Source organism: Muntiacus reevesi, chromosome 2 (assembly GCF_963930625.1).
Source record: "Muntiacus reevesi chromosome 2, mMunRee1.1, whole genome shotgun sequence".
NCBI lineage: Eukaryota > Metazoa > Chordata > Mammalia > Artiodactyla > Cervidae > Muntiacus > Muntiacus reevesi.
The window spans coordinates 49,416,066-49,488,154 of record NC_089250.1 but is presented as its reverse complement, the minus strand read 5'-3'; the positions used below and the strand labels follow the sequence as shown (position 1 = coordinate 49,488,154).

The 72,089-nt window shown below is 44.0% G+C and overlaps 1 pseudogene; it reads right to left on the bottom strand.

The window, feature by feature from the left end:
• Positions 1 to 56,195: 56,195 nt before the first annotated feature.
• LOC136157151 (melanocortin receptor 3-like) lies at positions 56,196 to 67,249 on the bottom strand (annotated as a pseudogene).
• Positions 67,250 to 72,089: the final 4,840 nt, after the last annotated feature.

The following is a 72,089-nucleotide window of genomic DNA, read 5'->3' as shown; positions in this document are numbered from 1 at the left end:
ACACTGTTTAATTTTTCTTTTCATTACAACAAGAGCTTTGGTCATGATTTTGAATTTTCTGAAATGAAATGGATACTTCTGACTTCTTGCTGGGAAGTCATCTGATAGCACAATTTCCTGTAATCAGGGGAACAACAGATATGGCAGTCAATGCTCACAGAATACTCTCTTTTCTCAAGGAATGGTACAATGTTTCCTATGTGTGTCTTTACACAACTCTGATATAACCTGTAAAATGCTTTTGTGAACCTGGGAATTGGGCTCTTTTGCTAAAACCAATATTTTCTACCAGTAGAAGGTGGAAAATTACAGCCTTAAAACCTGCCAGAAAAACCCACTGGTGCATTTTTCTCTTCATTACAACAACAGCTTGGTCAGGATTTGAGTTTTCTGAAAGCAACAGACTGCTTGCCATTTCTTGCTGGGAAGTCACCTAACAATACTTTCACCTAATCAGGGAATAAACAGGTATGGCTTCAACACTTAAGGAACACTCTCTGCTGATACCTTTTCTCATAGAATGGTACAGTGTGTCCTAGGTGTGTCTTTACACAACTCTGAAACAGCCAGTAAACACACCTTGTGAGCATGGGAATTGGGCCCTTGCAGTAAAAGCAACATTTTCCACCTGGGAAAGCTGGATAATTGAAGCCTCAAACCTGTCAGAAAAACACACTGGTTCATTTTTATCTTCATTACAACAGTTTTGGTCAAGTTTTTGAGTTTTCTGGACGTAACAGGCTTCTTGCCACTTCTTGCATAAAGTCATCTGAAAGTATATTTTCACCTAATCAGGGTGAGAGGGTAACAGGCAGGAAGGCCAGTGGTCTCCAAACGGAGGAAAGAGGCTGCAAGTGCCAGACATTTTTCTCTCTCTTAAGCGGCAGGAGGAAACAAACCAGCGATATTTTTTTCTTCTCTATACACATTTAAAAGGAGGTTTCTCTTTAAAGTGTTGTGTTGCCATGACACCTGGTTTCACCTGACGCTAACTACTCTCAAACCTTGAGTTAACCAATACATTTCTTTTTCTTATGGAAATGTTGTCTTCAGCTATGACTCTATCTTCAAGTTGGTTCCACCAAATGGCCCAACCTACTTACTCAGGTATTGTTCCCCTAATCTATGTAAATGAAACTATTTGTTGGTAATCTGCCCTCCTACAAGATTTAAGTCAATCGTTTTATGGCCAGGGATGAATTATCTGGTGCCATTCTAAATTTTATGACATTCCTATCTTTTCATTAACAGATTGTGAGTGACTATATAACAATAATATATCCTGCCTGAGGACAGTCTTTGGATCAAACCCTCTGGCTAATTCTGTTACCTTAAAACATAAATTATGGGAGTAGGTCTGGTCTTTACAAGGATGTATCCTGCCTGAGGACAATCTTTGGATTAAACCTTCTGGCCAACTCTGTTATCTTAAAATGTAAATTATGGGAGTAGGTCTGGTGAGGCCATTACAACCTCCAGACATTCTTTGGATTCATTGGAGAGTATATAACTCCATTGCTAATACTAGCAAAGGGGTACTCTTTTGCCCGCTTCTGATGCCTATGTCAGAAGATTTCTCTATCTTCTTTATACTTAAGTAAAACTTTATTACACAAAAGCTCTGAGCGATTCAGCCTCGTCTCTGGCCCCGGATTGAATTTGTCTTTTCTGGAGGCCAAGAATCCCGCGTCTTATTGTTGCAGGAAGGGGGACCCCTTCCAGGGCCCGAAACTGGGCTCTTGTCTAACACTCGGAAATGAATTGTCCGAGGAGACACATGTTGACAAAGCAAGAGATTTTATTGGGAAAGGGCACCCGGGTGGAGAGCAGGAGGGTAAGGGAACCCAGGAGAACTGCTCTGCCGCATAGCTCGCAAGTCTTGGGTTTTATGGTGATGGGATTCGTTTCCGGGTAGTCTTTGGCCAGTCACTCTAATTCAGAGTCTTTCCTGGTGGCACACACATTGCTCAGCCAAGATGAATGCTAGCAAGAGGGATTCTGGGAAGTGGACGGACAGGTAGTGTCTCCTCTCGATCTTTCCCGAACTCTTCCGGCTGGTGGTGGCTTATTAGTTCCATATTCCTTATCAGGATCTCCTGCCATAAAACAACTCATGCAAATAGTTCCTATGGTGCCTGGCCAGGGTGGGTGGTTTCAATCAGTGTGCTTCCCCTAACAGTACCAACAGATATGGCAGTCAAAACTTACAGAACACTCTCCCCTGATTTCTTTTCTCATAAAATTGTACAGTGTGCCCCAGGTGTATCTTTACACAGCTCTGAAACAGCTGTGAAAAAGGTTTTTGTGAACCTGGGAATTGGGATCTGATGGCAAAAAAAAAGTATTTTCCCCAGTGAAAGCTGGATAGTTTCAGCCTTAAAATTGCCAGATAAACACACTGGTTAATTTTTCTCTTCATTACAAAAAAAAAAAAAAAAAAAGCTTTGGTCGTGATTTTGAATTTTCTGAAATAAAAAGGATGCTTCAGATTTGTTGTGAAGTCATTTGACAGTAGAGTTTCATATAATAAGAGAAACAACAGGTTTGGAAGTCAACACCCACAGAACACTCTCCCTGACCTCTTTTCTTTTTCTTTTGGAATGCTACCTTGTGCATAGCAGTGTATACACAGCTCTGAAACTAAAGGGAAAATCTTTTTGTGAGCCTGGTAATTGGGGCCTAATGGAAAAAGAAGTATTTTCCCACTGTGGAAGCTGGATATCTGCAGCCTCAAAACTGCCAGAAAAACACACCGGCTCATTTTTCTCTTCATTATAACAATTGTTTTGGTCTAGTTTTGGAGTTTTCTAAAAGCAACAGAGTGCTTGCCACTTCTTGTTAGGAAGTCATCTGACTGTAGAGTTTCACCTAATCAGAGTAACAACTGGTATGGTGTTCAGCACTCACAGAAGGCACTCCCCTAGGATCATTTCTTATAGAATAGCTACAATGTGTCCTTGAAGTGTCTTTACACAGCTCTGAAGCTGTAGGGAAAATTATTTTTGTGAACCTGGGAATTGGGGCTTGATGGCAAAAAAAGTATTTTCCCTCTGTAAAAGCAGATAGTATCAGCCTTAACATGCCAGAAAAACACACTGATTCATTTTTATCTTTATTACAACAGAAGTTTTGTCAAGTATTTGAATTTTCTAAAAGAAACAGATTTCTTGCCCTATCACACTGGGAAGTAATCTGACAGTACAGTTTCATTTAATCAGGGTGACAACAGACATGGAAGTCAACATTCACAAAGCAGTTTCCCCTAAACTCTTTCTCATGGAATGGTACAGTGTGTCCTAGGAGTATCTCCACACACCTCTGAAACTGTACTGAAACATGTCTTTGTGAACCTGGTAATTGGGGTTTAAAGTAAATGCAGTATTTTCCCCTTTAGGAAGCTGGTAGTTGCAGCCTCATACTGGCCAGAAAAATACACTGGTTCATTTTTCTTCCTGTTACAATAAAAACTTTGGTCAAATGTTTGAGTTTTCTGAAGGAAATTCACTATTTGCCACTTTTTGCTGGGAAGTCATCTGAGTGTACAGTTTTACTTGTTCTGGGTAACAACAGTTATGGGATTCAACATTCATAGAACACTTTCCCTTGATCTCTTTTCTCATGGAATGGTGCAGTGTGTCCTAGTTGTGTCTTTACACAGCTCAGAAACTGCAGAGAATCATGTTTTTCTGAACCTGGGCATTGGGGCCCATTGGCAAAAGCAGTATTTTCCTCCTGTGAAAGCTGGAAAATTGCAGCCTCAATACTGAGAAAAACACCTTGGTTCATTTTTCTCTTCATAACAACACCTTTGGTCAAGTATTTGAGCTTTCTTAAAAAAAACAGGCTACTTGCCACTTCTTTCTGGAAAGTCATCTGACAGTACAGTTTCACCTTATCAGCGTAACAACAGATATGGCAGTCGACACTCACAAAACACTGTCTCTTGACCTCTTTTCTCATGGAAGTACAGTGTGTTTTAGGAGTGTCTTTACACAGCTTTGAAACTGCAGGGAGACATGTTTTTGTGAACCTGGAAATTGGGGCCTGATGGCAAAACCAGTATTTATCCCCAGTGAAAGTTGGATAGTTGCAACCTCAAACCTGACAGAACAACACAATGATTCATTTTTTCTCTTCATTACAACATCAGATTTGATCAAGGACTAGAGTTTTCTTAAAGAAGCAGGCAGCTTCCCACTTAATATTGTGAAGTCATCTTACAGTACAGTTTCAGCTAATCAGGGTAAAAACAGGTATAGTTCAACTCACAGTATACTGTCCCCTGACCTCTTTTCTCATGATATGGTACAATGTGTCCTAAGAGTGTTTACATAGCTTTGAAACTGATGGGAAACACGATTTTTTTTTAACCTGAGATACAGGGCCTGATGGCAAAAGCAATATTTTCCCCTGTAAAGCTGGAGAGTTGAAGCCTGAAACCTTCAAGAAAGACACACTAGTTCATTTTTGTTTGATCTCAGCAACTGCTTTGGTCAAGCATTAGAGTTTTCTGAAAGAAAAGGCTGCTTTCCACTCCTTGCTGGGAAGTCATCTGATATTACTGCTTCACCTAATCAGGCTAACAACAGGTATGACATTCAACACTCACAGAACACTTTCTCCTGACCTCTTTTCTCATGGAATGGTACATAGTGTCCTGGGATTGTCTTTACACAGCTCTGAAACTGCAGGGAAACATGTCTTTGTGAACCTGCGAATTTGGGCCTGATGGTAAAGCGAGTATTTTCCATCAGTGAATGTTGGAGATTTGCAGCCTCAAATCTGCCAGAAAAGCATACTGGTTCATTTTTCTCTTCATTACAACAGCTTTGTCAAGTATTTGAAATTTCTGAAAGAAACAGGCTGCTTGCCATTTAAAGCTTTGAAGTCGTCTGACAGCACTGTTTCATCTAATCAGGGTAACAGGCATGGCAGTCAACACAGAACACTCTCCTCTGGCCTTTTTTTTTCATAGAATAGTACAGTGTGTCCTACAAGTGTTTACACAGCTCTGAAACTGCAGGAAAACCTGTTTTTTTGAACCTGGGATTTGGGGCATGATTTCAAAAGCAGTATTTTCCACCTGTGAAGGCAGGATAGTTGTTGGCTCACATCTTCAAGAAAAACACACTGGTTGATTTTTCTCTTCATTTCAACAACAGTTTTGATCAAATATTTGAGTTTTACTAAAGAAACAGTCTTCTTGCCACTTCTTGCTGAGAAGTCATCTGAGAGTACAGTTTCAGTTAATCAGGGTAACAACGGGTATGGCACTCAGCACTCACAGAACACTCTCCCCTGACCTCTTTTCTCATGGAATCTTACAATACATCCTAGGAGTGTCTTTACACAACTCTGACATGCAGGGAAACATACTTTTGTGAATCCTAGATTTGGGGTCAATGTAAAAACTAGTATTTTCACCCTGTAACAGCTTGATAGTTGCAGCCTCAAACTGGACAGAAAGGCACCCTGGTTCATATTTTTCATCATAAAACAACAGCTTTGGTCAATTTTTTGAGTTTTGAGGAAGAAACAGCTGCTTGCCACTTCTTGCTGGGAAGTCACATGACAGGACAGATTCACCTAGTCAGGGTAATGACAGTTACAGTAGTCAACACTCACAGAACACTCCCCTCTGAATTTTTTCTCATGGAATGGTACAGTGTGTCCTAGGAATGCCTTTACACAGCTGTGAAAGACAGGTAAACATGTCTTTGAGAACCTGGGAATTGGGACCTGATGCCAAGTCAATATTTTCCCTCTGTAAAAGCTGGATTGTTGCAGCCTCAAACCTGCCAAAAAAACATACTGGTTCATTTTTCTTTTCATTAAAACAACACATTTTGTCAAACATTTGAGTTTTCATAAAGAAACAGGCTGTTGCCATTCTTGCTGGGAAGTCATCTGACATTACAGTTTCAACCAATCAGGGTAACAGCAGGTATGGTAGTCAACACACACAAAACACTCTAATTTGACATCTTTTCTCATGTAATGGTACAGTGTGTCCTTCATGTTTCTTTACACAGCTCTGAAATGGGAAGGAAACATGCTTTTGTGAACATGGGAATTGGGGCCTGATGGCAAAAGCAGTATTTTCCCCCCATGAAAGCTGGATAGATACAGCCACTAAAAAACTTCCCCTAAAACACCCTGCTTCATTGTTATCTTCATCACAACAAGAACTTTGGTCAAGTATTTATGTTTTCTGAAAGAAACTGGCATTTTGCCACTTCTTGCTGGCAAGTCATCTGAGAGAACAGTTTCACCAGTTCAGAGTAATGACAGTCAGCACTCACAGAACACCCTCCTGTGACCTCATTTCTCATGGAATGGTATAGTGTGTCCTAGGAATGTCTTTTACACAGCTCTGAAACAGCAGGGAAACATAATTCTGAACCTGGGTATTGGCACCTAAAGGCAAAAGCAGTTTTATTCCCCTGTGAAAGCAGGTACTTTCAGCCTCAAACCTGCCCCCCAAACCACAATGGTTAATTTTTCTGTTCATTACAATATCAGCTTTGATCAAGTATTTGAGATTTCCTAAAGAAACAGGCTGCTTGTCACTTCTTGCTGGGGAATCGTCTTGAGAGTACAGTTTAACCTAATCAGGGTAACAACAGGTATGGCTGTCAACACTCACAGAACACACGCCCCTGATCTCTTTTCTCATGGAATGGTACAGTGTGTCCTATGATCATCTCTACGCAGGTCTGAAACTGCAGGAAAACTTGTTTTGGGAACCTGGGAATTGGGGCTTGATGGTAAAAATAGTACTTTCACCTGTGAAAGCCAGATAGATGTAGTCTCAAACTTTCCAGAAAACACACTGGTTTATTTTCCTCTTCATTTCAACAACAGCTTTGGGGAAGTAATTGAGTTTTTGGAAAGAAAACAGCTGCTTGCAACTTCTTTTTGGGAAGACATCAGACAGGATAGTTTCACCTAATTAGGGTAAAAATAGGTATGGCAGTCAACACTCACAGAACACTCTTCCTTGACCTCTTTTCTCATGCAATGATGCAGGGTGTTCTAGGACTGTCTTTACACAGCTCTGAAACTGCAGGGATACATGTTTTTTTGAACCTGGGAATTGGGGCCTAATGGCACAAACAATAATTTCCACTGGTGCAAATTAGGTATTTGCAGCCTCAAACCTGCCAGAAGAACACTCTGGTTCACTTTTCTCCACAGTACAAGAATTTTGGTCTAGTATTGTGTTTTTTGAAAGAAACTGACTGCCTGCCACTTCTTGCTAGGAACTCATCTGAAAATACAGTTTCATCTAATCTGGTTAAGAACAGTTATGGCAGGCAACAAACACAGAACATTCTCCCTTGACCTCTTCTAACATGGAATGGTATATTGTGTCTTCGGTGTGTATTTACACAGCTCTGAAACTGCTGGTATACATTTTTATTTGTTAACCTGGGAATTGGGGCTTGATGGTAAAAGCAGTATTCTAACCTGTGATAGCTGGAGAGTTGCAGATGACACCTGCCAGGAAAACACACTGGTTTTTCTCTCCATTACAACAATTTTGTCAAGTGTTTGTGTTTCTGAAAGAAACAGTTTGCTTGCCACTTCTAGCTAGGAGTTTACAGTTTCACCTAATCAGGATAAGAACAGGTATGACAGTCAGCACTCATAGAACACTCTTTTCTGACCTCTTTTCTCATGGAATGGTACACTGTGTCCTAGGAGTTCTGTATACAGCTTGGAAATTGCATGGAAATACGTTTTTCTGAACCTGAGATCTGGGGCCTGATTGCAAAAGCTCTATTTTTCTCTTTGAATATGGGTCGTTGCAGCCTCAAACCTGCCAGAAAAACACACTGGCTCATTTTTCTCTTCAGTATAGCACCAGATTTGGTCAAGTATTTGAGTTTTCTGAAAGATAAAGGCTGCTTGCTACTTCTGGCTTGGAAGTCATCTGACAGTACCATTTTACCAAATCAGGATAACAACAGGTATGACTGTCAATACTCACAGAACACTCTTCCCCTGACCTCTTTTCTCATGGAATGGTACAGTGTGTCCTAGGCAATCTTTACACAGGTCTAAAACTGAAAGAAAACATGCTTTTTTGAACCTGGTAATTGGGGCTTGATGGTAAAAGCAGTATTTTCACCTGTGAAAGCAGGATAGTTGCAGTCTCAAACCTGCCAGAAAAGCACACTGGTTCATTTTACTCTTCATTACAACAATTTTGTGAGGTATGCAGGTTGTCTGAATTAAACAGTCTGCATGCTACTCCCTGCTGAGAAGTCGTCTGACAGTACAGTTTCAACTTATGGCAACAACAGATATGGTAGTCAACAATCACACAACAGTCTTCCCTGACAACTTTTCTCATGGAATGGTGCAGAAGGTCCTTGATGTATCTTTACACAGCTTTTAAACTTCAGGGAAACGTGCTTTCTGAACCTAGGAATTGGGGCTTGATGTCAAAAGCAGTATTTCTTTCCACTGTGAAAGCTGGATAGTTGCATTCTCAAATCTGCCAGAAACACACTTTGGTCATTTTTCTCTTCATAATAGCAAAAACTTTGGTCAAGTATTTGAGTTTTATGAAAGAAACAATCTTCTTGCCAACTCTTCCTCGGAAGTCATCTGACAGAAGAGTTTCACCAAATCTGGATAACAATGGATACGGCAGTCAACAGTCACAGGACACTCTCCCTTGACCTCTTTTCTCATGGAATGGTATGGTGTGTTCTAGGAATGTCTTTACAAAGCCCTGAAACTACATGGAAACATGTTTCTGTGACATGAAAGTTGAGTTTTGATGTCAAAGACTTTTTTTCCCAGTGTGAAACCTGGATAGTTGCAGCCTCAAACCTGCCAGAAAAACTCTGGTTCATTTATCTCTCAAATAAACAACAGTTTTGGTCAAGTATTTGAGCTTTCTGAAAGAAACATGCTGCCTGCCACTCTCTTGCTTGGAAGCCATCTGACAGTACAGTTTCACTTAATCAGGGCAGCAACAGGTATGGCACTCACATTCACTCACATTCACAGAACACTCTTCCCTGATTTCTTTTCTCATGGAATGGAACATTGTGTCCTAGGTGTCTTGTTACAAGCTCTGAAACTGCAGGGAAAAATGATTTTGTGAACCTGGGAATTGGGAACTGATGGCAAGACAGGATTTTCCCCCTGTGAAAGCTGGATATTTGCAGCCTCAAACCTGCCAGAAAAACACACTGGTTCACTTTTCTCTTTATTACAACAACAAATTTTGTCAAATATTAGAATCTTCTGAAAGAAACAGATGGGTACTACCTCTTGTTGGGATTCATCTAATAGTACAGCTTCACCTAATCAGAGTAAAACAGATAATTGCAGTCAACACTCAGAAACCAGTATACCCTGATATCTTTTCTTATAGAATGGTACAGTGTGTCCTAGGTGTGTCTTTACATAACTCTGAAACTGAAGAGAAACAGACTTCCGTGAATCTAGAAATTGGGACCTGATGGCAAGAGCAGTGTTTTCACCCTGTGACAGCCTTTTAGTTGCTGACAGAAACCTGCCAAAAAAACACACTGCTACAATTTTCTCCTCATTACCACAGCATCTTTGGTCAATATTTGAGTTTTCTGATTAAAAAAAAATAAAAACAAACACAGGCTGCTGTTGCTGGAATGTCATCTGAGAGTACAGTCACCTAATCTGGGTAACAACTGGTATGGCAGTCAGCACTAACATAGCACTCTTCCCTGATCTCTTTTCTCATGGAATGGTACAGAGTGTCCTAGGAATGTCTTTACACAGCTCTGAAACTGCAGGGAGACATATTTTGTGAACCTGAGAATTGGGGTCTGATGGCAAATGCAGTATTTTCCCCCTGTGAAAGCTGGATAGTTGCAGCTCAACTATTTAGAACTCTCTAGAAAAATACACACTGCTTTATTTTTGTTTATTAGAATAGCAAATTTGTTCAGGTATTTGAGATTTTTGAAAGAAACAGTCTGTTTGACACTTTTTACAGAAAGATTTTTCTACTGTACGGTTTCTCTTCATCAGGGTTACAACAGTTATGATAGTCAATACTCACAGAACACTCTCCCCTAACTTGTTTTCTCATGGAATGGTATGGTGTGTCTTAGGAGTCTCTTTACACAGCTCTGAAACAGCAGGGAAACATGTTTTTGTGAACCTGGGAATTGAGAACTGAGGGTAAAAGCAATATTTTCACCTGTGAAAGCTGGAGAGTTGCAGCCTTAGAACAGCCAGAAAAACACCATGGTTCATTTTTCTCTTAATAACAGCAACAACTTTGGTCAAGTATTTGAGTTTCTGAAAGAAAGTCTGCTTGTCATTTCTTGTTAGGCAGTCATCTGAGGGTACAGTTTAACCTAATCAGGGTAAGAGCAAGTATGGCAGAAAACACTCACAGAACACTATCCCCTGATAGTGTTTTCTAATAGAATGGTACAGTGTCCAAGGTGTGTCTTTACACATCTCTGAATCTGTAGGGAAACATGCATTTGTGAACCTAAGAATTGGGGCCTGATTGCAAAAGCACAATTTTCCCCCTATTAAATCTGAATAATTTCAACCTCAAAACTGCCAGAAACAACACACTGGTCCATTTTTCTCTTCATTAAAACAACAGCTTTGGTCAAGTATTTGAGTTTTCTGGAAGGAAAAGGCTGCTTTTCACTTTTTACTGGGAAGTCATCTGAGAGTACAGTTTCACCTAAGCAAGGCAGCAACATTTATGGCAGTCAGTATTCACAGAACACTCTCCCCTGACCTCTTTTCTCATGGAATGGTGGAGCAGGTCCTAGGAGTACCTTTACATAGCTTTGCAACTTCAGGAAAACATATTTTTGTGAACCTGTGGATTGAAGCCTGATGGCATTAGCAGTATTCTCCCCCTGTGCAAGCTGGATAGTTGCAGCCTCAAACCTGTCAGAGAATCAGAGAAACACACTGGTTCATTCTTCTCTTCCTTACAGCAACAGCTTTGCTCCAGTATTTGAGTTTTCTGAAATAAACAGGCTGATGGCACTTCTTGTTGGGAAGTGATCCAATGGTACAATTTCATCTAATCAGGGTAACAACAGGTATGCAAGGAACACTCACAGAACACTCTCCCCTGACCTCTTTTCTCATCAAATAGTATAGTTTGTCCTACGTGTGTCTTTACACAACTCTGAAACTTCAGGGAAACACGCTTTAGAGAACCTGGGAACAGGGGCCTGATGGCAAAAGCAATACTTCCCCCCTGTGAAAGCTGATTACTTTCAGACTCAAACCTGACAGAAAGACACACTGGTACAATTTTCTCCTCATTACAACAGCAGCTTTGGTCAAGTATTTGATTTTTCTGAAAGAAACAGACTTCTTGTCACTTGTTGCTAGGAAGTCATCTGGGAGTACTGTTTCATTAATCAGGTGTTGACTGCCATGCCTGTTGTTACCCTGATTATATGAAACTGTAATCTCAGATGACTTCTCAGCCTGAAGTGGGAAACAACCTGTTTCTTTCAGAAAACGCAAATACTTGACCAAACTTTTTATTGTTACAAAGAGAAAAATGAATCAGGGTTTTTCTTACAGTTTTGAGGCTGTAACTATCCACCCTTCACGTGGGGAAAAACCTTTTTTTGGCCATTAGGCCCCAATATCCAGGTTAACAAAAACAGTTCCCTGAAGTTTCAAAGCTGTGTAAAGACAGTCCTAGGACACACTGCATCACTGCATGAGAAAAGAGTTCAGGAGAGTGTTCTGTGAGTGTTGACTGCCAATGATTCGGTGAAATTGTACTGTCAGAGAATCTCCCAGCAAGAAGTGGCTAGCAGCCTGTTTCTGACAGATAACTCAGATATTTGACAAATTTGTTGTTGTAATAAAGAAAAGAATGAAACCAGAGTGTTTTTCTGGCAGTGTGAGGCTGCAAATATTCAGCTTTCACAGGAGAAAATAACAGTTTTATCATTAAACCATAATTCCCAGGTTCACAAAAACATGTTTACCAGCGGTTTCAGACTCTGTAAAGACACACCTAGGACACACTCTACCATTCCATGAGAAAAGAGGTCAAGGAGGGGTGTTTTGTGAGTGTTGAATGCTATGTCTGTTGTTACCCAGATTAGATGAAACTGTACTCTCAGATGACTTCTAAGGATGAAGTGGCAAGCAGCCATTTTTGTTGAGTGCAAATGCTTGACCAAAGTTGTCATTATAATGAGAAAAGGAAACCAGTGTGCTTTTCTGGCAGGTTTGAAGATGCAACTATCATGTTTTCATGGGTGAAAATACTGCTTTTACCTTCAGGTCCCAATTTCAAGGTTCACAAAAGCATGTTTCCCTGCCAATTCAGAGCTGTGTAAAGACACACCTAGGGCACACTATCCCATTCTGTGAGAAAAGAAGTCAGGGGCGAGTGTTGTTTGAATGTTGACTACCACAGCTGTTGCTACCCTAGTTAGGTGAAACTGTAATGTCAGATGACTTCCCAGCTAGAAGTGAGAAATGGTCAGTTTCTTTAAAAAAACTGAAGTACTTGAACAAAGTTATTGATGTTATGAAGAGAAAAACGAACCAAGTTGTTCTCTTGGCAGTTTTGTGGCTGCAAGTATCCAGCTTTCTCAAGGGGAAAATACCTCTTTTGCCACCAGACCCCAATAGGCAGGATCACAAAAATGTGTTCCCTTGCTGTTTCAGAGCTTTGTAAAGACATGGCTAGGACACACTGCCCCATTCCATGAAAAAGAGGTCAAGGGAGAATGCACTGTGAGTGTTGACTTCCATACCTGTTGTTACCTTGTTTAGGTGAAATTGTAGTATAAGAGATGACTTCCCAACAAAGAAGTGGAAAGCAGCATGTTTCTTTCAAAAAACTCAAATACTTGACCAAAGTTGCTGTTTCTATGAAGAGATAAATAAATCAGTGTGTTTTTCTGCCAGGTTTGAGGCTACAACTACCCAGCTTTCCTAGGTGAAATACTGTTTTTACCATGAAGGCCAGGTTCACAAAAACATGTATACCAGTAGTTTTAGACAGTGTAAAGAACTCCTAGGATACACTGTATCATTTCATGAGAAAGAGATCAGGGGAGAGTGTTCAGTGAGTGTTGACTGTCATACATGTTGTTACCCTGATTAGGTGAGACTACTGCCAGAAGACTTTCCAGCAAGAAATGGCAATCAGCGGGTTTCTTTCAGAAAATTCAAATTATTGACCAAAGCTGTTGTTATGAATATATAAATGAACTGGGGTATTTTTATGATATTTTGAGACTGTAAATATCCAGCTTTCAGATGGGGATAATACTACTTTTGCCATCAGACCCCAATTCCCAGTTTCACAAAATCATGTTTCCTAGCAGTTTCAGAACTGTGTAAAGACACACCTAGGACACACTATACCATTCCATGAGAAAAGAGGTCAGGGTAGAGTGTTCTGTGAGTGTGGACTACCATATCAGTTGTTACACTGATTAGATGAATCTGTACTGTCAGAGAAATTTCCAGCCTGAAGCGACAAGCAGACTGTTTCTTTCCGAAAACTCAAACACTTGATCAAAGCTGTTGCTTTAGTGAAGAGAAAAAATGAACATTGTATTTTTCTAGCAGATTTGAGGCTACATCTCTCCAGGTTTCACAGGGGGAAGTACTGCTTTTACTGTCAAGTCTGAATTCCCAGGTTCACAAACACTTGTTTTACTGCAGTTTCAGAGCTGTGTAAAGACACACCTAGGACACACTATACGATTCCATGAGAAAAGAGGTCAGGGGAGAGTGTTCTGTGACTGTTGTCTGCCCAACTGTTGTTACCCAGATTAGGTGGAACTGTTTTCTCAGATGACTTCCCAGCAAGAGGTGGCCAACAGGCAGTTTCTTTCAGAAAGGACAAACACTTGAACAAAGCAGTTGTAATGGGGAGAAAAGTGAACCAGTGTGCTTTTCCGTTAGGCTTAAGGTTGCACTATCCAGCAGATGACTTTCCAGCAGGAAACGGCAAGTAGCCAGTTTCTTTAGAAAACTCAAATACTTGACAAAGCTTTTGTCGTAATGAAGAGAAAAATGAACCAGTGTGTTTTTCTGACAAGTTTGAGGCTGAAACTGTCCAGCTTTCACAGGGGTAAAATACTGCTTTTGCAATCAGGCCCCATGTTCACAAAAACATGTTACCCTGCAGTTTCAGAGCTATGTAAATACACATAGGAAACACTGTACCATTCCATTAGAAAAGTGATCAAGGGAGAGTGTTCTTTGATTGTTGACTACCATATCTGTTGTTACCCAGCTTAGGAGGAAATATACTGTCAGATGACTTCCCAGCAATAAGGGGCAAGCAGACCGATTCTTTCAGAAAACTTAAATACTTGATCAAATCTGTGGTTGAAATGAAGAGAAAATGAGTCATTGTGTTTTTCTGGCAGGCTTGAGGCTGCAACCATTGAGCTTTCACAGGGGAAAATACTGCTCTTACCATCAGGCCTGTTTCCAGATTCACAAAAACATGTTTAACTGCCATTTCAAAGCTGTGTAAAGACACACCTAGGACATACTGTAGCATTCTATTAGAAAAGGGATCAGGGGAGAGTGTTCTGTGAGTGTTGATTTTTATAATTTTTGTTACCCTGATTAGGGGAAACTATATAGATGACTTCCCTGGAAGAAATCACAAGCAGCCTGCTTGTTTCAGGAAACTCAAGTACTTTACTGAAGTTGTTGTTTAATAAAGAAAAAAATGCATGAGGGTGTTTTTCTGGCAGGTTTGAGGGTGTATCTTTCCAGTTTTCACAGGGGCAAAATACTGTTTTTGCCATCAGGCCCCAGTTGTCAGGTTCACAAACCATGTGTCCCTGCAGTCTCAGAGCTGTGTAAATACAGATCTAGGACAAACTGTACCATTCCATGAGAAAAGGTATCAAGAGAGAATGTTCTGTGAGTGTTTACTGCCTTACCTGTTGTTACCCTGGGTAGGCAAAATTGTACTGTCAGATGACTTTCACGCAAGAAGAGGCAAGCAGCCTGTTTCTTTTGCAAAACTCAAATACCTGACCAAAGTTGTTGTAAGGAAGAGATAAATGAACCAGTGTGCTTTTCTGGCTGGTTTGAGGCTGCACCTATCTGGCTTTCCCAGGGGGAAAATCCTGTTTTTGACATCAGACCCCAAAACTCAATTTACAAAAACACATTTCCCTACAGCTTTGGAACTGAATAAATACGCACCTAGGACACACTGTACCATTCCATGAGAAAAGTATCAAGGAAGAATGTTCTGTGAATATTGACTCCCATAAATATTTTTATCCTGATTAGGTGAAACTGTTCTTTCAGATGTCTTCTCAGAAAGTAGAGGCAAGCAGCCTGTTTCTTTTAGAAAACTCAAATACTTGACCAAAGTAGTCATGACGAAGAGAAAAATGAACCAGGGTGTTTTCCTGGAAGGTTTGATGAAGCAACTATCCAGATTTCATATGAGGAAAATACTGCTTTTACCATCAGTCACCAGTTCCCAGGTTCACAAAACGTTTCCCAGCAGTATCAGAGCTGAATAGACACTCCTAGAACACACTGTGCCATTTCATGAGATAAAAGTAAAGGGAAAGTGTTCTGTGAGTGTTGATTGCCATAACTGTTGTTATCTTGATTAGGTGAAACTGTACTGTCAGATGACTTCCCAGCAAGAAATGGCAAGCAGCCTATTACTTTCAGAAAACTCAAAACATGACCAGAGTTGTTTTAATGAAAAAATAAATGAACCAGAGTGTTTTCCTGACAAGTTTGAGGCTGCAATGATCCAGGTTTCAAGAGGGAAAATACTGCTTTTACCATCAGGTCCCAGTTCCCAGGTTCACAAAACTTGCTTCCCTGCAATATAGATATACCTAGGACATACCATACCATTCCATGAGAAAAGCGATCAGGGGAGACGGTTCTGTGTGTTGACTGCCATAATTCTTCTACCCAATTAGGTGAAACTGTACTGTCAGGTGACTTCCTACTAGAAGTAGCAAGCAGCATGTTTCAGATAACTCAAATATTTGACCAAAGTTATTGTCACGAAGTGAAAAAAATACCAAGGTGTTTTTCTCGCAGGTTCGAGACTGCAACTATCCATTTTGCCCGGGGGGCGGGGGGATACTGTTTTTGCCATTTCGGCCCATTTCCCATGTTCACAAAAATATGTATCCCTGTAGTTTCAGAGCTATGTAAAGAAACTCCTAGGACACAGTGTACCATTCCATGAGAAAAGTGGTCAAGGGTGAGTTTTTTTAAGAGCGTTGACTGCCATACCTGTTTTTACCCTGACTAGGTCAAACAGCACAGTTTCTCAGCAAAGATCAGCGGAAAGTGTGAGTGTTTAGCGCCATAACTATTGTTACCCTGACGAGGTGAATCCATACTGTCAGAGACTTCCCAGCAAGAAATAGCAAGGAGATTATTTCTTTCAGAAAACTCAGAAAAGTGACCAAAGTTGTTGTAATGAAGAAAAAAAAGAACCAGGCTATTTTTCTGGCAGGTTTGAGGCTGTAATTATCTAGCTTTCACAGGAGGAAAATACTGCTTTTACCATCAGACCCCAGAACCCAGGTGTAACTCTGTAAATACACACATAGGACACACATTAAGATTCCATGAGAAAAGAGTCCATGAGAGAGTATTCTGTGCATTTTGACTGCCATATTTTTGTTACTCTGAACAGGTGAAACTGCACTGTTAGATGACTTCCAAGAAAGTAGACGCAAGCAGCCTATTTCTTTCAGAAAACTCAAATACTTGACCAATGCTGTTGTAATGAAGAGAAAAATGAATCAGTGTGTTTTTCTGGTAGGTTTGAGACTACAAGTATCCAGGTTTCACAAGGGAATATACTAATTTTTCCATTAGGCCCCAGTTCACAGGTTCAAAAAAAAAAAAACAAAAATGCTCTCCTGCAGTTTCAGAGCTGTGTAAAACACTCCTAGGACACACTGGACCATTCCATGTGAAGAAATGTCAGGGAGTATGTTTTATGGTTGTTGTCTACCATACCTGTTGTCACCCTGATAAGGTAAAATTGTAATATCAGATGACTTCCCAGCAAGGAGTGACAAGCAGCCTCTTTCTTTCAGAAAACTCAAATACTTGACCAAAGCTGTTGTTGAAAACGAAGAGAAAAATGAATCAGTGTGCTTTTCTGGCAGGTTTGAGGCGGCAACTTTTTGGCTTTCACAGGAGGCAAATTCTATTTTTACCATCAGGCCCCAGTTCCCAGGTTCACAAAACCGTGTTTCCCTGAAGTTTCACAGCTATGTAAAGACACATGTAAGATACACTACCATTTCATGAGAAAATAGGTCAGGGAAGAGGTTTTGGTGAGTGTTGACTCCCATACCTGTTGTTACACTGATTAGGTGAAACGGTACTCTCAGATGACTTCCCAGCAAGAAGTGGCAAGCAGGTTGTTTCTTTCTGAAAACTCAGATACTTGACCAAAAATGCTGTGATGAAGAGAAATAGAACCAGTGTATTTTTCTGGAAGGTTTGAGGCTGTAAATATCCTGCTTTCACAGGAGGAAAACAGTGCTTTTACTATCGGGTCCAAATTCCCACGTTCAGAAAAAACGTTTCCCTGTGGTTTTAGAGCTGTGTTAAAGACACTTTTTTTTGGTCTTTTCTAAGTTATGATTATAGATCATTTGTCATATTTAGAACTTATTATTCAAAGATCTCATGAAAACTTTTTGTGCATATTAATTTATCTTTAGGGAAATTTAAGAAGAAGTTTTTGTGTCTTAAGATTTTCAGTTGTACTATATTTTCTGCTTTGTGAGATATACCTACTTTTTATTTCGTTTCTTTAATAACTGAAAGTATATTGGTGACTTGGACTTAGAATTTTTTGTTTAAATTCTGTTAACTGTCCTTTTTTTTTGACATTTTTATATCATACTAAACAATATTGTTTTTCTTTTTTCCAGATAGCTTGAGTTTTGTTTGGTTTTCTTCTGATATTTTCTTAATATTGCTGAGAAGTTTATCCCAAGGCTGAGAATTTTGAATTGCAAACCGGGAACTGAGAGTAAGGATTCTTCCTTTTGTACTGTTGTAATATTTTGACATTAAAGGTCCATGGAGTCATATATTCTGAAAGCTGTCTGAAAACCTTATAGATATAAAATGTCTAAACCAACAGGATAATTGTAATAGGTGTCAGGAATCTTTAAGAGCTTAGCACAAAATCTATTATAACTGCAGGTCAAGAAAGAAATTTGTTCTGAGGGTTAAGAAGAGATTAGATGGAAGTTGATTGTGGCCTTCACACATTGTTATAAAGTAGTTTTATTCTCAAAGACAGTATAAGGAAAAATAAATAATTGCTTAAACTTTTTGTAATTTGACTGATAAATAAGAAGTTACCTTTTTTTTTTTTTTCATGTCATGCAAATGATTTCAGTGCATGACATTTGAAACACATCAAGGCCAAGAGTTGATGTTTTACCTCTGTTGGCACAGGGCACAGCCTTGAGCAGCATGGATGGGTTCTGTGTGAATGCATTGGACTGCAGAGAAGAGGCCATTTGAATAAGAGAACATGATCCATCTCTGAATAACCAATTAATATTTTCTTATAAGTGATTGAGAAGTACAGTATATATATATGTGCGTGTATATATATATATACACATATATAATGTTTAGATTTTCCAGTTATTTTTAAAAAGAACAAAAGTTTAATTTTGCAAGAAAGTGTAGTATTTGACACATAAGAATTACATTTACATTCTACAAGGTCATTTTGTCTAATATTAAAACCATAATTTTTTCTTTTTGGTTAGTGCACACCTGGAATTATTTTTTTTTCAACTTTCAACCTTTTTGTTGTGTTCTGAGTGAGTCTTATAAAAAGCTCCACCTCTGAACCTTGGACGCCTTGGCCTGCTTCCATTCCTCTAATCCATCTGACCACTGGTTGGAATGTCCTCCTTTTTTCTGCTGTAAGAGTGTCTTCATCTAGTCCTCTCACTCGAATCTGTTAATAACTAAAAATTATCTCTAATTCAGTAACTTTTACAAAAGTATAATATAAGGTATTGGGTCCAGCAGGTGACATTTTCTTACATTTTAAGGGAAAAAATGATGCTTCCTTGTAATCAGTACGTTATATTGAAATCAGGTCAGTATTTTCCACAAGTGAAAATTGTTACTTTGCCTGGCAATTAAAGAAACAGAAACACATAAATCTAAAATTGAACTACATCAATTTTAATCAGTTATTACTTGAAAACATGTATACAGCTAATTTCATTTGCCTAGTACCAGGTACCCTAAGTTTTAAAGGTACTCTGAAACCATTGTGGACTCAAAGTAAACAAATAAAGATTTGTGGCTGATTAATGAGGCTTTAGTAATAATCACCTAAAAAGACCACAAGATGGCAGCGTTTCTCTAAGAAGCTCAACTAAATCCTTTAAGGAGAAAGACAATACAAGAAAATTGAAGTACAACTTGTAAGAGGATGTTTTTGAATGCATTAAGTATATGACTCAATGCAGTGATTCAAAGGCACATCGTTACTGAATTCTAGAAAATAACTTAGAAAATTTCTTGAGGGTTTCTTGCATCATTTATTTTGTGTAAGGCACTGTCCAGAAGGGCTAGAACTAGATGTTATTTATTCCAACTATATGGCGTGATACTACTTACAAAGCAAGTTACAGAATTCATATGTCCATGGGTCAGCACATGGCATACTGGTTTTTCACGTCTTCTAATTCTTTGGCACATTTTAGAGTTTAATTTTTATGACGATATTGAATAATCAAGAGAAGCATAAATAGACTATGCTCAATATAGCAAACTTCCAATATACAATGCATCTTAAAACTTCCACTAAACAGTTTGAACAAAACCTTTTATATCCTAAATACCTCTTTTGCTTTCTTGGGCTGCAGAGTGCTAGATTATTCTTAAATAGTTGCCTTGACTGAAGACAGAATGATGACCAGAGCCATCAACTGTTTCATAAGTCAGGCGTTGTGTGCTTTTCCTGTGAATAGTTTAAAGATTTTCTAGTATATTTTCTTAATTCAATAAATATTTATTGAAGACTTTGATTACATGTGTCAATATTTAAAAACGAGGATTCTTAAGATGTATCTCTATTGCTGAATAAACAATTGGAGAGATCTCAGATTGTTCTAGATCAGTTAACAAACTCTTTTATTATTCTAAATTAAGAATTAAATATATTATTTAATTGTATTGACAGCTACAAACTGAGAAACCAATGGGAGATACTTGAGTAGCTTCAGTTTTGAGAAATATTAAAATAGAATCTTGGACTAGTTTTCATCAACCTCATCAGTTCTAGGCAAGTCGTTCAGTCATTATTTCTGTTTGCTGGCGGCATTTAGCTTGGAGCCATTTCATCCTGTGCCCAGTTATTTTGTAGATAAAGCTATCTATAAATATAAAAAAGAAATCATAAAACTATGGCTTTTTAGTGAATGTTTTTGCAGCTGAAAGGGCCTAAAATAGATGATCACAAAGGCATAATGAAGCAACATGGCTCCTGCAAGTCCATGTCTAGATGGGCTTTGATTCCACACAAGCAGGTCCATATCTGTAAGTCTTGTATGAGTTAGCATGTAACATTTCTAACTCAGGTTGTATCTCCTCACTCACATTTTTTTTTTTAGTATTTGGCATCAAATAGAGTCCCAGGGGACAGTAAACAAGAAGGGATGTGCACTTTTTTCAAAGACTTATGATATCTTATTTGCTCATAATGAACTAACTGGAAAATGTCTTCTATTATTACATTTAGACTTTATGGTGATTAGGAAAGTTGTGAAGGATGGGTGAATGTAGAGCAGTAAGAATCTGATTAGAAAAAGGAAGTATGGATACATTTAAATGGTTGATGTTCCATAAGCATTTAGTTCTCCTGAAAAATTGATAAAGGTCCAAGAAGTTTAATTTTTTATGGATACCATATTAAGATAAAAAAATAAGGTATATAAATTATTTGGGGATAATGACCAAAAAAAAAAAAAAAAAATCTCATGATGGACGAAGGGACTAGATAAACAATCCTACCAGAGTTCTGTTTGGTCATGAACTTCAAGGAAGTACAACTCTTACTAGATATGACCTTGATTATTACTTTCAGATTCTCAGTGTTGTAAAATTTGTCTTGTTCTTGAAAAATAATATAGATGCATAATCTGCTGGATGATCTTTGTGGGAGCTCATAAGTGGAAACAATTGTAGACTTGAGTAAAGTGGTAAAGAGGGAGATTCAAACATTTTTTAGTTCTCATTATAAATAAAAATATATATTTTTACTTTTTTCTTATGATTACAGCATCTTCACAACTATTTCACAGTGACCTTTAGAGTTCCTGCTTTGTATTCTTATGTCTTTTTTTTTTTTTTCTATCATAGCCACCTTGATTTTTGGCCTTTTCATGGGTCTGGTAAGAGATAATGTGAACCTCTCTTTTCTTTTTTTGTCTTTAAAGCCAGTTGGTTTCATGCAAAACTAGAAAGCAGCCAAGAAAGAAAAAGCATATAAACGAACATCATTTTGTGTATAATATAAGCAGTTAAATAACATTGCTTTTAAGATACTGCTTTCAATGAAACTTGAGATATAATGGAAAATTCATTAAATTATTATCACCCTATCTTCTCCCTTAAATATTCTGAAGATATGTGCTACCCAAAATATAAGCAGTGTTGAAGAGAGAAGTAGAGACTGAACTTGAGTTCATAGTTGACAACTAATTCAGTTGTGAAGTCACACATTGCCTACATGATTAGAACACTGTAGTGATAAGGCCAAACCTGTGAATTTGTTCCTTAGGTAAACAAGATATTTTTCCTGTTTGTATCCTCAAATTGAACCTTTAAATGTGCCCAGCTTCTTATACATACACTCGTTTTCCCAAGGTGGATTTGGTAAGATAATGTGGATAAAAAAAAATCACAATCATTATTACGTGTAAAAATGAGGTGCAAGCCACATTACTATGTCTTCTTTGGATTCGAAAATTTCTTTTCATTAGGTATCTGTACACTTTCTTCCTAGAGTTTTAGATAGGGGTTGGAATAATACATTTATAGTTAACTATATGGGCTACTGTAAATGTTTGGGTATGTTTTACTCCTGGTCATATATATTTTTGAAATCTTTCTCTTTACCTGCTCTTGATCAATTTGAGCACTAAACACCAAGAAGTTCATAAAAGTTATACTATATACTAATTATTTAGCTCTTAAACACTACATGATAGGAATAATTGATCACTAAAATTTTCTAGAACTGGAAATGGAACAACAGACTGGTTCCAAATTGGGCAAGGAGTATGTCGAGGCTGTATATTGTCACCCTGCTTATTTAGCTTATATGCAGAGTACATCAGGAGAAATGCTGGATTGGGTGAAGCACAAGCTGGACTGCAGCACGCCAGGCCTCCCTGTTCATCTCAAACTCCCGGAGTTTACCCAAACTCATGTCCATTGAGTCAGTGATGCCATCCACCTACCTCATCCTCTGTTGTCCCCTTCTCCTCCTGCCCTCAATCTCTCCCAGCATCAGGGTCTTTTCAAATGAGTCAGCTCTTCGCATCAGGTTGCCAAAGTATTGAAGTTTCGGCTTCAACATCAGTCCTTCCAATGAACACCCAGGACTGATCTCCTTTAGGATAGACTGGTTGGATCTCGTTGCAGTCCAAGGGACTCTCAAGAGTCTTCTCCAACACCACAGTTCAAAAGCATCAATTCTTCGGTGCTTAGCTTTCTTTATAGTCCAATTCTCACATCCATATATGACCACTGGAAAAACCATAGCCTTGACCAGACGGACCTTTGTTGACAAAGTACTGTCTCTGCTTTTTAATATGTTATCTAGGTTGGTCATAACTTTCCTTCCAAGGAGTAAGTATCTTTTAATTTCATGGCTGCAGCCACCATCTGCAGTGATTTTGGAACCCCCCAAAATAAAGTCAGCCACTGTTTCCACTGTTTCTCCATCTATCTGCCATGAAGTGATGGTACCAGATGCCACGATCTTAAGTTTTCTGAATGTTGAGATTTAAGCCAACTTTTTCACTGTCTTCTTTCATTTTCATCAAGAGACTCTAGTTCTTCTTCACTTTTTGCCAAAAGGGTTATGTTATCTGCATATCTGAGGTTATTGATATTTCTCCTGGTAATCTTGATTCCAGCTTGTTCTTCTTCCAACTCAGCGTTTCTCATGATGTACTCTGCATATAATAATGTGCTGCAGTCCATGGGGTTGGAAAGATTCGGACACGACTGAGCGACTGAACTGAACTGAAAAATTTCTAGGACGACAGCCCTTTATGTAAAATTGTCTTGAAGTCTGTCCTTACATTTTGTAATGTATTTCAGCTCTTTTGCACCATCTTTTAAAAAATAAACTTAAAGAAAATGTTAGCAGTCACCTTTAGAGCAAGTCACAACTTGGTACTACAAAGTCATATTTCAAGGTGCCAAAGATGCTTGATTTTATTTTGCCATGAGCATGCTTACCTCATATTATGGTTTGTATTTGTCATTTGACTGCTGATATTAACTTCATGGGTAGGGATAGAAAGTTATTCATTAGTCCTGGGTATGTTCCCTTCTGCTGTATTAATCTTATTGCTAATTAACGTGTCCTTAGTCCTCTGGCCTAAAATGATTTGACTTTGGATATAACTTGGTGGATATCAATGCACTTCTTCCTACTGCTTTCTACTTTGGAGCTGCATGACTGCATGGCTTCTGTAGGCGGAACAGTATGAGATCCTGGGAGATCCTGAGGTGGAGTTATGTGGATGCACTTGAGTATGGGCCTATTGGAAGACCATTGAAAACTCTTCTCAGCATAAAGCGTTTTAGAATTTTATTTCTGAGGTTGACTTTAAGTCTAAAAAGTCAGGCCTTCATAAGTCCTAAGTTTATTTGGAAACTGAGTCAAATTATCAGTGTAGGAAGGTTGTTAGAGACTTGATGTGAAGAAGAGAGTTGACTCTAGACTATTCAAGTGACCAAGTGATGCTGTTCCTTCGTAAGAAGTTGGGAAGAGAGCATTATTTAAGGAAACAATAATTTCAAAGCAGTAATAGACTCATGGCAAAATATGGGGAAACAATGAAAACAGTGATGGACTTTATTTTCTTGGGCTCCAAAGTCACTGCAGATGGTGACTGCAGCCATGAAATTAAAAGACACCTGTTCCTTGGGAGAAAGGCTATGACAAACCTAGACAGCATATTAAAGAGCAGAGACATTACTGACAAAGGTCTGTATAGTCAAAGCTATGGTTTTTCCAGTAGTCATGTATGGATGTGAGATTTGGACCATAAAGAAAGCTGAGTGCTGAAGAATTGATGCTTTAGAACTGTGGTGTTGAAGAAGACTCTTGAGAGTCCCTTGGACTGCAAGGAGATCAAACCAGTCAATCCGAAAGGAAATCAGTCCTTAATATTCATTGGAAGGACTGGTGCTGAAGTTGAAGCTCCAATACTTTGGCCACCTAATGCAGAGAACTGACTCATTGAAAAAAACCCTGATGCTGGGAAAGATTGAAGGCAGGAGAAGGGGAAAATAGAGGATGAGATGGTTGGATGGCATCACCGACTTGATGGACATAAGTTTGGGCAGTCTCTGGGAGATAGTGATGGACAGGGAAGCCTGTTTCGCTGCAATCCATGGGATGGCAGAGTCGGACATGACTGAGTGACTGAACTGGACTGAACTAAATATACGTTTTCTGTTAATACATTTCCGTAAAACAGCAAGCACATATCTCTGCTCAAAATGCCTTTTCTACAACTGTGTGTTAAAAGAGACACAACAACTATAATTTTTGCCTTTAGTGAGGTTTCAGGTGACAGTTCATTGCTCTGTGTCACCTTTGCCATTAACTGGGGACTGAAAGCAAGGCCCAGTGTGCCATCATGTGAAGTTTGGTCCTCGTGACCTCGGAGGGTCTCCTTTCCTCTGAGTCTTTATGGAGTTTAACATATGCATTGGCCAGGAGGGGCAGGATGTTTTCCATAAAGATTTCCTGATCATGTCTATGTTTCCCATAAGACTGACTATTACATTTTTTCTATTTTTCTGTAATTTTAAAAGATGGGAAGTCAAAACAAGGCTGCTAGTTTGATCTTTGTTTGCTCTCTTGATTGAGTCTAGTAATGGCTGAAATATTTTACCAAGTGTCATTTTTCACATGTAATCAAAGGGCTCAGTTTTAGAAATCAAGTATGTATTTTGCATTTTAAACCAATATGGGAAAGATCCATAAGTGTATATCTGTATATCAGATCACTCTGGCCTCATCACTTTCTGACATCAGCAACTGTGCTTTGAAGGATGGAAAACAGCAAAGCTGTGGACAGGTAGAAGAGCCATGAAATACATGGGCAGCAATCTTATAAGAGCAATCTTATAAGAGAGTAATCTTATGCCTCTCATCTCCATTTCAGTTGGTGTAGACACTTTGAATTTTGCAGCTTGGGTGGACAATTTTTCTGTTGAGTTGGCCAGTAGTTCATTTAGGTTTTCCCCAAAGATCTCATGGGAAAACTCTAATGAACTTTTTGGTCAACCCAGTATACGTTGCTGATCAGTTCCTAGCGCGGAGCCTCCACAGAGAGGGACTCTAGTATCAGGAGGTGTAGCTGTCAGTCTCTGTGAAAGATGGCAAATCCGTCTGCTGTCCTCTTTTACATGCCTAGCTGTCTGCTAAGCTGAAACCTGAAAATCTAACTGTTGGAGGAAAGAGAAAGAGGAGATTACCATTTCTATTTACACCCTGTTTGTGGCTCAGAAAGTGGCCCATCCCTAGAGAGTGGTTCTTTAGATTGGAAAATAGACCCTGAACTGATAGAATGAGAGGATTTTCCTCCTAATTTCTGGGAAGGATGACAGTGTAATGGAATTACGTACTATTAGAGACAGAAACAGCCCTTAGTGGTAGACTGACCCCAGACTTGTCCTTTCGAGAGAATGCAAGTGAGAAAACAGTTAAGTGACTTCCCCAAGGTTGAGGCTGGTGTCCCTTAAGTTTCTTCTAGGCCTCCTTACCTAGCATTCCAAATGGCCCAGGTATATCAGAGGTGGGACCTCCTTCCTGGATTTGTTGTAAATGCCAATTATTTGTCACTGGCAGGTGTTTCTTCTTTCCCTTGCAATGTGACCAGACCAAAAATTTCCCCTTCAGTTGGTATTAAGAAAGGCAAAAGGAAAAAGAAAGTCACAAAAAACATTATGTTCATTGAATAGCTACTAGAAGCATGTGGCTATCATGTATGTTTTCAAACTGTCTTTTCGGATTGAAATGTTTTCCTCTTTGTTGTTCACATCAATTTAATGGCTTGAAGCTTGTTCTTCTCCTACCCACAGTGCCTTGTGCATCTCATTGCCCTGCATGTAAGGAATCTTCTGCCTGGCATCTAGGCATTTCTCTGGATCCAAGCTCCAATACTTTGGCCACCTGATGCAAACGGTCATTGGAAAAGACCCTGATGTTGGGAAAGATTGAAGGCAGGAGGAGAAAGCGGTAACAGAGGGTGAGATGGGTGGATGGCATCACTGACTTGATGGACATGAGTTTGAGCAAACCCCGGGGAAGTTCATGGGGTCCATGCAGTCTATGCTGCAGTCCATGGGGTCAATGAGTGACTGAACAACAGGATCTAAGAGCCTCTGTGGTCCAATTTTGTGTTGCTTACAAGAGTCAGACCACTGGTGTTGCCTGTCCTCTCCTGACCAGGTCCAGGGCCCTAAAGGCCACCTGTTTCAAGTGGTCATTCTAGATCCTTCTCCACCCCTATGCCTGGTTGTCATTTCTGTATCTCTTAAGATTCTATTAAAGAGCTTTCTTCATTCTTTTATGAGTTCCCTGTTCCATACCGTTTTATAATTAAACTTCCTTTTTAATCTCCTCCTGAGCCCTTACCCCCAGATGTTAACATGATATCTTAAATGTAATGAACCAAATATTAATAAATGAATATACAGGTAGTAATAATCAAAGTGAGTTACTCATTTGATGTTTATGAAATTGAATCAAAGGACTATGAATTTGGAGTTTGAAAAATTTTAACCCCCTTAAATTTATGAAGTCCTATTCCTGTTGTAAAGATTTGGCAGTTGTTCATAGTGTAGGTGAAGCCCAGGAGTCAGCTTGGTACAAGAGGACCTGTGAAGCCCTTCTCAATGGGCGGCTACCTCCTGTGCTGGTCTCTCTGTGCTGTGCGCTGCTGTAGGGAGGACATGTGAGGGTGCAGAGAGCCAGGGGCTCCAACTGACTCATCCCTGTTTCACACGTTGCGCCACCAGTTTCATTGGCGCAGCCCACAGTCCAGGTGTGGAACATGGACTGGAATGAACCTGCCTCTAGGAAGCGTGTAGTTTATCAAGGGAAACAGCATGTTTATAGTAAGTAGAAAGTGAGTCAATGCTGCAATCAAGGTTGGAGGTGAGGCCAGTCAATCGCTGTTTAAAATAAGATTTAGTTCACATCATTGTTGTGTTTTCTCACAGTTTGTCCCTCTGTTAACTTCTTATGGCACTCTTAGTAATTCTGTACCATGAAATATTCTTCCACATAACCACGGGTTTCCCACTGGGGAGGGAAAACCCTTATACAGACTAGTTTTACTGTCACTGTTATTGTTGTTGTTGTTCAGTTACCAAGTCATGTCCGACTTTACGTGACCCCATGGACTGCAGCACACCAGGCTTCCCTGTCCCTCACCATCTCCCGGAGTTTGCCCAAGTTCATGTCCATTCAATCAGTGATGCTATCCAGCCATCTCGTCCTCTGTTGCCCTTTTCTCCTTCTGCCTTCAGTCTTTCCACCACAAGTGTCTTTTCCAGTGAGTCAGCTGTTCACATCAGGTGGCCAAAGTATTGGAGTTTCAGCTTCAGCATCAGTCCTTCCAGTTTTCAGGGTTGATTTTCTTTAAGATTGACTGGTTTGATCTCCTTGCTTTCCAAAGGACTCTCGAGTCTTCTCCAGCACCACAATTTGAAAGCATCCATTTTTAGGTGCTCTGCCTTCTTTATTGTCTAGCTTTCACATTGGTACATGACTACTGGAAAGACTATAGCCTTGATTACATGAACCTTTGTTGGCAAAGTGAAGTCTTTGCTTTTTGACACATTGTCTAGGTTTTTCATAGCTTTCCTTCCAAGAAGCAATTGTCTTCTAATTTCATGGCTGCAGTCACCATCCTCAGGGATTTTAGAGCCCAGGAAGAGGATGTCTGTCACTGCCTCCACCTTTCCCCTTTGTTTGCCATGGAGTGATGGGACCAGATGCCATGATCTTAGTTTTTTGAATATTGAGTTTTAAGCTAGCTTTTTAACTCTCCTCCTTCAGGCTCATCAAAAGGTTCTTTAGTTCGTCTTTGCTTTCTGCCATTAGAGTGGCATCATTTGTCATAGCAGGGTTTTTTAAAAGATCAACTTCAGACTTGGCTGATAATGTCTGTTTTCTTATACTCATTTAACTCATCTATTTTTAGATGGCTGTGTGTATACATTTGACTTTGTTACCTCTGTTCTAAATTAATAGTGATTTCCTACATTATATCACATAAATATAAATAGAAAATTCTTAAGATGGAGTAGAGAGGGAGGTGGGGGGGGATTGGGATGGGGAACACATGTAAATCCATGGCTGATTCATGTCATTGAATGGCAAAAACCACTACAATATTGTAAATTAATTAGCCTCCAACTAATAAAAATAAATGGAAAAAAAAGAAAATTCTTAATTATATCCTTGTCTTGTTTTTTGAGGACTTCTGACCAATTGCTCCGTATTTGTCTATGAATATCTGGTTATAGAAGCAAGGCCTAACTTTAAGGTTGTTTCGTAACAAATGTCCCATTCAGTCACTGTAAAATCACTGTTTTCCCTCTAAGTCTTAGTAGTAATATCAGAGTGTTTCTATTTGCCACTTCCAAGGAATTATTCTGAATGTTCAGGTTAAGTATGACAAATTTACAAGATAGAGTATCTTTGGAAATCTGTGGTATGTCCTTCTGCGCTCATAGTGAATTTCCCCTTGGTTTGCTGGTGACCAAACCATCACCACCACCAAATTCCTTGAAATGTGTCCTTTAGACAGATTTGAGCAAGCATTCTTTTATCTCCTAAGTTTGGGAACATTCATTTTGGAAATTACTTTTTCCCTTGAATTGTATGCCCTTCATTAATCAGTTGACACATTTTCCTTCATTCAAACGGATGAGCAAGGAGGGCGGGGAAGTGACACTGTTTCTCTTGTGTACCAGTAATGGCCCTGAACCCTTTAAAGGCAGTCGTCCCAAGTCCTTTCAGTACTTCACACTGTTTCTGGGACCAATAACCCTGGATTTCCTTGCTTTTATTCCTATTGTTTTCAGAAATACTTTGTTTTTTTGGCCCTGCTTGTGGCCTGTGAGATCTTAGTTTCCTGACCAGGATTGTACCTGAACTTCTTGAAGTGGAAACACAGAGTCTTAACCATTGGTCTGCCAGGGAAGTCCCTTTGAAGACTCATGAGACTTTGTATTTGTTGAATTTTATGTGAGAGTTTAAGTAAGGTTATATTTCTTTTCAATTCTTGAAGTTTTTAAGGCTTTCAGACTTCCATATATAATTACAAACTATGTTATGTTCCTTAGGATTCTTAAAAGTAACAGAATCCCAGTTTAAACTAACTTAGGAGAAAAAGGGAAAATTTATTAACTTACAAAACTGAAAAATCCAAGAATGTTCTGGTTTCATGCTCAGCCCAAGGATGATAGGTTTCCATCTCCATGATGCTGATTCAGTGGCTTTCAACAACCCCAACTCACACTTTATCAGTTTAACAATCCCTGCAGAAAGAAAGTTTTTCCTCCTCACTCTGGCTAAAAACTCCTGGAAAGTACTCCAACTGGCTCTGCTTAAGTCACAGTTGGAACCAATCACCATGACCAGTGAGTGTTTCACTGAGCATTCTACAAGGTACATAATACAGAACACAAAGAACCTTTGCCCTCCATGACCCTGGGCTCTGCCAAAGTCAGCACAGTCAGTGAGTCTCCAGAGAGAGGTGGAGATGTTCTGGGTGGGGCTAGGATACTATCCAGAGATCTATCCTGTGTGATAACATAGTTTCAAGATGGAGAAAGCCATCCTATGCCCTATTGTTTCATTTCAAAGCTAAATGCACTCAACTGCTGAATGACCTTTTTAAAATTGAAGTATAAGAAAAATAAAAATAAAAAATAAAATTGAAGTATAGTTGATGTCAAACATTAGTTTCAGATGTACAATAGGGTTGATTCAACATTTTTATATATTATACTCCATTTTAAGTTATTATAAGATATTGGTTATATCCCTATGCTGTACATTACATCCTGTATCTTGTAGATTTTATACCTACAGAATACACCAAAAGAATGTGTTAACTTTCCCCTCTGTCTGCAGTAGCTTGTACCTCTTATCCCGTTCCCCACTCTTGCCCCTCCCAGTTGGTAACCACTAATTTGTTCTCTGTATAAGTCTGTTTCTGTTTTATAATATTCGTTTTATTTTTTTAGATTCCACATACTAGTGAAAGCATCTGTGAATGCCTGAGACTTAGTCTCATCCCCCAGTGTGGTGACGTTAAGAGTTGCCAATAGGTTTCCTCTTTAGACAGCAACACGACCTCAAGTTTGAGGCCATCACAGAGCTGACAGGCTGGGAAAATCTTGGCTTGTGCTCATTTCTAGTTCCTCTCACCATCTGGGTCTCTGACACCTCCTCACCCATAGCATCCTTTCTAGTGGTGCCTCCAGGGAGGCAGCTCCATCTTCCTGATATCAGGAAGCCTTTCTGGAGCAGAGCCAAGCTGAACCTGCCCTCTTGGCACTGAATTCTGTTTCTTTTCTAATCAGCTGAAACAAAATTGTCAAAGATCATTGAATTCAAGTTCAACAGTATGGAACCAAAAAGGTTTTGTAGTTTGGCTTTTCTGTATAATACTTCCCCCAACCTCCCCCATGTTGAAATAAATTTTTTTTTAAGTGGAGTATTTTATTAAAGGGGATGGAATGAAAAAATAAAATCTACTTTGGTTTTTTAAATGTAACACTAATTCCCAGCTGGATTCCAGATAGTATTTTACTATATAATAAGAAAAATATATTTTCTTTTCAGCAATACTTAAAAAAAATCAGAGGAAGAGGAGAAAACAGTTTGGAGATATTGATCCATTAAAAGTTGAAGTATGTGACTTTGGGGACTGATTTTACTTTTTTAAAAAAATATCCTGGGGAAAGATGTACACCGTCTAATTTAATTTCTTTCTACTTGCAGCCTTTAGGTTTATTTTCAGTATTTACTGAATATAAAACTAAAGGAAAAATATCAGTCCCAAATAATTTAATATTAGATTAACATTTCAATAGAATTTGATAGATTTTTCCTATAGATAATATATTTAATCCAGAAGTCAAGTGCATGAAAATGATTTTGATTCAAAAAATAAAAATTATCATGTCTCTCTATATTACAATATCAGTTATTTAATTATAGACTATTAAGGTTAGGTAAATTAAATAAAACTATTCATTTGGGAATAGGGCAGTGCTTTCTATGTGAGAAGTGAGAGAGGAGTCCCTATGCACTGACTAGAGAGAAAGTTTGAAACCTCCAATTACTGTTTCCTTGGTTTCTTCCTTTTATTATTCATCTCTTGGCGAATGACCCCAGCATGCTTACAGATCTCATCCTGAAGCAACATATAGGCAGTCCATTTCTTTCTTGCCCTTTAAACTGTAAGTATGAATGGGATGAGAGGCTAGTTCATTCAGCTCAGAGCCAGGCACCCATATGTATACACCTGTAGCTTGACCTTGGCACAAGATCCCTGTTAGTGACTGTCCTCTCTGACTACAAGAAGAAATCCAAATCCAAAATAAAATAACTACTTTGATAAAAAGCAAGCAAGTTTTGGCCAGGCTGCAATTGACATTGGAGAAAGCCAAATTTTGACTCTTTTATGGCCCAAATCCTTGTTGATAGCTGTGATGTTTCTCCATGATTTGGGTATATATAATTTGGGTAGATGATAAAACTGTCTTTTAAGGCAAGTAATTGGCACGTGACATTTTATTACCAAGTCCTTTAAGAGTGGAGCATGTTTTACAGAATGGCAAACATTAGAGAGTCCAAAAGAGTAGAAATGATAAGACATACCTAAAATTTTAGCCTAAAACCTCAAATTGGCATGAAATAGGAAAAGGAAGGAGGTGACTGGTGCTATTATTTACTAATGTGCATCAGTAGTTTCTATGTCCTTTCTCTCAGTGCTAAAGTGTTGTTTCTGCCAGTATTATAAATGTGTGGTTCACCCATCCTTTCAAATATAATATTTGGGGAAGTATTCATGTAAATCTTCTGTGCCAATGGAAAAGTTCCTTCTTGTTTAGTACCTGCTTACATCAGTCTACATTATGCTCTCCTTTAGAAGATTATAGCTTATTTTGAAAACCAAACGTGGAGTCAAGTCAAATGGACCTAGATGGGGCAGCTTTTTGAGCTTCTTCCCTGAACCAGGAAGTTTGCTTGAAAGGCCTTTGATAGTTTCAGATCAGGACACATGGCCTTCATGTGAACTGTGACACTGTATGTACGTGACTCATACAACTTTAACATGTTTCTGATGTATTTCAATCATGTTTGTTACAAAACAATGCAAATGCAGCTTTTATACTAAAAATACTGCTTATTTGTATTGCAATAATTATAAATTTGTTATTTATATTCTTATAATGGTCTTAATTTTTTAGCCTAGTGGTAGTTATTTTTCTCTTCATCTGTTTGGCTCCCTCCCTGACAGCATTTCTCTGGACCAAGGACTTAAAGAGCCCCAGAAATCCCTGGTGAGAGACAGGGCTTGTTTGGGGAGGGCTCAGCAAGAGACCCGAAGTCAGTCAATCTTTCACCCAATGAGAACAGCAACAGGGGAATCCATGTGGGGAAGGGAGGAGCCAAGGGCAGGGCCATGCTCAGCCACTGGCTTCCTCGGGGCAGCTGCCCAGTGTCACCAGTTCTTGAGCCAATATCCCCAGCGAAGGAATACAACGACTGCCCTTGGGGTATCTTCCTGCCTTCGGATTCCAGAGCCGGCCTGCTCCGTCCATCCATGAGCCATCCGTCCATGAGCTGGCCCTGCTCTTGCCCTCTGCTTCGCACCACCTCTCCTGTGCTCTGAGGCAGTGGGCAGTGAACAGCCGTGACTTGGGAAAAGGGGAGAGGGATGTGTCCTGAAAGATCTCACAAGAGGATTCAACATGAAATGTTCTATGCTGTTTTTTGAGTGGAAGAAGAGAAAAATCAGTCTCTGAGGACTCCTTGATCAGTCCCTACGGAATGCTCCCCACAACAGGCAGAGCACAGGATGAGAGTGCCGAGGTGTCAGCCACAGGACAGCCCTCCCGGCAGGATCCACTGCCGCCTGCTCTCCAGGGTATCTTTGACGAGGGTGGGGAGTGTGCCTCCTCCCTCCCAGCATGACTTTCGGGCTCTGTAGCAGAATCTGCCTGCTGTGGGCTCCAAACCGCGGCAGTATCTAACCTGCTGGGTGAGGGGCTGCCTGCTTGGGCCTGCGATAGCCCTAGCACTCAGGAGTCCTGGCAGTGCCAGACTTGGGGCCCCACGGAGCCTGCCAGGCCCTCCTGTTGGGGCCAGCAGCTGACAGCAGGCCCTAGAAGGGACGGACGGCGCTCATGACCCCCACTCCATCGCTGCAGTCTGGTCCCTGTACTCACCAGCATGCCTTTGGCACCTTTTTCTACCACGGTGGTGGTGGTTAGGGGCTCTGGAGTCCCAGATCACACTCACAGGCCTTGGCAGAAGCGAGCTGGGGGCTAAGTGGGGGAGCGGGCAAAGGGCTTTTGTGTGTGCACGTGGTAGGAGGAGAGGGTGGAGGCCAAGTAAACAATGGATCCCAGCATGTGTCCCTGGCCTTGGCCATTGATGTGGACCTGGGGTCAACACCCGGGTTCCATAGGGGTTGGCAGTCTTTATACAGATGGGGGGAGTCAGCACGGCCCCCAGAGGCCCGTGTGTGTGTGTACCCCATCCAGGCCTCACCTTTGAACATGGGGCTGATCCTCCAGACCCCCAGGCAGCCCTGACTTGCAAACTGGGCTAAGGTGAGTTCCATGAAGAAGAGGGGCATCCCGCAGAAGATGAGAATGTTGAGGTAGGGGATCAGGAAGGCTCCTGGTGGGCAGGGAAAGGGCTGGCTCAGGGCCTGCTTTGGGGGAGCACACCCTTTTCCTGCTCAGAACCCGAAAGCAGAACCTTTGCAATTGGCTGAGCTTCCAGGAGGGTGGGCCATGCCCTGGACTGGAGCCTCAGTCTGAGGCACACTGCCTACGGCCTGTTTTTGAACTTGACAGGGATTCCCAGGAAATCTGCTCTGAGCTGAACCCAGGTCCTAGAGCTGCCATGTTCGGATGGGAATTGATGACTTAACCAAGCAATTTCACATACATTAGCTGATGGGGTCCTCAAACATCCCCTGACTCATTTTGCGGGCGGCTGTTGAAATGCAGGGGGTATAAAACTGAGACTTGGGAGGTTGGGTTGCTTTCCTCTCTAACTTTTCTCCCCTCGAGGGATCAGGCTGCCAAGGTCAGGGGGTAAAGGGTACCTAAGCCAGGGGTGGGGGCAAAGGAGATTAGGGCCAGAGGCCAGCCTGTCTTGAGTGGGGTCTGTGCTGGAAGGGGGTGGCTGGGCCCTGGTGGCTGGGCTCTATCCACATGGGTGGTCCCTGCCCTGGGCCCACTGGGTACCTCCCCCGTTGCGATAGCAGATGTATGGGAAGTGCCAGACATTGCCCAGGCCACGGCATAGCCCACACTCGTCAGTATAAACTCTATCTGGTTGCGCCAGTTGCCCTGTTGGCAGCTATGGTCCTTCTCAGTGGCCTCGCTGGGCACGGCACCGTTCTGTGCAGACAGGAGAAAAGCCACCATCAGCAAGGCATCGGCATGAGGGGCCTCACCCTTCAGGCCTCCCCCAGTGAGGACACCGTGGACCCTCCAGGCACCCACCCCCATCCTGGGCTTCCCCTCTGCTGGCAGGAGCTGCAGGCAGGCCTGGCGGAGGAGCACAGAGGGAAGAGTGGCTGCCAGAGGGTGCCAAGTGGGGCCTCCCTCACCTGCCCCTCAGCACCCTGTGCTGGGGGCACCAGCCCACCTGAGGAGCTGCTGCCAGCATCTCAGAGGTGGGACACTGAGACAGAGCTCGAGTTGAGAGCCCCCCAGCCCCAGTCCCTCCAAAGCCTCCCTTCTCCCTTCTGCGTGAGGATCTGGGAGCAGCTGAGCCTCATACCACGCAGCCAAGCTGGCTTGGGCACAAAAGGGCCTGTGTCCAGACAGCCCCCCAACCCGCTGCCACCATATCGCCAGGCTGAGCATGTTGCCCATGGCAGCTGGCTGGGGGGGAGGGGACACTGGACCCCTCCCTCAGCTAAAGGCTTTTTCTAGGGGGCACCTGGTGGTCAGGGCTGTAGGGTACAAGAAGGGGAAAGCAACTGAGCTAGGCCTGACCTGAGGAAGGCATTCTGGGACTCAGGATGGGAGGGCCAGGGGAGCCGCCTCTGATTGCCCATGAGAGGGGAGGGGAGACCTGGGGAAGCTGACCTGGGCGGGGCGGGGGGAAATGCTGCCCATGAATTGGGGAAGGAGACCAGAGTTGTAGGTACCATGTCAGACTTGGAACACAGACTCTGAGGAGTTCTAGTTCCAATTCCCTCAGGGGAACTAGAGGGAGTGACTCCGGAAAAGGGTCTCTGAGCTGAGAGAGCATGGGCTGCAGAAGAGGGGGCTGGTCAGGAAGGGCTGATGAGGGGGTTCGCCCCAAAGGAAGGATGCAGGTTTGCCTGGGGAGCTGCGGGGCTGGAATGGGTGGCCCGAAGCCCCACTGAGGACCCCAACCCCACAGCTGGGACTAACCCACTGAGGCCCTTTATAAGTGTGAGCACACCCATCCCCCATGCCACGTCCCTTCCACCCCTCCCACTGAGTCAGCCACCCTGAGCCAGAGCCTGAGGGGTCAGAGGAGTCTCAGAGGCAAGGGAGGACCCCGAGAGTCACCAACAGGGAACCCCAGAGAGTCCCTGAGTGGCAGTGACAGTCTCCCAGAGGGGGCCTGTTCTCCTGAGAGAAATGGCCAGGTGTCCCTGCGGACACCCAGGATGAGTGACATAGCCGCACGACCTACCTGAGGGACAGCGCGGTAGTGACACTGACCCTCAGTTTGAAAGAGACAGATTCAACGCGCGCAGGCAAACAAACAAATGGGCCTGGGGCTTTGACATGCTGCTGGACTCACACTGACCCACAGGCGCAGAGTCGGGGGATGGTCTCACCGAGCCTGCACCTTCCAGGAAGGCCTATTTGGGAAGGCAGGCCCAGAGACTCCAGCTCCTGATGGTGGCTCTCCTAGCCACACACCCTTTGCTCTCAGTGGGCGCACCTGGGGGGCCACTTTGGGCTTGCACAGCATGTGGGCACTACTGCACAGGCACCCTTGTCCTGCCCAAAGCTGTCACCTCCCACCCAGCACTGCCCAGAGGAGACCCTGAGCCTCACATGGTCCTGGGAGTTTTGGGGCCCAGTACCAGGAACCCTTCACAGGGCACCCAGGGCCAACCAGCAGAGCCTGTGTGCATGCACTCGCGGAGGTTTACAAGCACCTAATATGGTGCAGCACCAGCGGCTGCTCCCTGACCCTGTATCCCAGCCCTTCAGAGCCCCATTCAGGAGCTGTGGAGGGCATGCTGCTGTGGGGGCCTGCTCCACAGCTAGCCTCTGGCTTTTCATTCCAGTGCAAGCTGTGTGGAGGCAGTCTGACTGGTGAGGGCGTGGCGCTCAGCAAAGGACGGAGGAAGCCCACCTTCCTCCAAGGACACTGGAGGGAAGGGTCCCTCTGAGGGGGTTCCTGGGGGCTCTAGTTCCCTTCCAGCCCTCCTCTGGGAACTCCCCTCCACTTCCTTCCTGGACAGCAGTGCCCAAGGCCGGCGAGACTTTTCTAATGCCACACAAGTTTTTTTTTCCTTGCATAATTTTCCTCATTCTAAGCCCTCCATTCTTTTTGACCTGCTGGGTGGAAGCCTGTCACTGATAGTAACAGTCCCTGCAGAGGTTGTTGGCTCTGAGGTGCCCACAAAAGACTGGTGGCCCATCTGCCTAACCCACCTCGGCCCCGCCCACCGGCCAGGCTCCAGGCTCCTGCTGCCCATCACCCATCTCCCACTGTCTACTGCCCCTCGCTGCCCTCCCAACCTCCCTCCCTCGCTCACACCTGGCTGCTGAGTTAAACCAGAGGGGCCTGGTGGCCTTCTGGGTTGGTCCCTCCTCCTCGGGCTCCCTGGATAGCCCCTACCCTCACCTCTGACTCGTCGTCATGGGCCTCATGGGTGGGGATTGCCTCGTCCTGTGCCCAATCTTCCCCAGGCCCAGCAGGATGCAGACTACGGGACGTGCCTTCCACAGCTGTGTGGGTGGGCTGGCTGATCATCCTCCACGACATCTGCCATGCAAAGACATACACACAGAAGACACTCAGCGCCCCTGTCCTTAGCAGCAGTCCTTGAGGCAGCAGTGTCCATGCCTGCACAAGGATCTGTGACCTGTCCTGGGTTCACAACCTCCCACTCCATTCCTGCCTAGGAGGGTGAGCCACTCTGAGAAGCTGCTTATCTAAGTCCTCTCCCTAGCCCTCTGCACTCTGTTTATTCATTGTTCTGGGTGAGCTCCTGGAATTCAGGCAGTTCACCTCCGAGGGCAGAAACCAGAGCTCCCCCCACACCTCGAACTTGGCAGGGCGGGGATCTCGCACTGGGGTTTAGCATCCTAGCATTCTAGAACCTGCACCCTGAGGAGTCCAAATCTCTTCCACTCTCAGCATTGAGAGACCTTAGCTATAAAAGCAGGGGACAGATAGACAACCTCAATAGATCTCCTTAGATTCTGTAGCTCTGCCTTGCCTGGAATTTGCTACTTCTGACTCTCTCCCGTATTTTCCATTAGTTCCCACTGGCTTTCTAAACAACTTAAAAAAAAACGTTGTTATTGCTTTGTTTCCAATTATGAGCTTATCATTAAAAACAAACAAACTGGAAACTACAGCAAAGTGTAAAGAGGACACAAGGCTGCAGAGCCCACCCCCAGAGGCCACCCTCCCACCCCGCACCGCAGGGGCGCCCCTCCCTTCTTCGTGTCCAGACTCAGAGCCAGCCCAGCTTTCTACTCTGAATGATAGCTGTGCTCAGGCTGCCAACTCCCGCCCTCCGAGAGCAGTGTCCACTGGCTATTTCTGTGAATCGAGCGCTCTCTCTTCTGCTCTCGGTGGACACTGAGGACTCCTGGGGCAGGCCAGGATGGGCAGGCCCTGCTGGGAGCCAGCAGGCCTCTTGTCCAGGACCCTGTAGCCCCAGGGTTTGCTCAAGGGATGAAGTCCTATCTAAGAAACTTTGCAGAGGAGAACGGGCAAGACCCTACATCCCAGACTGACCTTGAGCCAAATCCAGATCCCTGGCAGCCTTCTCTGAGCTCCAGTGGGGGAATTGAGGCAGAACAGCCATGACAGTAAACCATGGCTGCCTTGGGAGACCCCATGACCTCACCCCCCATGGTTCTTGGTTCCCCAACTTGTCGTCCTTAGCTAGCACCTGCCCTGCAATGACAGAGTCTTCCATCCTTCAACTGGCTTCCTGATCCAGACATGTGAAAGAGTCAAGGGCCAGGCTGGAAGAGCAGGACCATGGGAAAATCTACCCCAGACTTGAGCAGTACGCAGGGGCTGTTAGTGTCTCCTGCCTCAAGGAAAACCTCACGGCACCTCTCAGGAGATCAGGTCCTCATATGGGAGGTGAGAGAGGCAAGGACGCGCCCTGTGCTATTTCATCCCAGAGCGCTGGCTCTGCCAGTTTTGACCCGCTATTGTTGTGGACAGCAGACAGGAGATGCAGCCCAGGCGCATCAGGCTCCATTCCAGACACTGGGAGTAGTGACGGGACCATTGGATGGGCTCTGTCTCTGCCCTGCAGCGCAGCAGTCCTGCCTCGCACTGTGGCAGCCATGAGCAGGCTCTGCCCCAGCTGGCGGGCAGAAGGCTGGCACTTTGGAAGTGGCTTTGGTTGCTGACCCTGGCAGTCCTGAGAGTGGAGGGCAGCCCTGCATGATGCTACTCCCAAATCCAACCCAGGTCTCCCCAGAGGATATGCCTTCTCTTGCCTTCTGGAGGTCAAGTCAGGATGCGCTGCAGAGAAAGGAGGTGACTGTCCCAGGCCCCTCTCCCTCAGTGCCATCAGCCACACTGTGCCTGCCATCCCCACCCTTCCCCGTCTTCCAGGCATGTGGGCACATACGAGGTGCCCATCCCACCCGGGCCCTCGTTGTGGACACTGGCGACCATTCCGCAGGGTCTGTCACCCCCTAGTTGAGACACTCGCCCACCCACTTCCCCCATTCTCCCCCACGCAGCCCCTGTACCAAGTCCGCCTGCCCCCTCACCCACTCTCCCCATAGGAGCAACTGCCATGGCACGGACAATGGGGCTGAATTGATTAGTCCAAGTCCTGGGCGCCTCCGGCCCCGTCTCCCCGGGGGCTAGGACAATGCAGCTTGGATGCACAGGGCAGATTCCCAGCAGGTCCTTGGGCGGGAGGCCCACACTCCCATTCTCCTCCCTCGCGCCCCCGCCACACAGCCAACTCTTCCTGCTCCTTTGCGCAGTTGCAACTTTCTGCATCACTTCTGCTGCTGTTTGCCTCTCTGGCTGGCTGTGCCTGCCCCTCCCTGGCACAGACCACTCAGCCCCTCTCCCCACCCCGAGTCCTGCCTCCCAGTCTTCCGGGCACCAGAGAGGGGGCTCAACCTCCTGGAAAATGACTGACCAGTTCTCGGCAGGAGGGGTCCACAGGTCCATGAGCCGCCGCCTTCGTCGGGTGAACACTTGAAAAGGAGTGCCTGCGTCTCGTCCACTCAGTCACACCTCAGCCACCTCCAGGTGACACTGATCCATCCCCTGCCTCGTCCACTGCCTGCTGGGCAGAATCAATTACTCTCACCTCATCTCCTCCAGATGGAGAAGGAAATGGCAACCCACTCCAGTATTCTTGCCTGGAGAATCCCAGGGATGTAGGAGCCTGGGTGGCTGACGTCTATGGGGTCGCACAGACCCGGACACGCCTGAAGTGCCTGAGCAGCAGCAGTGGGGCTCTCCTGTCCTGGGCTCCTCTCTACCAGCTCCCTTTCCTCTACACCCCAGGCAACCCGGCCCTACATGTTTAATAATAGAGGCACTAGGTCTCCATCGAAGGAACCAGCCCCACCCCCACCCCTGGTGCCCCCAAGCTCCCAGCTGCTCCCAGGCTTGGAAACACCCTGGCCAGCTGGGTTCCTGCATGGTCCTGTCCTAGGAACTGCCGAGGCATGATGGAGGCAGTTGAGCTGGCCTGGCAGAGACCATCTGGACTGGGAGTAAGGGGAGGAACACGTATGGCAGGCATGTGGGCCTGGGCACGTGCTGGGAAGTGGCTTGCCCTCCACGGGGCACCTGCCGCATGGAGAGCCCAGCAGAGGCTCCAAGAATGACACATGGTAGACACCAAGGAGACCCAGGGCACCCATGTCTTCACACCCAGGCCTGGGCAAAGGGGGATGGAAGTGAGGACCTCGTGGCCAGGGCCAGTTGCGTACTCCCGCATCCCAGGACACAAAAGGCAACACAAGTCACAGACATGGGAGGGCCCAAGTGCCCCTGTTTACACACATGGCCCTCAGCTCCCTCTGCTCTGCCCCGCCGTGGCCTCTCGAGAAGGGGCATCCTTCATGATCTGCCCTTAAGGGACCACGGGCAGCTAATCAAGTCCAGGTACAGCTGCCCAGATTAGTTAAGAGGGACAGCCTTCTCAGAGACAAGCGCTACATGGAGGCAGCACTGGTTCCAACTGAGTCCTGAGACCAGTGTAGGCCAGGATCATAAGCAAAACTGAGAAAGAAGCAGGAAGAGAATCTCGAGAACCACTGGGGGTGCCCAGGGGACCTGCTATGGAGCCTCAGACGCAGCAGCAGTGGGCAAAGGTCAAAGGGCACGAAGGAAATGACGTTATGGCTATCTTTAGGCACATCCTGGTGCTGGGAACAGGAGTCCCAAGGCGGCATTCCCTTCCACAGACAGGCTAGCCGGCAGAGTCTGGGGTCAGGGAAGCTCAGCCCCGGCAGGGGTTCGGGGACCCTGGGATTCAGGCTCTCTGTGCTGCCCACGTGGGTCCCACATCACCCCTGCCGCCCGAGTCCTTTCAGGGTCACTCCAGAAAAAGCAGAGCAGCCAGCGAGTACTCAGAGGGTTCCTTAAGTTTCACGGGACTCAGACTCTCCATGGAAGGAGGGCCAGAGCCACACTCCACTTTCTGCTACAGGCCTATGGCAATTCCAACACTTCTGGCAAGAAGGAAGCCAGTCTTGATCCTATTACGGCATCTACTCCCCTCTAGCAAGTATGTGGGTCTGGAGACCTCCGTCTCTGCCCACATCTGGGCACTCAAGAGCTCAGGCTGGCTCAGGAATACTTTGAGAAGCCTAATTCATTCAGACTTCTTCCAATCAGCAGTGGGCCAGACCAGAGAGGGCCTGAGGAGCTGGATGCTGGAAGCTCAGGACCACGCATGAGAGAGGGTCCTGAGCCTGGAGCACAGCTCTTTGGCTCCCTCCCCAACAGCATTTCTCTGGACCGAGGACTTAAGAGTCCCAGAAATCCCTGGTGACAGGGCTTGTTTGGGGAGGGCTCAGCCAGAGACCCGAGGTCAATCAGTCTTTAACTGAATGAGAACAGCAACAGGAGAATCCATGTGGGGAAGGGAGGAGCCAAGGGAAGGGCCATGCTTAGCCACTGGCTTCCTTCCAGGAAGCTGCCCAGTCTCACTGGTTCTTGAGCCAATATCCCCAGCGAAGGAAAACAACGACCGCCCTTGGGATATTTTCCTGGCTTCTGATTCCAGAGCCGGCCTGCTCCGTCCATCCATGAGCCATCCGTCCATGAGCTGGCCCTGCTCTTGCCCTCTGCTTCGCACCACCTCTCCTGTGCTCTGAGGCAGTGGGCAGTGAACAGCCGTGACTTGGGGAAAGGGGAGAGGGATGTGTCCTGAAAGATCTCACAAGAGGATTCAGCATGAAATGTTCAGTGCTATATTTCGAGTGGAAGAAGAGAAAGATCAGTCTCTGAGGACTCCTTGATCAGTCCCTACGGAGTGCTCCCCACAACAGGCAGAGCACAGGATGAGGGCGCCGAGGTGTCAGCCACAGGACAGCCCTCCCGGCAGGATCCACTGCTGCCTGCTCTCCAGGGTATCTTGTGACAAGGGTGGGGCGTGTGCTTCCTGCCTCCCAGCATGACTTTCGGGCTCTGCAGCAGAATCTGCCTGCTGTGGGCTCCAAACCGCGGCAGTATCTAACCTGCTGGGTGAGGGGCTGCCTGCTTGGGCCTGCGATAGCCCTAGCACTCAGGAGTCCTGGCAGTGCCAGACTTGGGGCCCCGTGGAGCCTGCCAGGCCCTCCTGTTGGGGCCAGCAGCTGACAGCAGGCCCTAGAAGGGATGGACGGCGCTCATGACCCCCACCCCCTCGCTGCAGTCTGGTCCGTATGCTCACTAGCGTCCCTTTGGCACCTTTTCCTGCCATGGTGGTGGTGGGTGAGGGGCTTTGGAGTCCCGGACCACACTCACAGGCTCTGTTTCTAGCACCTTTCACAGTACAGGCCTCCAGAGCTGTGGAGAGAGCAGAGAATGAGGTGAGGATGTGGCCCAGAGGAGGCAGGGCAGGACATGAGGGGCTCTCCAGGACAGGAAGCGCAGGCCCCAGACCACCTGCCACTCTTCCCTCCCGTCCTGCTCCTTTCTGGATGACCCTCAGTCCAGTTCCTACCTCACTCTTCTCCTTACCCTTCCCCTGAAACCCTTGGTCTCCAGGCTTCCTGTCTCAATGGGCAAAGGTTTATTTTTGACTCTCCAGATGCCCAATTCGATTACAAAAAAAATTTTTTAAATGAACACAGAACTGGGACAGGGTCCAATTCCTTCATCGTCTGTGTGAACGGCCTCAACCTTTCCCCTGAAGGTGAGTCAACTTGGATCAGCACTTGCTCGCCCACATCGCCCCAGCCAGGCAGCCAGGATGGGCCTTCCCTATCTTGATGCTGCTCAGCCTGGACTCCCGGCATCTGGACTTACATCACTCACTTGGACCAGGAGCTCTGGGCACATCAAACACAGCATGTGCAGGCACGCCTCCATGCCTTTGCTCAGACGGGACCCTGCCGAACACCTTCCCTCCTGCTCCCCAGGTGACATTCCACAAACCCTTTGGGACCCTGCTTCAGTGTCACTTCTCCTCTGTTGCTTTTCCTGACACGGCCCCCACTCGACTCCAGAAGGAACAAATTGCTTCCTCTTTGGTGTTTTGTGTTACCAGTGTTCTTATAAACTCACTCTAGACATATTTGCTTATGTCTGTCAACTGTGGGTTGGGCAGTTCCCTGAGGGATTGGATGTGTTTCATTGACCCCTCTGTGCCCTGCTCAGCCTGCCCTCAATCATTCCCAGCATAAGAGTCTTTTCAAATGAGGTAGCTCTTCACATCATGTGGCCACAGTACTGGACTTTCAGCTTCAGCATCAGTCCTTCCAATGAATATTCAGGACTCATCTCCTTTAGGGTGTACTGATTGGATCTCCTTGCAGTCCAAGGGACTCTCAAGAGTCTTCTCCAACACCACAGTTCAAAAGCATCAATTCTTTGGCACTCAGCTTTCTTTATAGTCCAACTCTCACATCTATGCATGACTACTGGAAAAACCATAGCCTTGACTAGAAGGACTTTGTTGGGAAAGTAGTGTCTCTTCTTTTTAATATGCTTCTGGGTTGGTCATAACTTTTCTTCCAAGAAGTAAACAAATGTCTTTCAATTTCATGGCTGCAGTCACCATCTGCAGTGATTTTGGAGCCCCCCTAAATAAAGTCTGTCACTGTTGCCACTGTTCCTCATCTATTTGCCATGAAGGGTTGAGACCACATGCCATGATCTTAGTTTCCTGAATGGTGAGTTTAAAGCCAACTTTTTCACTCACCTCTTTCACCTTCATCAAAGAGGCTCTTCAGTTCCTCTTCGCTTTCTGCCATAAGGGCGGCATCATGTGCATATCTGAGGTTATTGATATTTCTCCCGGCAATCTTGATTCCAGCTTGTGCTTCATGTTTTTCGGGAACTCTCCTGCTTTTTCAATGATCCAGTGGATGTTGGCAATTTGATCTCTGGTTCCTCTGCCTTTTCTAAATCTAGCTTGAACATCTGGATGGTCGCGGTTCACATATTGCTGAAGCCTGACTTGGAGAATTTTGAGCATTAACTTGACTAGTATGTGAGTTGAGTTGCAATTGTGCGGTACTTTGAGCATTCTTTGGGATTGCCTTTCTTTGGGATTGGAATGAAAACTGACTTTTTCAGTCCTGTGGCCACTGCTGAGTTTTCCAAGCTTGCTGACATATTGACTGCAGCCCTTTCACAGCATCATTTTTTAGGATTTGAAATAGCTCAACTGGAATTCAATACCCCCACTAGCTTTGCTCGTAGTGATGCTTCCTAAGGCCCACTTGACTTCACATTCCAGGATGTCTGGCTCTAGGTGAGTGACCATATCATCATGATTATCTCGGTCATGAAGATCTTTTTTTGTACAGTTCTTCTGTGTATTCTTGCCACCTCTTTTTAATATCTTCTGCTTCTGTTACATCCATAGCATTTCTGTCATTTACTGATCCCATCTTTGCACGAAATGTTCCCTTGGTATCTCTATCTCCAAATTCCTTTAAGAGATCTCTAATCTTTCCCATTCTATTGTTTTCCTAAATTGTCCAGCAGGCAGTCAGGGCTGGTCACAGTTCATTTATTCCACAAATATTTATTTCGGGCTTGCTCTGGGCCAGACCTGTGCTGGGCCCCATGAACTCTTTAGTCTCTGGCCTCCTGCAGCTTACAGGCTGGGTGAAAACAGAAACCAGTCAAACAGGTGACTCAAATGCATATAATTCGAGCACGATAAAGGGTGCGAAAGTGAAAGATCCTCTTTAACCAGAGTCTACACCTGGGGGGCCTGGCCTTGTCTGAGAGTTAGAGAGAACTTTCTCTAACTGAAGAAGTCATGTTTAAGAGTCAGAGGGGGATGATCAGGCAACAGTGGGCAACACAAGAGGAAGAGAGATTCAAGCAAGTGAAATAATACAGAAAAAGACCAGGAGCCTGGGGCTCAGAGAGTGAGGGAGAAAGTGGCCAAAGATGAAGGTGGATGCAAAAGCAGGGTCAGGGTCTTTGGAGCCTTGTTTTTCATCTCTATCCTGAGGGCAATGACAGCCACTGAAGTTTTTTGTTTTTTTTTTCATTTATTTTTATCAGTTGGAGGCTAATTACTTTACAATATTGTAGTGGTTTTTGCCATACATTGACATAAATCAGCCATGGATTTACATGTGTTCCCCATCCTGATCCCCCCTCCAGCCTCCCTCCCCATCCCATCCATCCCATCCCTCTGGGTTTTCCCAGCACGCCAGTCCTGAGCACTTGTCTCATGCATCCAACCTGGGCTGGTGATCTGTTTCACCCCTGATAGTATGCCTGTTTCAATGCTATTCTCGCAGAACATCCCACCCTCACCTTCTCCCACAAAGTCCCAAAGTCTGTTCTGTACATCTGTGTCTCTTTTTCTGTTTTGCATATAGGGTTATTGTTACCATCTTTTTAAATTCCATATATATGCATTAGGATACTGTATTGGTCTTTATCTTTCTGGCTTACTTCACTCTGTACAATGGGCTCCAGTTTCATCCATCTCATTAGAACTGATTCAAATGAATTTTTTTTAATGGCTGAGTAATATTCCATTGTGTGTATGTACCATAGCTTCCTTATCCATTCGTCTGCTGATGGGCATCTAGGTTGCTTCCATGTCCTGGCAATTATAAACAGTGCTGTGATGAACATAGGGGTGTGCACGTGTCTCTTTCACATCTGGTTCATACCTCATCATAATAAAAGTTATATATGACAAACTCACAGCAAACATTATCCTCAGTGGGGAAAAACTGAAAGCATTTCCCTGAAAGTCAGGAACAAGACAAGGGTGCCCATTCTCACCACTACTATTCAACACAGTTTTGGAAGTGTTGGCCACAGCAGAAAATCAAAGCAGTAAAAAGAAATAAAAGGAATCCAGAGAGGAAAAGAAGAAGGAAAACTCTCACTGTTTGCAAATGACATGATCATCTACATAGAAAACCCTGAAGACTCTACCAGAAAATTACTGGAGCTAATCAATGAATACAGGAAAGTTGTAGGATATAAAATTAACACACAGAAATCCCTTGCGTTCCTATACAATAACAACGAGAATACAGAAATTAAGGAAGCAATACCATTCACCACTGCAACAAAAGGAATAAAATACTTAGGAGTATATCTACCTAAAGAAACGAAAGACCTGATTTGAACGCTGAGCAAACTCCACAAAATAACTTCTGATCGCTAGCAGAGGACATCAGGCGCCCAGAAAAGCAGTCCCTTGACTTCAAAAGGAGGTCGGACAAAATATAAAAGATAAAAAGAGAGACAAAAGAGCTAGGGACAGAGACCCGTCAGAGAGGAAGTTTCCAAACACCAGGAAACCCTCTCACTGGCGGGTATGGGGGAACTTTTCGAATCTCGGAGGGCAACCTAACTGGGAGGAAAAGAAATAAAACCCACAGATTACATGCCTAAAAGCAACTCTCAGCAGAAGAGCACCCCAGATGCTTGAATCCGTCACCAGCAAGTGGGGGCTGAACGGAGAGAAGCGGGGGGCATTGCTTAGGGTAAGGACTGGACCTGAATGCCCTAAGGACAATCGGAGGGAGCTGTGAGATAGCAACTTAAACTGTGGGATAGCAAGAGACAGAAAACTAACCGGCGAAAAGCACTAACTGCACACACTGCCAGCCTGTTCGCAGAACAAAGGTCTGAGCAGTTCCAGAGAAGAGCTAGCCGGCTGCGAACCAGCCCTTCACCCACCAGAGGCAGAAGGCAGAGAGGAGGGGAAAGGGGCAAACTTGGCCCCAGAAAGGGCATCCCCTACTAAACTGCAAACAGGCTTCCAGTTTCTAACCACAGACTTCCCGAGATTCTGGATGGTTGACATCTGCCAGAAGGGTCGCAGCTAGAGACCAGCTCCCCAGAACAGACACAAGGCACACCCAACCAGCGTGTGCGGAAACAGGCTGGGACCGCGGAGCGGATAAGGCGCACGGCACCCGGGGAGAGTGCGCTGGTCAAGCTCCTGGCTGTTTGAGCTGCTCTGGCCGGGAAGGCACAAAACACAGGCCCGAATGAGTCTGCGCTTTTGTGGAGTACCGGAAAACTGGAACCGCATGCAACTCAGGGCCCGCTCCCTGTAGAGCAGCCTGCAGCCGGAGCAGTGTAGACAGGGAAAGCACACACGCCGCGAGTGGGGGCAAACCCAGTGTGGCCAGAACACTCAGAGTGCTCCCCACACAGGCCAGTGATATTTGTCTGCAGTGGCCCTCCCTCCCCACAGCACGACTGGACAAGCGAACCTAAACAAGAGACCACTTCTGCCCTCTTGTGTCAGGGCGGAAATTAGACACTGAAAAGACCAGCAAACAGAAGCCAAATAAACAAGGGGGACCGCTTCAGAAGTGACAGGAGCAACAAATTAAAATCCCTATAGTTAACACCGACTACACCGGAAGGGGCCTATAGATAACAAGAAGTGTAAGCTGGAACAAGGAGCTATCTGAAACTGAACTGAACCCACACTGCCAGCAACAGATCCAGAGAAATTCCTAGATATATTCTTACTATTATTTTAATTAAAAAAATTTTTTTTCTTTTATTTTCTTTTAGAATCCCCTATTACTCCTCTATTACTCCTTAATTTTCGTTTTATTTTATTTTCTTTTAAAGTCCTCTATTACTCCTTCATTTTCATTTCACTATAACCTTGAAAAAAAAAAGATTCTCTTTTTAAGGCAAACTTCATATATATATCTTAAATTTTGTTTTTTATTTTTGTTTTTAATATTGTATTTTTAAGAGTCTAATCTCTACTCTAGATTTTTAATCTTTGTTTTTCAGTATTTGATATCAATTTTGGACATTTAAGAATCCAATATTCAGTACCCATTTTCACTCAGGAGTATGATGATTACTCTCTCCCTCTTTTGACTCTCCCTTTTCTCCCCCAGATCACCTCTATTTCCTCCCTCCCCCGTCTCTCCTCAATTCAATTCTGTGAATCTCTGTGTGTGTTCTGGACTATGGAGAACACTTAGGGAACAGAGTACTGTGTAGATCTGTCTCTCACCTCTTGAGTCCCCCCTTTTCTCCTCCTGCTCGTCTCTATCTCCCTCCTCCCTCTCCTCTTCCTCATGTAACTCTGTGAACCTCTCTGGGTGTCCCTCACTGTGGAGAATCTTTTCACCATTAACCTACAACTTTCGTTATCAGTGCTGGATAGTTGGAAAAGTCTTAAGGCTACTGCAAGAATAAGACTGAAATCCAGAGGCAGGAGACTTGAGCCCAAAACCTGAGAACACGAGAAAACTCCTGACTACAGGGAACATTAAGTAGTAAGAGATCATCCAAAAGCCTCCATACCTACACTGAAACCAACCACCACCCAAGAGCCAATAAGTTCCAGCGCAAGACATACCACGCAAATTCTCCAGCAACGCAGGAACATAGCCCTGACCGTTAACACACAGGCTGCCCAAAGTCACACCAAACACATGGACCCATCTCAAAACTCACTACTGGACACTCCATTGCACTCAGGAGAGAAATCCAGCTCCACGCACCAGAACACCGACGCAAGCTTCCCTAACCAGGAAACCTTGACAAACAGTCGTCCAACCCCACCCACTAGGAGAAACCGCCACAATAAAAAGGAACCACAGACCACCAGAATATAGACAACATCCTCCCCAAATCCCATGTACAGATGGTGGCCAAGGCCAAGAGATGACAGGGGTCCAGACCTGTCACCCACAATAAAAAGCAACCACAGACCACCAGAATACAGAAAGGCCACCCCAAACACACCAATCTAAACAAGATGAAAAGGCAGAGAAATACCCAGCAGGTAAAGGAACATGACAAATTCCCAGCAAGCCAAACAAAAGAGGAGGAGATAGGGAACCTACCTGAAAAAGAATGTAGAATGATGATAATAAAAATGATCCAAAATCTTGAAAACAAAATGGAGTTACAGATAAATAGACTGGGGACAAGGATTGAGAAGATGCAAGAAATGTTTAACAAGGACCTAAAAGAAAATTTAAAAAGTCAATTCAAAATGAATAATGCAATAAATGAGATCAAAAACACCCTGGAGGGAACCAACAGTAGAATAACGGAGGCAGAAGATAGGATAAGTGAGGTAGAAGATAAAATGGTGAAAATAAATGAAGCAGAGAGGAGAAAAGAAAAAAGAATCAAAAGAAATGAGGACAACCTCAGGGATCACTGGGACAATGTGAAACGCCCCAACATTCGAATCCTAGGAATCCCAGAAGAAGACAAAAAGAAAGGCCAAGAGAAAATACTCGAGGAGATGACAGCTGAAAACTTCCCTAAAATGGGGAAGGTAATAGTTACACAAGTCCAAGAAACCCAGAGAGTCCCAAACAGGATAAACCCAAGGCGAAACACCCCAAGACACATATTGATCAGATTAACAAAGATCAAACACAAAGAACAAATATTAAAAGCAACAAGGGAGAAACAACAAACAACACACAAAGGGATTCCCATAAGGATAACAGCTGATCTATCAATAGAAACTCTTCAGGCCAGAAGGGAATGGCAGAACATACTTAAAGTAATGAAAGAGAATAACCTACAACCCAGGCTACTGTACCCAGCAAGGATCTCATTCAGATATGAAGGAGAAATCAAAAGCTTTACAGACAAGCAAAAGCTGAGAGAATTCAGCACCACCAAACCAGCTCTTCAATAAATGCTAAAGGATCTTCTCTAGACAGGAAACACAGAAAGCTTGTATAAACGCAAACCCAAAACAACAAAGCAAATGGCAACAGGACCATACCTATCAATACTTACCTTACATGTAAATGGGTTGAATGCCCCAACCAAAAGACAAAGACTGGCTGCATGGATACAAAAACAAGACCCCTATATATGCTGTCTACAAGAGACCCACCTCAAAACAAGGGAAAGTCAAGGGCTGGAAAATGTTTCACGCAAACGGAGACCAAAAGAAAACAGGAGTCACAATATTCATATCAGATAAAATAGACTTTAAAATGAAGGCTGTGAAAAAATAAAATAAAATAAAGGCTGTGAAAAGAGACAAAGAAGGACACTACATGATGACCAAAGGATCAATCCAAGAAAAAGATATAACAGCTATAAACATATATGCACCCAACATAGGAGCACTGCAATACGTAAGGCAAATGCTAACAAGTATGAAAGGGGAAATCAACAATAACACATTAATAGTGGGATACTTTAATACCCCACTCACACCTATGGATAGATCAGCTAAACAGAAAAATTAACAAGGAAACACAAACTGTAAATGACACAATGGACCAGCTAGACCTAATTGATATCTATAGGACATTTCACCCCGAAACAATCAATTTCACCTTTTTCTCAAGTGCACATGGAACCTTCTCCAGAATAGATCACATCCTGGGCCATAAATCTAGCCTTGGTAAATTCATAAAAATGGAGATCATTCCAGTCATCTTCTCTGATCACAATGCAGAAAGATTACATCTCAATCACAGGAAAAAAGACTATTAAAAATTCAAACACATGGAGGCTAAATAACACGCTTCTGAATAACCAGCAAATCACAGAAAACATCAAAAAAAAAAAAAAAAAGAATCAAAATATGCATAGAAACGAATGAAAATGAAAACACAACAACCCCAAAACCTATGGGACACTGTAAAAGCAGTGCTAAGGGGAAGGTTCATAGCATTACAGGCTTACCTCAAGAAACAAGAAAAAAGTCAAATAAATAACCTAACTCTACACCTAAAGAAACTAGAGAAGGAAAAAATGAAGAACCCCAGGGTTAGTAGAAGGAAAGAAATCTTAAAAATTAGGATAGAGGTAAACGAAAAAGAAACAAAAGAGACTATAGCAAAAATAAACAAAGCTAAAAGCTGTTTTTTTGAATATCTAAGATAAACAAAATTGACAAACCGTTAGCCTCATCAAGAAACATCAGACTCATCAAGAAACAAAGGGAGAAGAACCAAATCAACAAAATTAGAAATAAAAATGGAGACATCGCAACACACAACACTGAAATACAAAGATCAAAAGAGACTACTACCAGCAGCTCTAGGCCGATAAAATGGACAACTTGCAAGAAATGGAAAAACTCTCAGAAAAGTATAACTTTCCAAAACTGAACCAAGAAGAAATAGAAGATCTTAACAAACCCATAACAAGCACGGAAATTGAAACTGTAATCAGAAATCTTCCAGCAAAAAAAAAAAAAAGAAAAAAGCCCAGGACCAGATGGCTTCACAGCTGAATTCTACCAAAAATCTAGAGAAGAGGTAACACCTATCTTACTCAAACTCTTCCAGAAAACTGCAGAAGGTAAACTTCCAAAAGCATTCTGAGGCCACCATCACCCTAATTCCAAAACCAGGCATAGATGCCACAAAAAAAAGAAAACTACAGGCTAATATCACTGATGAACATAGATGCAAAAATCCTTAAAATTCTAGCAAACAGAATCTAACAACATAGTAAAAAGATCATATATCATGACCAAATGAGCTTTATCCCAAGAATGCAAGGACTCTTTAATATCCACGAATCAGTCAATGTCATATACCACATTAACAAATTGAAAGATAAAAATCATATGATTATCTCAATAGATGCAGACAAAGCCTTTGACAAAACTCAACATCCATTTATGATAAAAACTCTCCAGAAAGCAAGAATAAAAAGAACATACCTCAACAAAATAAAAGGCATATATGACAAACCCACAGCAAACATCATCCTCAATGGTGAAAAACTGAAAGCATTTCCCCTAAAATCAAGAAGAAGACAAGGGTGCCCACTCTCACTACTACTATTCAACATACTTTTGGAAGTGTTGGCCACAGCAATCAGAGCAGAAAAAGAAATAAAAGGAATCCAGATAGGAAAAGAAGAAGCGAAAGTCTCACTGTTTGCAGATGACATGATCCTCTACATAGAAAACCCTTAAGACTCTACCAGAAAATTATTAGAACTAATCAATGAATATAGTAAACTTGCAGGATATAAAATTAACACACAGAAATCCCTTGCATTCCTATACACTAACCAGGAGAAAACAGAGACATTAAGGAAACAATACCATTCACCACTGCAACAAAAAAAATAAAATATTTAGGAGTATATCTACCTAAAGAAACAAAAGACCTATACATAGAAAACTACAAAACACAGATTAAAGAAATCACAGAGGACACACATAGATGGAGAAATAGACCATCTTCATGGATTGGAAGAATATGATTGATTTCACAATATTGATTGTGAAAATGACTATACTACCCAAAACAATCTATAGATGCAATGCAATCCCTATCAAGCTACCAACGGTATTTCTCACAGAACTAGAACAAATAATTTCACAATTTGTATGGAAATACAAAAAACCTCGAATACCCAGAGCAATCTTCAGAAAGAAGAATGATGAAGGAGAATTCAAAAGCTTTACAGACAAGCAAAAGCTGAGAGAATTCAGCACCACCAAATCAGCTCTTCAACAAATGCTAAAGGATCTTCTCTAGACAGGAAATGCAGAAAGGTTGTATAAACGTGAACCCAAAACAACAAAGTAAATGGCAACGGGACCACACCTATCAATAATTACCTTAAATGTAAATGGGTTGAACGCCCCAACCAAAAGACAAAGATTGGCTGAATGGATACAAAAACAAGACCCCTACATATGCTGTCTACAAGAGACCCACCTCAAAACAAGAGACACATACAGACTAAAAGTGAAGGGCTGGAAAAAAATATTTCACTCTAACGGAGACCAAAAGAAAGCAGGAGTCGTAATACTAAGAAAGAAGAATGGAACTGGAGGAATCAACCTGCCTGACTTCAGGCTCTACTACAAAGCCACAGTCATCAAGACAGTATGGTACTGGCACAAAGACAGAAATATAGATCAATGGGACAGAATAGAAAGCCCAAAGATAAATCCACGTACCTTTGCACACCTTATCTTCGACAAAGGAGGCAAGGCTATACAATGGAAAAAACACCACCTCTTTAACAAGTGGTGCTGGGAAAACTGGTCAACCACTTGTAAAAGAATGAAACTAGAACACTTTCTAACACCATACACAAAAATAAACTCAAAATGGATTAAAGACCTAAATGTAAGACCACAAACTATAAAACTCCTAGAGGAGAACATAGGTGAAACACTCTCCGACATAAATCACAGCAGGATCCTCTATGACCCACCTCCCAGAATATTGGAAAGAAAAGCAAAAATAAACAAACGGGACCTAATTAAACTTAAAAGCTTTTGCACAACAAAGGAAACTAGAAGCAAGGTGAAAAGACAGCCTTCAGAATGCGAGAAAGCAGCAGCAAATGAAGCAACAAAGGAGTAATCTCAAAAATATACAAGCAACACCTGAAGCTCAATTCCAGAAAAATAAACGACCCAATCATAAAATGGGCCAAAGATCTAAACAGACACTTCTCCAATGAAGACAAACAGATCACTAACAAACACATGAAAAGATGCTCAACATCACTCAACATCAGAGAAATGCAAACCAAAACCTCAACAAGGTACCATTACATGCCAGTCAGAATGGCTGCCATCCAAAAGTCTACAAACAATAAATGCTGGAGAGGGTGTGGAGAAAAGGGAACCCTCTTACACTGTTGGTGGGAATGCAAACTAGTACAGCCGCTATGGAGAACAGTGTGGAGATTCCTTAAAAAAACTGGAAATACAACTGCCATATGACCCAGCAATCCCACTCCTGGGCATCCACTGAAGTCTTTAAACCAGAGTTATAACAGAGAGGAGGAGCAATTGGGGGTGTGTGCATTTTGAAAGCACCAACCTAGATTAGTATGGAGAAAGGACCTGAGGGAGGGAAGAAGGGAAGAAAGGAAATTGATTAGGACTTGGCTAGGCCAGGAATGAGGGGACTTGACTCAGGAAGGTGATGATGAGGTGGAGAGAGGTGCACAGATTTGAGAAAAATATAGAAGGTAACTTTGGTAGGACTTGGTGATGCACTGGACTGGGGGTGAGGGATAAGGAGGGGTCTCTGGTTTCCAATGGTGTAACAGGAAGAAGTCAGTGCCTGTCCCAGAGACCAGAGACAGAAATGCTGTGGATGCTACAGGTATGGACTGGGGAGAGGATGAGCTAGGTTGGAAGAGCTGGGTTGAAGTAGCTGGTGAGTCAGCCAAGGGAGGATAGGGAGAGGATAGTCACAGGACCTGGTCCATCTTTACTGTCTCATTGCTCAGTCTTCCTCTCCTCCAAACAGGACTGTCAGGTCTGTCAATTTTAAGGGTCCATCTGGGTCAAGCCTTGAAGTCCATACTGGGGATGGAAAGGTGACGAGGTATTTTCCCTGCCTTCAAGAACCTGACAGTTTAGGAAAAAGAAGAGGAAGCATAATTTCCCATTCACTGTGACGGAGAAAGGGGAGGGGCTGTGGGAGTAGGGGAGAGCCCTTAGTTCCCCCTGGAACCAAAATCATCTACCTATAACCACTTAAGGCCACCTGCAGGCCATGTGGGACTATCTGCCTTCACCCCATGGCTTAGGCAATTCCCTCTTCCTTCTGCACATACTCCACGCATCTTTAAAACCTGTTCCAAAGACATCACCACCAAGAAGCCTACCTTCCTCTTGCATTTGCAGTCAGTCTTTCCACTGTGGCCCCGGTTACACCCAGTGCACGCAGTGTACCTCTGATCAACACGTTCCTCACACGCAGCCATTGTAGCGTGGTTACTTGTGTCCACATCTGCCTTCCCCACCAGCTGGAGAGATCCCAGGGCAGAAGAGTGGTTCTTCTGCATCCTCAGAGCTGGGCACTGAGCCTCTGCCACCGTGTAGGCTGACTTAAGGGGGCGTTTCTGGGCGGTGCTTGGAAACACTTGGGCATGCTCAGTGTCGCCCATTAGTCCCTTCCTAGAACCAGTCTCCCTCACCCACTACTCTCCAATCTTCTGACACTCCTTCACTTTGGGGTTCTTTAACCTCTCAGGCCCTTCTCTCCTCCACTCTTCGGCCCCCCAACCCTGCTGTTCTTGCAGCTGTAGCATCAAGCTTATTTCAGCAAAGAAACAGACTTAGGCCTTAGGAGAGCTGTCAGAGAGACAGGGACAGGGCTCCTTTAACAGTGGCCAGTGAGGGGACGTGGCCTACAGGGGACGTGGCCTACGGAGAACTGGCCCCAAAGGAGGCGCGGCTCCTTTACGAAGCGGCCTGTCCGCTGAGACGAGGCACTGAACCGCAGGAAAAGGCGAGGGCGCTTTCGAAGCTATAGCACCATCTGGAGAGCCCCGATTCCTCGAAGCCGGCGCCTTAGCCTTAATCTGGTTGCGAGGTGTCGGAAGCGGCCTTTACATCAACCGCCACGTGTGGGCCTCCCTCTCAGCTGATGCAGGGCCGTTCACCCCGCCCCCGCCCGTGCCCAATGCCTTGGAAAATACCGTGGCGCCCAGGTCCCCGCCCCCTTGCCGCGCCCCTGGGCCGGCTCGGGCCCCTGCTGGCCCTCTGGGAAAGACCCCTCCCGCCCGGCCTCAGACTTGCGGTCAGTTCCCTCTGGGCATTGTCTGCGTGCTGTGGGCCACCGGCGGGGTCTGGGCGCCCTGGGCTGCTAGGCCCCTACCCTCACCTGCTGCAGCTCGGGCCCGCCCCAAGCGCACCTAGACTGATGGTTGGGGTGGGGAGGGCGCGGATTCTTCCCGGGAGACCAACCGCCAGTCGAACACCGCGGCCATACCCCTCGGGAGCCACAGACAAGGGTCCGAGGGCACCGAGACTCCCTAGCACGGCTTCCCAGGACCTTTGGACGCGCAGGAACGCTCACCCGACTGGCGACTCGGCGGGCAGATAGGGAGGTAGACCGGCTGGAGCTTCCAGGCGTCTGTAGGCCTCAATCACGAAGACCCAACTGGCGTCTAAAATGGACGCTCTGGTTCTCGCGATACCCAGAGTGCTCTGTGCCCACCGTAGCGGGCCAAACCGTCAAAGGCACGCAGCTCCCCTCCTCCAGGAGCAGTTCCCCTCCGCCTCGCCCCCCGCCACAGCCAATCCCCTGTCCCCTGGAGCAGCTCCTTGACTCAGTCACACAGACAGTCCTCATGTTAGACGCCAGTCTCAAATCTCAGGTTGTCACTGTACTTCTCACTGATGAGCTATACATTGGGGATTCCTGCAACATCCCCCTCCTCAGTTGTGATAACTCACTAGAGGGATTCAGAGAATGCAGGAAAATACTATGACTGGTTTATGGTAAAGGAGCAATCGCGTGGGCATAGGGGCAAGGTATGCAGGAGGGGCGCTGAGTTCCCATCCTGTCTCTGGGCGTGTCACTCTCTCAACACCTTGGTGTTTTCACCAGTCTGGAAGCTCCCTGAGCCTTGATGTTTGGGGTTTTATGGAGCATCCATTACGTAGTTCTGATTGAGTAAATCATTAGCCAGTGGTGATTAACTCACTGTTAGCTCCCCTGTCCTCTCTGGAGGTCAACATAACCCATTAGTTGTGCTTACCAGCCTCCTTTCTGAAGTCATCTAGGGGCCCCCAACATGAGTCATTTGGCTACTAGCCTCCTTCCTGAAGCCATCTAGACCATTCATCACCCCAGAGACACCAAGGATTTTAGGAGTCATGTCCCAGGAACCAGGGACAAAGACCAAATACTGATTTCTTACATCATATCCAATAACACCACAATCCAGAGTTAGGGTATTTCTGTCACCCCAGTGGGAACTCTTGTCTTTTACAGTTAATCCTCATCCCTAACTCCAGCTCCAGGGAACCATGGATCTACTTTCTGTTTCTATGAATTTGCCTTTTCTAGATATTTTTTTATTAATGGAGTAATACAAAATCTCATCTTTTGTGTCTGCTTCTTCACTAGACATACTATTTTTGAGGTTGTCCATGTTATAAATGTAGTTCATCCCATTTTGTGGCTAATATCTCATTGTACAAATGTGCCACATTGTTGTTTATCCCTCTATCAGTTGATGGACATTTGGGTTTTTGCACTTTTTATTGTTGTTATTCAGTCACCCAGTCGTGTCCAACTCTTTGTGACCCTACAGACCCCTGTGGACTGCAGCAAGCCAGGCCTCTCTGTCCCTCACCATCTCCCAAAGTTTGTCCAAGTTCATGTCCATTGCATTGGTGATGCCATCCAGCCACCTCATCCTCTGATGCCCTCTTCTCCTTCTGCCCTTCATCTCTCCCAGCATCAGGGACGTATCCAATGAATCAGCTGTTCAAATCATATGATCAAAATACTGGAGTTTCAGGTTCAGCATCAGTCCTTCCAAAGAGTATTCATAGTTGACTGAATCCAGAGATCGACTGGTTTGATCTCCTTGCTCTCCAAGGGACTCTCCAGCACCACAGTTTGAAGGCATCAATTCGTTGGTACTCTGCCTTCTTTATGGTCCAGCTTTCACAACCATACATGACCACTGGGAAGACCATAGCCTTGACTATGTGGACCTTTGTCAGCAGAGTGATGTCACTGCTTTTTAACACACTGTCTAGGTTTGTTATCCCTTTCCTGCCAAGAGGCAAATGTCTTCTGATTTCATGACTACCGTCACTATCTGCAGTGATTTTAGAGCCCAGGAAGAGGAAATCTGTCACTACTTCTACTTTTCCCCCTCTATTTGCCATGAAGTAATGGATGACATATTAGTTTTTTTTAATATTTAGTTTTAAGCCCGCTCTTTCACTCTCCTCCTTCACCCTCATCAAGAGGCTCTTTAGTTCCTCTTCACTTTCTGCCATTAGAGTGATATCATACACATATCTGAGGTTGTTGATATTTCTCCCACCTATCTTGATTCCAGCTTGTAACTCATTCAGCCCAGCATTTCTCATGATGTACTCAGCATATAGATTAAACAAACAGTGTGACAACAGACAGCCCTGTTATACTCCTTTCTCAATCTTGAAGCAATCAGTTGTTCCATACAGGGTTCTAATTGTTTCTTTTCCACGTTTGGGCTACACCAAACAATGCTGCTAGAATATTTGCATGAATAATATTTATTTTTAATAATAATAATCTGTACAGAGGAGAAAAGTTTCAAAATGAAAGTGATATTTAGGTCATGATTCTTTGATTTTTTTAAAATTATTTTAATTGTAGAATAATTATTTACAATATTGTGACAGTTTTTGCAATATATCAGCATGAATTGGCCACAGATAAATATGTGTCCCCCACATCATGAGCCCCCTCTCACTTCCCTCCCTCCCCTATCCCTCTGGGTTGTCCCTCAGCGCTGATTGGCTTGCTCTGCTTCATGTGTCAGTTCATGCTACTGTTTTAAGTGTTAAGATGCTGTTTACATACATTTCTGTCTGATTCATAATACTCATCCACTTGGTTAGTTCTTAGGAGGTCCATGGCCCAGAAAATTCAAAGCTGCCCCCTCTTGGTATTGCGAAACCAAGGACAAGACTAGGGATGAGAGACAAGCAATTCAGCAAATTAGCTTATATAAGCCCTGAATGTTAGAAGCAAAGGACTAGAAAAAGCAGACTGCAGGTTGGCCTGATACAAAATGAAGTCTCTTTTCTGGCATGTATATTTGTGTTTTTGCATAGGGTCTTTTAAGGATATTTGAGAAGTTTAGAATGAATGTGCTAAGAGTCACCTGAAAATGTGTTGTTGTTTAGTCACTAAGTGGTGTCAGACTCTTTTGTGACCCCATCGACTATAGCCCACCAGGTTCCTCTGCCCATGGGATCTCCCAAGCAAGAATACTGGAGAAGGGCCATTTCCTTCTCTAGGGGACCTTCCTGACCCAGGGATTGAACCTGTGTCTCCTACACTGCAAGTGGATTCTTTACCACTGAGCCACCTGGGAATGGCAACCGACTCCTGTATTCTTGCCTGGAGAACCCCATAGACAGCGGAGCCTAGTGGGCTACAGTCTATGGGGTCACAAAGAGTTGGACATGACTGAGTGACTAAGCAGGCAGGCATGCAGGCACCTGGGAAGCCCAGAAATGTATTGAGTTACCTAGAAATGATCAAGTATATATATATTTAAAACATTTATTTGGCTGTGCTAGGTCATAGTTGTGGCATGCAGGATCTTTATTTGCAGCATGGGGACTCTTAGCTGCAACATGTGGGATCCAGTTCCTTGACCAGGCTTTGAACCCAAGATTCCTACAATGGGAGCGTGGAACCCCAGCCACTGGACCACCAGGAAAAATCCCTGTCAAGTGTATCTTAAGGGAAGGACAAGAATCAGGAAACTGGCAAGAATGAGTGGATTCTGCAAATCAAGCCTACAAAAGTACTGGGGACAGGACTGGAGGGTGAGTGGGGAGTGGACAGTGCCTCATTTTGGAAACAGCACTCAAGTGTCTGGTGTGGGACCTCCTCCCACAATCTCACCCCCTACACAGCTGATGGCCCTGTCCCAGCTCCCAGGTGGGAGTTTCATCCAAGCCTGAGCACATGCAGTTGCCACAGTGATTAACTTAGAGATAGGGGTGGGCCTATGATTTAATTTAACTGGTCTGAAGTTTTTCTCTTTTGGGTGGTGGGGCATGGATAGGGAGAGGATTGGGACAGAGAAGTTGGTTTTCTACTGGAGTCAGTGATTTGATAGAAGTCTGGTGCTATTGGGTCCACACTGTGGAAGAAAAAAAAAAAACAAAAAGCTGTCCAAGAAAGAAGTCAAAGGAGAGGAAATTACTCATGAGGCAGAGATTTCTGATGGCACCTCTTCAGTCCCCAGATGTAGGAGGACAAATATTAATAAATTCTTCCTTCTTTTTTAAAAAGTCAGTTAGAGATGGGTTTTTGTTGTCAGCAATTCAGTCTTGACTCTCCTCTTGCTTGGAATCATCAGAATTAGACTTAAAAACACGAGAGTAACAAGCTGTCTCGTTCCTAAGAGAGGTGAAGCAGATTCTTACCTGTTCAAGTGTTTCTGGCTGAGTCTTTGAACACAGGGAGAGGTTTGTTTGTCTTTTCCCTGGATCTTTGCTTCCTTCTCTCTTCCTCTGCTGCGGAGTTGATCTGAGGTTGGGATGGAAGTCTGAGCAATTTAAAATCTACTTGGAACTCTTGTTCCTTACCCCCTCATGGAAGCTGATAAGAACAAGATTCACTCCTGTGACACAGATGAGAAAACCAAGGCTCAGGATGGCGAGATGATTAGGTCAAGGAGACACACACTGAAAAGATCAACCTGCCCAGGGCTATCTGTTTCTTTCCCTGCAGTCTCCCACTTTGAAAGGAGATCCAGACCTTGCTTGTCCAGGGCCGTCTCTTCACCTGCTCCCTAGACTTTCTGAGCACGTGACCTCCCCTCCCCCTGGCGTTCAGTACCTGGTCTACATTAAACACTGGACAGATACTTGTGATGACAGAAGAGACTGGGGAAGTGAGATGTGAAGAACAGGTAGACTTTGAAGCGAGTAAATATTTTATGTGCTGAGCGGGATACTTGAAGCCTAACATCTTTTTAAAATTAATTTTATTTATTTATTGTGGATTGTGCTGCATGACCTGCATCTAGCTGCCCATCACCCACTGACAAAGGCACGTCTTTCCCTCTGGAAGAGGCTGCCCAGAAAACCCAGATTGTGTTAGCATCCTTGCATTCTCTAGTTTTGGAATCAGACCAGAAGTGCTCAATCTGGGTTCATCTAAAGATCAAGGGGTCAAGGAGGGGGTGAGCGACACACAGCACTGGAAATGTTGATTTCGTTGTCTAGATTTCTGCTTCTTTTCATACCCTAATTAGAAACTTTTCTGGGCAGTTCTGCTTGCCTTATCTTCAGTAGAACAGGAAGGCAAACCGCAAGTTCCCTTGAATCATCTCCTCTAGTAGTTTTTGTTTTCACTTCTAGCTAATTCTTTTTGAACATCGCATCTTATATGTAAACCCAATATGTAAGTCAGATCACAGGAGAATCTGTCTCCATGAGCTTGCAGCCCTTCTCTCTTCTCAGTCTTTGCCCCTCTCTTCTCCCCTTTCCCCACCTGCCTCCCCGTCTTGTTCCACCCCACCCCCATGGGCCTCTGTATTTGTCACGATGATATTGTTTACAAATGACAGGAGCTCCTAACAGAAAGTCCAGGCATAGGACTAACTTCAGGCATAGCTGGAGGCAGGTGCGCAAATGAGAACAGCCGGCATCCTGTCCCTTTTGTCTGCCTCCTGCTTTCCTTGATGGTGGCTTCATCCTCGGACACCACTCCTGCAGTCCCATGCAACTTGGTGCCCAGTGGTCCATGGGAAGGGGGACCGCTCTTTCTGTCTCCCCGGGCTGCCTCGGGCCACATGGGGCTGCGGCTCCCCAGCTGTGGTGGACTCGTGGACCAGGCACCTCCCTGCGGCTGATGGTGAGTGGGGTTTGAGTCACCTGATCTGCAGTCCTGTGGCAGCAGTCACCTGGGACCGCCGTGGACAGGGACAAAGCTGAAAACCTCCCATCGCGTCCGCTTCTGTCAGCTGCAGAGATGCCTGACTGAAGCTCAGAGACAGTGACAGACTTGCTCACGGCCACACCAGTCTAGAGACACGCCGGGTCCCAGGCACTCCTGAATTCCAGTTCAGTTGCCTCTGTTGACACCCCCAGTGTTTTCAGAGAGGGGAAAACCGTTTTATTTCCTGATAAAGAGAGTTCTTCGAAGCACCTCTTGTGGCATCCATCCTAAGGGACCATCAGTGACATTGCTCTTCTGTTCTCTCTGATGATGCATGAAAGTGCCAACCCTTTAAAATCCAGCACATGTCACCACATGAACGGAACACACACAGGGAAGGATTCTTTCCTTCCTGCAATTAGAAACCAAGAAAGAATCTTCCTTTCTTCTTTGTTTCTCAGTATCTATTTTTTGGGTCAGACTTGTGCTCTATATAACATTCAGGGAAATGAAGCAATTATCCAGGTATTTCATGGGAAATGCATTTCTTTGGCTTGAGCAACTCACATCATTAGCTGCTTCCCACTTCCACTCAACTGCTGGCTCTGCGGCTAAAGAGGCTTTCTGTGTCACCTGATGAAAAGATGGCAAAAAGGAGAATATGTAAGGATTTTTCTGTATATTCATTATTAATCATTTCATTAGAAAGGACTCAAAGTTCTCTACTGGGTCTGATAGCTGCTGGAGTCCCTTCAAACCTGAAGAGCGTCACCACAGGCCACATGCTCCATCACACAGTGGGTACCTGGGCAACCCATGGATCGAGGAGCCTGACTGTGGGCTGAGTCCCAGCTCTGCTCCTTGCATTCTGAGTAGCTCGAGTCTGGATGCTTAACCTCCTCCATGATCCTATTAATACGTTTCTTTTTCTACAGGACAAGATTTTAATAGTGCTTATTACCTCATAGGGTTTTCATGAGAATTCAGTGAGTTAATATACCTAACTGCTTAGTCCAATGTCTGGCACATAATAATATCAGGTAATGCATTTTATTATTATTGTCACTTACTTATTTGACTCTCACTTAAGTGTTCTTATGTAAGAAAGGTTGAGTTCTTCATTTGAAGGGTTTGCTTGTTTTCTTCGTTTTGTCAACTGTTTCTTTCCAGTTCCTGGATTTACATTGTTCTGGGATGTTGTTGTTGTTGTTTAGTTGCTAAGTCATGTCCGACACTTTGGGACCCCAAACCCTATAGAAAGTCATAGAAAGTCATCACAATTAAGCTCAAAAGTTCAACTTAAATAAGGACCACAGGTGATGATTTCTAGGGGTGCCATAAGTCAACACCTGCTGTGATTCTGCCTTGGAGATAGAGGATGAAAGTGAGTCCAACAAATGAATGAAGATCACAGTGTACTTTTATTTCCAAAAGTTAAGCATTGTTTGAACCTGACTGTCCCCCTGCTTAAAATGCACAGTGGGTGTCCGCATGAAGGTCTGGGAAAGTGGTCATGGGGGAGACAGTGGCAGCATGACGTCCAAGGTCATTTACTCCAGAAAAGCTTGCACTCCCAGGGCTACCCACAGACTCTGGAAGAGTATAGCAAGTAAAACGATGAATTGTCTTCTTGGTTTTTATGACAGCTTGATGGAAGCTCTGTTATGAACGTATCGACTCCTGGTTGTAGAAATAGTCCTTAAAGCCTCCCTCCACGGCAGCAATGACCCTCTGGGGTCACTGGGCCATGGTTCAATGATGCTGTTTTCAGGAGAGGTGCTAGGGTGTCCAGGTTGGACTTGGGGATGTGGGTGGGCACCCCGAGTTTGACTCTCCACTTCTCCACTTGTATCTGAGTTTCTGTAGACTCCTGAGTTTCAGATGCCTCATCTGTAAAACAAGGATGAGCCTAGTATTTGCCTCAAGAGGTTATGCAGAGACCAAAGAAGTGAGTGCCTGTAAAGAACTTGGCCCAGTCCCTGGCATGGGGTCAGCTCTGCATGCAGATGTGTGTTTCTGGCTGTGCACTGTGCTCATGTATAAGTGCTCTGTGTCCCTGCCATTTAAAAGGAGGGCCCCAGGCCAGTAGCCACATCCTATGGGAGCTTGTCAGAGTCAGAATTCAGAATCTGAGAGAAGGACATTAGCATATGTACACTACCAGATGGACAACAGCTAGTGGGAAGCTCTGTGTAGCACAAGGCGCTCCGTTTGGTGCCGTGATGACCTGGAGGCGTGGGATGGGAGGGGGTGGGAGGGAGGCTCAAGAGGGAGGATATAAATATACTTATAGCGGACTCACACGGCTGTGCAGCAGAAACTAACACAGCATCATACAGCAATTGTACTCCAATTAAAAATAAAGGATAAAAAAAAGAAATTCAGAATCTTAGGCTCCACTCCCAACCTGTTGAATTAGCTTAGCACTTGAACAAGATCCAGGGTGATTCCAGCAGGCATTTCTGTTCAGAAGCACTGCTCTCAGCTAAAAGGTACATAGAAAGAGCAGCTAGGTCTGTTTTGATATGGAAACCTGTTGGCAGCATCATGTTGGTGCAAAAAGACATCAGCACCAGGGCACAAAATATACAGTGACCCTGACTTAGCTGGTATTTTGGGGCAGTCACATAACCCCTCTGGAATGAGGTTTTTTCATCTGTGAGGTGACTCACCTATGTTGGAGACTTTAATGTGAAAAGTAATATAGAAGAGTGAAAAGTATGTTATTTTATCTTGTTTACATAGAAAAAAGACATCATAATCCCTATGGCTGTCAATACCATTTTCAAAGAATTCAATTCCCCATCTTCCATGTTAATTTGCCGAGTGGCAAAGACCTATTATTTGGTGTCTTGATTACAATAACGTAGAGTGACAGTGGCCCAGGAATTTCAGCTTGGTATGTTTGGAAACTAAATGGGAGAGTTTTGTAGTTTGGCAAAATAGCATTACCCTAGAAAAGCCCAGCAGTGTGGTCAATGGGGATGTTTATACCATTGACAAAATAGTCATGGAATTGCAATGTCATGAACGATGGCCTCAAGCAGAAGCCAGTAGGATGTTTCCAGGTGGTATGATTCAATGTGACACATGTTTATCAGCCACAAAAGCCTTTAATTATTTTCAAACATCACAACCAAAGTGAGAAACAAATCATATTGTTCACATTAGCACAGATAAAATACAAAAACCCCAAAACATTACAGCACAAGAAAAATACACAGATGAACACCGAAGACACAGCATAATGTAAGAATTCATGGGAGAGCGGAATGTGAGGACATCCAGAAAGTACAGTCCAAAGTCCCCTGGGGTGGAAGTGGGTCTGATGGATGCATGCAGCACACAGCTTTGGACAGGGTTCATCAGCAAAGCTTGCCCTGAGTTCACAGGAGTGAATCACTTTACTTGATACGGCATAGACCTTGATAACAGGGTCACCCAACAGTAACACCATGTTGAACAAAAGGAACTGTGAATTAGAAACCATCCTCCTTCATAGATCACAGAAAATAGAAAACCTGTGATAGAGACTCAGTTCTTATGAACAAAACAGCTTCCAAGAAAACCACAGGCAGCTCAGAGTCTAACTCCCTGAAACTACAATCCAGTGGTTTCTTGAAACACACGTCCTCCCACCCATGATTCCCTCTCTTGTTTTAAAGATAGAAAAGGAATCATAGGAAAAATTGCCTTTTTGAAATAGGGAAATGTATGCCGTAAAATAGCAAGATATCAAAATACTTTATTCACAGATATGTTCTGATTCTTCAAAGCACTTTACTGCCATTTCATTAGAGTCTTGCAAGCTGCCCTGTGTTGAATGCTTACAAGCCCAACAACAACAAAAACAATATCAATAACACAAAAATAGAAGTGGGTTCCATTCCCATGCTATTTTGGTGTGGGGGGGAGGGGTGGACTCAAGAAGAGGGGCAAACAGCATAGTATTACTTCTCCCACAAAGAGGTTGCTGTTTTTAGGAAGTTGTTTTACTGTAAATAGAATAATAGATGAGAAACTTCGTCTCTTATGAGATGAGGGCAAAGCTATTTGAGCAGCTGGCAGCTAGGTGTCGGTAGCCGTAACAGGTTTGCTTGAGGGAGATTTCAGCCACCCTTACTGTTACTGCAAATCCTTCAGTCTGTCTGACCTGAAACATGGAGTGAGTGGGAAGCATCACAGACCCTGGATGCGCGAAAATGAATTCAGACAGCACCCGAGCAGCCCCTACAGGTGCTCCCCCACCAGTGACTATTCGAGAAATCAGAGTTTGTGACTTACCCATGGCTAAGCCGGTAAAGAATCCGCCTGCAGTGCAGGAGACACAGGAGACACAGGAGACATGGGTTCGATCCCTGGGTCAGGAAGACCCCTGGAGGAGGAAATGGCAGCCCACTCCAGTATTCTTGCCTGGAAAATCCCATGGACAGAGAAGCCGGGTGGGCTATAGTCCACAGGGTCACGAAAGAGTCAGACATGACTGAAGCGACTTAACACAACTGCACAGCATGTGGGCATCCTTTCAGAGAGCCTGTTATATCCATTTTTCCCTTTCAAAAGGCTCCCTGCAAGCTTAGAAACAAAAGACACGTAGGATTATAGCTAATAACACATTTTGTATGTATCTTAAGTAGTTTTCTCCCTTCCTGCTAAACCCCTGGGCTGGCTGGAGGGTCGAAGGTGATCAGACTGAGTACCCTTCCCATGGCCCCATGTCTTATCTCACGTTCATGCTGTTGCAGCTACAGAGAATCTCCTTGAAGGTATTGCACAGCTCCAGGCTCCGGAAAGCATAGATCAGCAGGTTGATGATGGAGGTGCACATGATGAAGATCAGGTGGGTGTTGAAGTGGGTGGTGTAGCAGACACAGTGGGGTTGGTGGGGGCAGGTTATGATGAGGACAGGGTGGAGAAAGAAGGGGACCCAGAAGAAGATGGAGACCCCCAGCAGGCTGGTGATGGTGATTGCCCCCTTCACACACAAGTCTTGCTGGCCAATGGGCCACCCCATCAGCAGGCAGCATTGCAGTGATGTGCTCGATGTGAAGCAGGCTGAAGAGGAGCATGTGCACGTAGAGGGTGCCCAAGAGCAGCAGCGTGGCAAGGAACATGCTGACCAGGCACACGGTGGCCATCTTCCTCTCAGAGTAGACGATGAACATCACACTGCAGACCCTGCAGCCCAGCCAGATGGCCGCAATCAAGACCAGCACCTTCCACATGGTCATGATGCTGTGGTAGCAAAGTATGTAGAAGATGGTGACGTACCTGTCGACTGCAAAGGCCAGGAGGTTACAGATGGGAACCCCCAGGGAGATGCAGATCATGGAGGCAAAGACGTTGTCCATGTGCTAACCCAGTGATCAAACTTGTGTCTCCTGCGTCTCCTCCATTGGCAGGCAGATTCTTTACCACTGAACTACCTGTCATTGTTGTTCAGTCACTAAGTCGTGTCCAAATCCTTGCAACCCCATGGACTGCAGCACGCCAGGCTTCCCTGTCCTTCACTATCTCCTGGGGCTTGCTAAAACTCATGTCCATTGAGTCTGTGATGACATCCAACCATCTCATCCTCTGTCGCCCCCCTCTCCTCCTGCCCTCAATCTTTCTCAGTATCAGGGTCTCCTCCAATGAGCTGGCTCCAGACTACCACCTGGGAATTCCTATAAAGCAGGTAACAGATGCCTAATAGGACCCCAAAGATGCCGTGTTTCCTCTTTGACTTGCTAATTTTCTAGATGCCCTGGCGGTAATATACTGACTCAACTTCTTGGATCAAATATTCCTCAGGTCTAGGATTTGCTGTAACTAAACCTTGAGGAAATTAAAGCTCTTCCCTTTGAGAAAAATCTCATGAGATGAATGATTCACACTTTCCAATGAACCATGGCCTCCCTGTGATTTTTCTTGCTGCTTCTGCTAACTTTGCTATTCCCTCTGATGCACTGCTTCTTGTGTTTCCCAGTCTCCACTGATAGCTAAATTGTTCAAGAGTAGCAGGCAAGGCTCCTTGCAGCTCTGAGAGTCTTTCCAACTGGGGAACTTCAAGAGGACTTGACTGTTGAAGGAGCCAGTGAGCGACACCATGAACAAAGCTCCTTATACCCAGGGGTTGGGGAGGGAATGGAATGGGAGAAGTCACCATTAAATTTTAAATAATTCTCAGAATGCCGGGACTAAAGTGATGAGCATGTTTTAATTCATCAAATACTTTCTTGACAATCATCTGAGTTCAAACAGACACGATGGCAGAGACTGCTGGTTTGCCTTCCTCAGTATCTACTCTCCATCATGCCATAATAATAAAAAGATTACACATGGTGACCCAGAGTAAATATTCTGTTTTCAGTCCTCCTTGCAGCTAGGTGTGTCCTGTGGCTAAATTCTGGCCAGTAGGATGGCAATGGAAGCTTTGTTTAGTAGCTTCCAACGACACTTCCTGAGGAGAGCTGGTGAATGCCCTTGGTTCTTTACTTCCATCCTACTTTCTGAAGATAACTGTGATGGCTGGAGCTCAAGCCAACATCTTGGACCATGAGTACTAGTGCTACAGTTCAGGGATAAGAATCTGGAAAGAAATTAGATTCCTAAGGACTGATTGGCACAGAGCCACCTTACCTGGCCACCTCTGGACTTCTACCTGAGAGCAAGAACAGTTTTATTTGTTCAAAGCCATCATTAAACAGCCTCAATGTCACCTTGATACCAAGAGCAGAAACTGAAGCTATAGCTCTCGTCTTGATTTCTGTGCCCGAGAAAGTATTTTCACTCATGAAGGCTTCTGACTTTATGAAGTGCTTTTCAGAGGCTTAGGAATGTTGTCCATTGAAAGTTCCTGTGAGATGGCAGAAAATGGGGAGGTTTTATGCTCCACAGTTGATACTCAAAAGATATGTTAATTCAGTGAATGATGTAGAATCATGAAGCTCAACATTTATGAGCTGGAAATCTGCTAGGCTCAGGCAGGGCCAGAATCCGAAAAGAAGCTCTTGTTCTTCTCAATTTACTCAACAATGACTTGAAGAAAAGAAGGATGAGTTGGCCAAATATGCCATGACTTGCTTTGGTGTTTGTCAAGTTTTCCTTGAAATAAACATCCCCATACATGTGCCTGCCTGCTTGAAGGATGTTTAATTTTTTCTCTTTGTAAATTTAATTATATTCATTGTGAAAAGCAATACAGAAAAGCTTAAGAAAGAAAGAAAATAAGTGATAGTACTGCTACCTTCCTTATGATATTCTCATTTTAGTCTTGATTTTATGAAAAACAAGATATGTCTGTGACTAGAATTTACCCTCCCTCCTTGAGTTTTTCTCCTGCTTTCCCCACATTAAAGCATGCACAGGGCCCTGATCTTCCGTAACTGGGGAGGGGCCCTGTGCCGGGGCAGGGAGGCTGGCTAAGTTCCCCACCCAGGGATCAAACCCGCATCTCCTGCATTACAGGCAGATTCTTTACCATCGGAGCCATGGGGAAACCCTAAGGCCCGAAACAGAATATGCACACACATCACTTAAGGATCTGGTTGAAATGCAGACTCTAATCCCGAGGTACCCAAGTGATGCTCATGCTGCTGGTTCAGACCACACCTGGAGTGGTGGGCCCTACAGGGTGTCAAGGTTGCTTTTGAGAATTTTGGCATAAGTGTCACCCAGACTTGTAACCTTTTCTGGTCAGAAACACCAGAGCAGCTGACCTGGCAGAAAAACAAGGCCTTGGCAATGGGCATTTTGGGATGATGCTGTGCACACATGAGCAAAGACCATGGGGTTCTGGGTAAAAACCTTGACTAAACCCCAGATGGTAGGTGGAGGAAGGGCTGAGCCCAACCAAGGCCAAATTTCTTAAGATTTTTGCAGGACTAGGCTTAGAAGTAAAATTAAGCTGATTTATGAAATATAAGACCTTCGAGAACTAACACCCATAAAAGATGTCCTTTTCATTATCGGGGACTGGAATACAAAACTAGGACGTCAAGAAACACCTGGAGTAACAGGCAAATTTAGCCTTGGAGTAAAGAAGAAGCAGGGCAAAGGCTAATAGAGTTTTGCCAAGAGAATACACTGATCATAGCAAACACCCTCTTCCAACAACACAAGAGAAGACCCTACACATGGACATCACCAGATGGCCAACACCGAAATCAGATTGATTATATTCTTTGCAGCCAAAGATGGAGAAGCTCTATACAGTCAGCAAAACAAGACTGGAAGCTGACTGTGGCTCAGGTCATGAATTCCTTATTGCCAAATTCAGACTTAAGTTGAAGAAAGTAGGGAAAACCACTAGGCCAATTAGGTATGACCTAAATCAAATCCCTTACGGTTATATAGTGGAAGTGAGAAATAGATTTAAGGGACTAGATCTGATAGACAGAGTGTCTGAAGAACTATGGACGGAGGTTCATAACATTGTACAGGAGGACAGGGATCAAGACCATCGCCAAGAAAAAGAAATGCAATAAAGCAAAATGGCTGTCTGAGGAGGCCTTACAAATAGCTGTGAAAAGAAGAGAAGCCAAAAGCAAAGGGGAAAAGGAAAGATATACCCGTTTGAATGCAGAGTTCCAAAGAATAGCAAGGAGAGATAAGAAAGCCTTCCTCAGTGATCAGTGCAAAGAAAGAGAGGAAAACAATAGAATGGGAAAGACTAGAGAGATCTCTTCAAGAAAATTAGAGATACCAAGGGAATATTTCATGCAAAGATGGGTACAATAAAAGACAGAAATGGTATGGACCTAACAGAAGCAGAAGATACTAAGAAGAGGTGGCTAGAAAACATGGAAGAACTATACAAAAAAGATCTTCACGATGCAGATAATCACAGTGATATGATCACTCACTTAGAGCCAGACATCCTGAAATGTGAAGTCAAGTGGGCCTTAAGAAGCATCACTACAAACAAAGCTAGTGGAGGTGATGGAATTCCAGTTGAGCTATTTCAAATGCTAAAAGATGAGGCTGTAAAAGTGCTGCACTCAATATGCCATCAAATCTGGAAAGCTCAGCAGTGGCCACAGGACTGCAAAGGGTCAGTTTTCATTGGAATCCCAAAGAAAGCAATGCCAAAGAATGTTCAAACTACTGCACAATTTCACTCATCTCACATGCTAGTAAAGTAATGCTCAAAATTCTCCAAGCCAGGCTTCAACAGTACGTGAACCATGAACTTCCAGATGTTCAAGCTGGATTTAGAAAAGGCAGAGGAATCAGAGATCAAATTGCCAACATGCACTGGATCAGCAAAAAAGCAGGAGACTTCCAGAAAAACATCTATTTCTGCTTTACTGACTATGTCAAAATCTTTGACTGTGTGGATCACAACAAACTGTGGAAAATTCTTAAAGAGATGGGAATACCAGACCACCTGACCTGCCTCTCGAGAAATCTATATGCAGATCAGGAAGCAACAGTCAGAACTGGACATGGAACAATGGACTGGTTCCAAATAGAGAAAAGAGTATGTCAAGGCTGTATACTGTCACCCGCTTATTTAATTTATATGCAGAGTACATCATGAGAAATGCTGGGCTAGATGAAGCACAAGCTGGAATCAAGACAGCTGGGAGAAATATCAATAATCTCAGATATGCAGATGACACCACCCTTACGGCAGAAAGCAGAGAGAAACTAAGGAGCCTCTTGATGAAAGTGAAAGAGGAGAGTGAAAAAGTTGGTTTAAAACTCAACATTTGGAAAACTAAGATCATGGCATCTGGTCCCAACAGTTCATGGCAAATAGATGGGAAAACAGTAGAAACAGTGACAGACTTAATTTTGGGGGGCTCCAAAATCACTGCAGATGGGGACTGCAGCCATGAAATTAAAAGACACTTACTCCTTGGAAGGAAAGTTATGACCAACCTAGACAGCATATTAAAAAGCAGAGACATTATTTTGCCAACAAAGGTCCGTCTAGTCAAAGCTATGGTTTTTCCTGTAATCATGGATGGATATGAGTGAGTGAAGTGAAGTTGCTCAGTCGTGTCCGACTCTTTGCAACCCCATGGACTGTAGCCTACCAGGCTCCTCCATCCGTGGGATTCTCCAAGCAAGAACACTGGAGTGGGCTGCCATTTTCTTCTCCAGCAGATCTTCCCAACCCAGGGATTGAACCTGGGTCTCCCACACTGCAGGCAGATGCTTTACCATCTGAGCCACCAGGGAAGCTCCAGTGGATATGAGAGTTGGACTATAAAGAAAGCTGAGCGCCGAAGTATTGAAGCTTTTGAAATGTGGTGATGGAGAAGACTCTTGAGAGTCCCTTGGACTGCAAGAAGATCCAACCAGTCCATCCTAAAGGAAATCAATCCTAAATATTCATTGGAAGG